We start from the raw sequence: 71,586 nt of genomic DNA, 5'->3' as shown, positions 1-71,586 counted from the left end.
CAGTCTCATTCTTGGAGTCATTTCTGGGATACAGCGGAGACGCTGCTCCTCCAGTCCTTCAAATGACTTTTTAAAGGACCCATATCTCCGTATTAAGGCATTTTCTGCTGAAAATAAAGTGGCTTCTGTTTACTTCCACCAAGGCCGATAGAATACCTGACTGGCAGTAGTAAGTACATTGTCCCTTCCACCTCTACCAGCCCCTCCTATACCTCAGCCTTCCCTTTTCCTCTTCTTTTCATAAATGCCAAATGTAGTGTAGTCTGGTGCTTTCATCCTTGGTCTTTCAAGGCCTTGTAACTGTTCCTTGGGTCTTTAGAAAGAAACTTTAAAAAAAGTTTTTATTGATTTTAGAGGGAGAGAGAGCGAGAGTGAGCAAGCGAGAGGGAAATAGCAATTTGTTGTTCCACTTATTTATTCATTCATTGGTTGATTCTTGTACGTGCCCTGTCCGGGACTGAACCTACGTCCTTGGCATATTGGGACGATGCTCTAGCAATTGAGCTACCTGACCAGGTCAGAAACTTAAAAACCCCCACACAATTATTATTATTATTTATTTATTTTTAAACTATGTTTTAATGATTTTTAGAGAGAGTAAGGGAGAGGGAGAGAGAAACACCCATGAAAGAGAAAGATCAGTCATCTCCCTCCTGCACACCCCCTACTGGGGATCAAGCTTGAAACCTAGCCATGCACCATGACCCAGAATCAATCAGTGACCTCTGCACGCAAGGGACAGTCCTCAACAAACTGAGCCACACTGGCCGGGCCAGGGTCAGAAACTTTTGATTAGTGTTTCGCAGGAGGGTGGAGGGTAGGAAGAGGAAGGAGCAGCTAGGCTCCAGGAGGGTGAGGATATCTCTAAGGTCAAAGATTCCATCTACTATCTGACTCAGTGTCTCATGTTCTTGCCAATCAAGATGCCACTGGTTTATTTTGTCACGCAAGAAAGGCCCAAACCTGTAGAGAATTTTCATAAGAGTTTATTTGAGCCAAACTGACAACATATGCTGGGGAGCAAGATAAAAAATGCTTCCCCAAATGACAGCTTTTCAACTTCTTTTGTGTATTTAACATTAAAGAGGGAATTGTAACGAAGACTACATTGAAGCAGGAAAAAGCAAGGCAGGGATTGGATTACAGGAAGTTAACAAGATGACATTCTCTCTTGAGGATGGTTATGGTTTTATTTCAAAGGTGTGTTAACCTAGATGCACAGATGCAATGGACAGGCCTTTCTTAAGGCAAAGATAAACCTTTCCTAAAAAGTTATATGCCTGGGTGTGAGTATCCACTATGACCTGCCCAGTTAGGAATTTATGATCAGATCACCCTGTGAGGTTACTTTCCATAGAGCTCATTTTTACACCCACAATTTTTACAGGCTGGAGGACTTGGAATTTCGATTAAGAACAGTGGCAGGTTGTTGTTTTTTTTTCTTCCTTAGACTTAGTGCTGGGCTGTAAGTTGCCTCAGAGACAATTTCTGCTTTGGCTTATTGGGCATCATCAAAGGGAAAGTGACAGTGCTCTCAGTGTATGAATTATGAACCTAAAGATCATTTTGTACATTTCCACATAATTCATATAACACTAGGAATGTGGGTAAAAAATGGGGTTCTCTGGAAAGGAACATCACAGGGTAATCTAATCATAAATTCCTAACTGGACAGGTCATGGTGGATAGTCATGCTCAGGGATATAACTTCTCTAGTAAAAAGCTTATCTTTGTCTTCAGCAGGGGTCCTCAAACTTTTTAAACAGGGGGCCAGTTCACTGTCCCTCAGACCATTGGAGGGCCAGACTATAGTTTAAAAAAAACTATGAACAAATTCCTATGCACACTGCACATATCTTATTTTGAAGTAAAAAAACAAAACGGCAAAAACACCCGCATGTGGCCCGCGGGCCGTAGTTTGAGGACGCCTGGTCTTAAGCAAGCCCTGTCCATTGTTCCTGTGTACCTAGGTTAACACACCTTTGAAATGCCTCTTTGCATATCCTTCCTTCTAAAGCATGACCACCCTCAAGAGAGCACATAATCTTAACTATCCTGTAATCAGACCCCCCCCCACATTATGTGTTCAAGAAAGCACATAATATTATACACACACACACACACACACACACACACACACACACACACGAGGCCTGGTGCATGAAATTCGTGCATGGGGGGTTGGGGTGGTGTCCCTCAGCCCAGCCTGCACCCTCTCCATTCTGGGATCCCTCAGGGGATGTCCGACTGCCGGACATGCCTCTTGTAATCTGGGATCGCTGGCTCCTAACCGCTCACCTATCTGCCTGCCTGGTCACCCCTAACTGCCCTCCCCGGCCAGCCTGGTCGCCCCTAGCTGCCTCTCCCTTGGCCCCCGCCACCATGGCTTTTTGCGGAAGGTTGTCCAGAAAGATGTCCAGAAGATGTCCTTACCCTTTTATTAGCATAGATATGTTTATTGATTTCAGAGAGGAAGGGAGAGGGAGAGAGAGAAACATCAATGATGAGAGAGAAGCATTGATCTGTTGCCTCCTGCACGTCCCCTCACTGGGATCAAGCTTGCAAGCAACCACAACCTAAACCCAGGTATGTGCCCTGACTAGGAATCAAACCTTGACCTCCTGGTTCATAGGTTGACGCTCAACCACTGAGTCACACCAGACAGAAAGCACATAATCTTAACCTGTAATCGTATTCCTGCCTTGCTTTCTCCCACCTTCCTATAATCTTCCTTATAGTTCCCTCCTTAACTTCAAATGCATAAAAGAAATTTATTCTCCCCAGCATATGTTGCTCCCCAGTATATGTTGTTAGTTTGGCTCAAATAAATTCTTGTAAAAATTCTCTACAGGTTTGGATGTTTCTTATGCTGGCAGAAACAAAATGCACTTTTCTCTCATGAACACAATTGACAATTTTCTTTTTTTAAAAAATTCTCCCTCAAGGATGTGTTTCTTACTGATGAGAGAGAGAGAGAGAGAGAGAGAGAGAGAGAGAGAGAGAGAGAGAGAGAGAGAGAAACATCGATTCCTTATATGCCTGCACTGGGGATGGAACCTGAAACTTAGGTATGTGCCCTGACTGGGAATCAAATTGGCAATTTATTATTATTATTATTTTTAGTCTTTAAAACTCAAAATTTTATTTTATTTTTTAATTAAATCTTTATTGTTGAAAGTATTACATATGCCCCGCTTCCCCCTCATTGGCCCCTTCTAGCCCCCCCACCCCACCCCAGGCCTTCACCACCCTATAGTCTATTCCATGGGTTATTCATATACGTATGTAAGTTCTTTGACCATTTCCCACTCCCCCACCCTCTCCCACCTTCCCTCTGAGATTCAGCAGTCTGTTCTATGCTTCTAAGTCTCTGGATCTATTTCGTCAGTTTATTTTGTTCATTAGATTCCACATATGAGTGAGATCATGTGATACTTGTCTTTCTCTGACTGGCTTATTTTGTTTAGCATAATACTCTCCAGGTCCCTCCATGCTGTCTCAAAGGATAAGAGATCCCTCTTTTTTCACTGCTGCATATTATTCCATGGTATAAATGTACCACAACTTTTTTATCCACTCATCTACTGATGGGCACTTGGGCTGTTTCCAGATCTTAGCTATTGTAAATTGTGCTGCTATGGACATAGAGGTGCATACATTATTTCTGAATGGTGTTTTGGGTTTCTTTGGGTATATTCCCAGAAGTTGGATTACTGAGTCAAATGGCAATTCCATATTTAATTTTTTGAGGAAACTTCATACTGTTTTCCATAATGGCTGCACCAGTCCGCATTCCCACCAGCAGTGTATTAGGGTTCCCTTTTCTCCACATTCTCAGCAGCATTTGTTATTTGTTGATGGTAGCCATTCTGACAGGTGTGATATCTCATTGTTGTTTTAATTTGCATCTCTCTGATGGTCAGTGACTTTGAGCATTTTCTCTTATGTCTCTTGGCCATCAGTATGTCCACGTTGGAGAAGTGTCTATTTAGATCCTTTGCAAAAACCTTTTGGTGCATGAGATAATGCTCTAACCAACTGAGCCACACTGTCCAGGACTGAACATTTTCTTAAAATCTCCCCTTGCCCTTTGGCATAAGCAACATATACCTTATGCTAGAATTATATATAGCCTAGTAATAATTTTCCTATGATACTTTCATTACTGCAAATATAGTTGCCTCCTGTTCCTCCCCTTATTTGTAAACTATTGCCAGTATGATAGACACTCTTGTAAATTATTTGGCCTAGAAGATCCCACGAAATAAAGAATAATAAAAAAAAAAAGGTGAGATAGCTTCTGTTAAACAAAAGGTATTTATTTATTTATTTATTTATTTATTTATTTATTTATTTATTATCTTGACCAAAAGCCCTGCAGGGTCCTGCTGTAGGGATAGTTACAATCTTGTGGGAAGTTCTTGCACCACTCGCTCAGTTTCAGAGCACAGTTTTGTTTTGTTTTTTTAATATATTTTTTTATTGATTTCAGGGAGGGAGAGGGAGAGATAGAAACATCAATGATGAGAGAGAATCATTGATTGGCTGCCTCCTCCCCTACTGGGGATGGAGGCTGCAACCTGGGCATGTAACCTTGACTGGAATCGAACTGGGGACACTTCAGTCTGCAGGAGGATGCTCTATCCACTGAGCCAAACGGGCAAGGGCCAGAGCACAGTTTTTATGCCATGTTAAAGCATTGCTGAAATCTAGCTATTCGAAAAAATGTGGCCTGGCCACAGTTGGCTTAGAGCGCCAAGGTTGCAGGTTCAATCCCTGATCAGGGCACATATAAAAATCAACCAATGAATGCATAAATATGTGGAACAACAAATCGATGTCTCTCTTTCACTCTCTCTTGTAAGATCAATAAAAAAAACATAAAAATATACAAAAGAAAAATTCTGGACTCAGAAAAAAGTGAACACTTGTGCTGGAAAGCAAGTGACTCCATAATTTATAGTATAGCTGGTATCTTTCAACACTCAAATAGCAAATCCTTCCTACTCTTGACTCTCAGATCGCAGGTTAAAGACTTTATTTTCCATTCACTGCATGTAGAGGATATCTTTCCATCTATTACCAGCTATCTTTTCAATCTTTCTAGGAAGGCAGGTTGATGGGAAATCTGCTTTCTATTTTAAAGGCCTCAGGGTTAGGAGAAAATGGTAGTATTTTTGCAGGTAGGCAGGTAGGTAGCTTCCCAGGTGGGTCTGGGAAGTGTATCTACATCTCAACTTAAGGCTGGATGAACTCAGGTGGTGAGTGTAAAACATTTTTCCAGGATCATAAAATTGGCACAGGAAAGTTCTGGCATGTTTAGAATTTGTTCAGCATACTTTACAAAAGTTTATCTTTATGGTTTGGTTCCCATCACCTACTATGTACCAGGCACCAGAGATCCAAGGATGAATAAAATATACTCTCCCCTCAAGGTATTTGTATATCATTATTGCCCTTCCTTCAGATAAATCTTGGCAGGTCTCTTCACCTCCACCCACCCTCTCCCATTATTTCATGAATGGTTTCTTTAGGAACCCACCTGCTTGGATACTGTTATCCAGGGTCATCCTTAGCTTCCCACAGGAGGGCCTCAGATTTCCTACCTTCCCCTAAACTGAGGCGAACGCCCTCGCTTTCCTCTGTCATTCATTTTTTCAGGTAAGGAAACGGGAAGTCTGGGGCCAATGGCTCCTAAGACTCGAATTTTCACGTCTATTCCAGAAAGCCAGGGGACACGCAGACTTCGTTGAGTCAACAGGAAACTATCGATCCCATGCAGGAAATGACCTTCTCTGAGGGCAACCAAGGTGCCGCGGATTTTCCCTCTCTCTGCCCTCAGTTCCCGGTGAAACTCATTTCCGGGTCTCCATCAATTCGGTGCTCAGCCACAGTAACAGGGTCCGGCCGGCCCGGCCCAGCCCCACCGTAGACAGCGTCCCCCGCGCGGGCGGCCAATAGGCCCTTCCCTTCAGCGGACTTCACGCCTCGCTTCACCTCGCTGCAAATCTCGACCAATCAGTAGTGGAGGTAGGAGGTACCAAAATAACCTCCACTTCCTCCCCGAACAGCCACCCCGCGGGGCGTCATCCTGATGGACTACTTAGGTAGCCAATCAACAAGCACCCTCGGTCCCAGCCTACCTTAAACCCAATCAATTAAAATGAAGAAGGGGAATCGGGGCGGAGAATGGAAAACTTGCCCCTCTTTTGGAGATGGCTTGAAAAGGTGCGTCCGGACCTCGTGAACTTACATTTTTTTTTTATTTTTTTTTAAACTAGGGGTCACTGCATACTGTATATCTCATAAGCCCCAGTTCTGTCCCCCTTGGCTCCACCCCAAGAGGAGCCCCACCCCTCACTTCTCCTCCTCCCCAGTTTAGTAGAGCACATCCCCACCCGAGTGCTCCGGGGAAGAACCAAACCCCAGCGCCTGGTGCTTTACACGCTCCTCCCCGGGCGGGCAGAGTCAGGGGCAGGAGAGACACCGCAGCCCCGGCGCCAATCTTTCCATTCAGTGCGTGTCTCCCCCCTTCCCCACGTTCCCGGGTCGGAGCTGACACGGGAGTGGGCGGAGCCGAGCGCCTGCTGGCGGCGGGAGCGGCGAAAGCTTCTTAAGGTGGAACAGAGCTGTTAGGTGGCTGGGCCTCAAAGTAACTGGGGTGTGACCTGCTTCTCAGCCTTGCTTTCTACACAGTTTCTCATCGCTGTCCCCTAGCCTTGGTTTTAGACTTATTTTTTTTTTTTTGCAAGAATAAACAGGTTAGGTAGAGAATATAAAGTTAAATTAGTAAAACTTAATAGTTATGTAAAGGAAATACAAATGGTGGGGAGAACTTTCCCCTTATGATTTAATCCCTTCTGCTGTGTTCCATTCTTTTACAGTAGCAGCTAGGACTTTTCCTGATGTGCAAATGTGAGCTCAACTTTTGTCTGATGAGTCTTCCTAAATGAATCATTTTTTGTATCTTAGGTTTATTCTCTCCCTACTAGATCTGACTACAGCCATTAAGGAAACAAGGACCTTGTGCCAGTGGCTGCGGGTACCTCCTATCCTTTTACCATGAGTCCCCTGTAGCTGGCAGAATGGAGGTGGTATATTTCCCAGGCTTGCAGTCTTGTCTCTGGCTCAGTCTTCTCATTTATAAAGTGGGCATAATAATACTTACCTTCTAGGTTTAGTGCTAATACCTGAAGACATAATGTATTAGTAAATGAAAACATGTAATCTGAAAGGTATAAAGGAACAGTAGATAATATGAATACAAAGCATATAATAATAGTAAAGATTTACAACATCCTTACTATGTTCCAGCACTTATTTTTATAAAATCAAATTATTTTGTACAACTTCAGACACATACAAAAGTAGAGAGAATAGTAGTAAAAAACAAAACAAAAAATAAACCATGTTGTAATAAGCAACAATGGGCAAAATTTTTCATCATTTATGCCATCACTTTATTATTTTGAAGCAAATTTCAGGCATTTCATGACTAAATACTTCTGTATACATTTTTGAAAGATAAAGATTCTTAAATAATAACAATTTCATTAGCACATCTAAAATATAACAATAATTTCTTGATATCACCACGGTCAGGATTGAAATTTCACCAACTGCTTCATAATATCTGTTCCAGCTGCTTTTTTCAAATCAGGATTTCCCCCAAAAAATCCACATATTGTATTTCACGGATATGTCTCTTGATCCATATATGTTGCATTTGGTCAATGTGTTTTAAACCTCTTTCATTCTCTAGGTTCCCCTTTCCTCATGCACTTATTTATGCATTACATCAGTGATGGCGAACCTATGACACGCGTGTCAGCACTGACATGCGTAGCCATTTCTGATGACACGCGGCCGCATGCCGAGGATGAAACATTTGCTGCTCCTGAGGATGAAACATTTGCGACTAGAGTCTTGGAGTTAGTTTTTTCCTCAAAGTGACACACAACCCGAGTTATGCTCAGTTTTTTTGGCGAAGTTTGACACACCAAGCTCAAAAGGTTGCCCATCACTGCATTACATGCATGAAGTAGGAATTATTATTATCATCCCCATTTACTGAAGAGATACTGAGTAACAGAGCAGTTTAATGACTTAAGTTTTTAGTTATTGAGTGCTAAAGTTGGGATTTGAATACATGAATCATATCACTAAACTATGTTTCATAGTTTCATATAATACACAGCTCTTTGATGCTTCCGAAATGTGTATTGTGCTGTATTAGTTACCATTATTATGAAGAAGCATTTTGCTGAAGGTCAACTAACACTCATGAAGAATTACACAATATGTTCTATTATATAGAAGGGTGGATCCTTCCCTGAGAAACATCGATATGAGAGAGAGAGACACATCAATTGGTTGCCTCCCACACGTGGCTGGGGATCTAGTCTGCAACTGAGGTTTGTGCCCTTGACCAAAATCAAACCTGGGACCCTTCAGTCCTCAGGTTGACACTCTATCCACTGAGCCACATCAGCTAGGTGAGACATCCATTAGTTGTTCCCCTTATTTATGCACTCATTGGTTGATTCTTGTATGTGCCCTGACCGGGGATGGAACCCGCAACCTTGGCATATCGGGACGACAGTCTAACCAATTGAGCATACTGGCCAGGGCCTGTTTCTATTTTTCCCCCTTTTTAAAAAAATATATTTTTATTGGTTTCAGAGAGGAAGGAAAAGGGAGAGAGAGAGATAGAAACATCCATGATGAGAGAGAATCATGGATCAGCAGCCTCCTGCAAGTCCCCCACTGGGGATCAAGCCCACAACCCCGGCATGTGCCCTTGACCAGAATTGAACCTGGGACCTTTCAGTTCACAAACCGACGTTCTATCCACTGAGCCAAACCAGCTAGGGCTGTTTCTATTTTTTTAAAGTTACAAATAATGCTGCAGCAAATATCTTGTATGTAAGAAATAATTCTTGAGCTTTTAATTTTTCTGAATTTACAGAAAAAGAGACTTATCCTTCCCTAGGTTTTCAATTTTTAATATTTTTACCCCTGCTACCCAAATTCCATAGACATACATAGAAAATGTCAAAGTTTGAAAAAAGAAGCATAATAAAATATCTAACTCATAGCAAGAAACATTAGGTGGCAAATTATCTTTGTGTGGGGGAATGAGTTAATGTTTCAAAGTGTGTGTGTGTGTGTGGGGGGGAAGGGGGTGGGGAGATACCTGGATGTTAGAAGGGTACAGAGAAAGAGAAGGCTCCACAGGCCTTTACTTCTTTTAAGCTTAAGGATGACTTTAAAAAAAAAAAAAAGATGACTTTCAATTCTGACAGCTCTGGACAATGGAGTAGAAATTAAGAGCCGGGTCCTTAGAGTCATTTGGATTTGTTCATTTAAGTCCCGACTTTGCTACTTATTAATCATGTGAACTTAGACATACTCAGTATCTGTTAGTCATAGTTTTCTCATCTGTAAAATAGGTATAGTAACAGTGCCTTATGGGCTTCTAGAAGAATTAAATGTGATAACACATGCAGTGTGCTAAGCTCAATGCATGGCACATTGTAAGTATAATGTAATTTTATATGTGTACTAGTGGCCCAGTGCATGGATTCGTGTACATTGAAAGGAAATTTATTAGAAGAAATATTTTAATATCGCTATTCGCCCTTTCTCTATAATAGAAGTGTCAACCAAATTCATGACCAACCATGACAGATGGAAACACACGCGTGCGATTGGCACCAGCAAGAGCTTTATATGTTTCAGGCATGCACGAGTTAACTTAGCTTTTTATATATATAGAATAAAATAGACCTTGCTTAATTAGACCTGCTTTCTGATTTAGCTAAACTTTTTCCAGCCCAGTAAAGTACCCCAGCTTCTCTTTCAGGTAATTGTTAGCAACACAGCAGTAAATATCAACATGAAGCAGATTATTATTGTAGATCACGCAGGAGAACAAAGGGTAAAATATTTAACTGCAGCAGTATTTGACTATATTCTGCACAGAGAGAAAACTATATTTGACTATATTCTGCACAGTGAGAAAACCTGAAGTCATTTTCAAGGTCCACCATTTCTTACTTCTTTTCAGTCGGGTCAAGTTTCTAAGCTTTCTAAATCTCCGTTTTCAAGCTAATGAAAAGAAAATAGGATTCCACCGAGTCTCCTATCTACCTACTCCAGGACTTCTGTGAGGATCAAATGAGATGAGGCACCGGAAAACGCTTCACAGACATTTGGTTACAGTGTAAAATGTTTCCACCTGGCTATAAAGCAAGTCATGTTTCTGGGCTGAAGAAACTCCAAGGAGGCTAGTCGCTAGGGAGAGGAAGCCAGGCGTTGCTATGTGATGTCATTACCCGGCACCCACAGCCACCATTTCTGGGCTGGGCTGGGCTGTGGACCGCGTTTTGTGCCATCACAGCATTGGCTGCCATATGGTGGGGTGTTCCTCCAGGATGGTGGCGGGGCCTGTGTCCCACTTGGGGGAAGCCGAGTGTTGCTTTGTCAGCGCCAGGTCCGTGCTGCTGTTTCTCTGTAAATGGCCAGTGCACGTCATAGCAGCTCCTGCATTGAGTGTCTGTCCCCTGGTGGTCAGTGCGCATCATAGCGACCGGTCAGATGGGCACTTAGCATATAAGCCTTTTATATATATAGATAATTTAAATAGAATATAGTATCATATATTTAGCCAGAGGACAAAAGACTAGTGTCTAAATGTGAAATGTAGTCATCAAGCTATAATCTTGGGTATGCAGTCTTTTTTTGAGCAATTCAAATAATTCATGGATGTTTTTGCTTTCATATTATTTTATGTGATAGAAAGTAGATTTAGAAAAGCTTAATAGGCCAGAGGATGAAACATATAAGAATCTGCAGAGAAATAATATGACTCCAGGAGGAAAAGTGGAGGGTAGATTCCCTGGTGTGGCATTTTCTGTCTTTGGGTGGGGATTACTCTGTAAGGGGCAGATAATAAGAACACTGTACTCTCTATGACCAAGATAAGATATGTTATAGGTTTTTCAAGCGAACCGAACGGTCCTATTTTGTATACTGTACCATTTAAAAAGCCACCCGTATTGGGTAGGCAAGGTGAGTATCAAGGTCCTCTCTCTGGTGACTGAGTCCATAGAACAAATTTATAATGCTAGACTTTCTTATGTTTAGTTCAGAGTTTTCTCAGTTACACGCTCATTTATCTCTTTTTACACTCACTTATCCAACAAGCATCTGTCGAACTCCAGGATGATATCAGGGTAACACATTAACTTCACCCTAATCCCCATAACCCTACAACCTATCTCAGGGGACAGAGAAGCCCATCAAAGATATTCCTGAGAAAAACGGGCATGCTCATCTGCCTACGGAACACAACAGAGTGAGAAAAGGCCAGCGACACAGAATGAGTGTGGACTTGACAGTTCGTGTCCGGTGTGAAGGAGGCAACCTCCCGATGGAGCGCAGTGGGCCGTCCCTAGGGTGGATGGCGAGCGGCCCCGAGCGGGGTCCTGGCGGCGGCCGGCGGGGAGCGAGGGTCTGCACCCGGCCCGGGCGGTGAGCAGCGGCAGCGCCCCCGGCTCTCCAGGCGCAGCGCCCCCCGGCGGCGCAACCCGGCCCGCGGCCCGGAGCCGCCCGCTCCTCCTTAACCCGCGCGGGAGGCGGCGGCGGCGGCGGCCCGGCGGGCGGGGGCGGGGGAGGGGCCGGCAGCGCGGCGCGGAGGCCGGGGAGGAGCCGGGGCCTGCAGCGGAGCCGAGCCGAGCCCGAGCCCGAGCCGAGCCCTGGCACTGTCCGTCCGCCTTCTGGCTCCCGGGGAGCCCGGACTGGCCGGAGCCCGAGCGGTGGCAGCGCGGGGAGCCCCACGCGCCCAGGGAGCGGACCGGCCGGGACGGGGCTGGAGGAGGCGCGGGCGCCACAGTAGCCAGGGACCGGGGTGCGGAGCCGCGGCCTCCCGGACCCTGCTGCCCAGGCCGCCCGGGGAGAGCGGGGAGTACGAAAACCCCACCCTCGGGGGCACCCCGGCCGCGGAGGCGGAGGCGGGAGCGGGGACGGGGCCACCCCTCCCGGTGGAAGAGAAGACCCTTACCGTCCGCGCGAGGGAACGAAGAGACCCTGGGAGGGGACGAGTCCCCCCTTCTTGGGGGCGAGGAAGATCCCCGATCTGGCCGGGAATCGACCTCCGAAGGAGAAGGGGGCGATCCTCGCCGAGGAAGCGGAGTGGGACCGCCCGCGTGCCTCCGCCCCTCCAAACACACTCTGAGCACTTCGGGACTTTAGAGGCAGAGCGACAGGGGGTGAGCGTGCGGAGTAGGCGCCCTCCATCCTCTCCGGTACTCACAGAAGCAGAGGACACCCCGGGGGAAGGAGGGGCAGCGGCCCGCAGCCAGTCGGGAGAGGGGAGAGCTGCCCCCTCAACTTCCTCGCGCCTAGACAGTGGAACAGGGCAGAGCCCCTCCGCGCAGGTCCCCGGCGGACAGGAGGAGCCCTCCACTCCCGCAAGATCCAGCTAGGGGGGGAGGGGGACTCCCCCAAGGGGGAGGAGACAACTCCTGGTTGGGAGAGGCTCCTCCCCTCCTCCCCAGCGTCACAGGCAGGGTGTGGGGGGTGTGCCACCTTCCCCAGGTAGGACCCCCTTCTCCACCTCCCCCTCCTCCTCCTCCTCCTCCCTCCGCTCCTCATCCTCAGGGGACCCAGATCCCCTCCCCAGCTTGGGAGGCTCAGCCAAGAACCGGAAGAGCCACTGAGGATGAGACGCTTCAGCTGCCTTTGAAGAGGGGAGTCCCTCCAACCCCAAACTCCAGTACCAGGTGGTTCCCTCCCTTGGCTGGGGGAACCTCGGAGACAGGTTAGTGCTGTTCTTTCATCTTCTCTCCCGTCAGCATTAGGCCCTAGTGGGTGCAGGGGTCTGAGATGGTGGCTCTTGGGTTTCATTCCTGGGAAAGGTAGACCGATAACTCAGACAAGTGTGTTCTGAAGGAACCCCGGGATTCGAACCCACACCTTGCTGCAGAGGCTCCGAGAAGTGGGTTTCTTAGTGTTTAGGGATGGGATTCACCCGGGAAGTGTATGTTTCCATGCTGACAGCAAAGGGATATGGGAAAACACCTGCATTTTCGGAATCCATCCATACTGTGTAACAGTGACCGACACATCCCAACTAGACTCCCCTATCACCCTGCACCCTTGGGGCCGTCTCCCCTGGACAGTGGGCCCTCTCATCTGGAGAGGGCCCTCACTCAAGTCATGGTGGCATTGCATGGCCTGACCTTGTTTGGGGCTGCCACGGGTATTACATGTTCTTATCTGTAACCCTAACTTGTCTTTATGTCCCGTCACTGTGATGACTGCTCCCTTGAAAGAAAAGCACGCTGTCCCCACGCACTGTACCTCAGACACCAAGAGGCCTCCTGTCCTGATATTCCCATTCCTGGCTGGAAGCATGCCTCTACCGATAAAATCCAAAGGGAAAAATGGGAACTCCACACGTCCCGAGACAAGAAGCAAAGGCACAGGGGGGGATGCCTGCTCCTGGGTTGAAGTTGTTCCCTAATGCTGACTCTGTCCCACTGTCCCAGTCATCTGTCCAACTCCTGTCCTTGGCTGACAGTTCCTCAGGAAAAATCAGGTCCTGCATAGGAAGAAGGGACCTGTTCAGCCTCCTTCCAGCTTTTCCTCTAAAGAAGTTGGCCGCCAGGGAGATGTGACTTCTCAGGAGTTCCCTTTCCTAAAAGCACCTGAGAGTCTCATCTTCTCCCTTCCTGTTCCTTGTTCAGTTCCGAGTCTCTGGAACCTTGTATTTACGTTTTTCTTTGTAAGATTGGAGTAGGAATCATCCAAGTCCAGAATCTTTAGAAAATGCAGGAAAAAGGTGCCAGGAAATTCTTCTAGCTGAGCCCAGGCTGGTGTGTAGGAGAGCTCTGCCCTTCGGCCTGGGATCACTAACGGGGCGCCTGCCTTCTTGCCTGGTCATTAGGAAATGTCTTCTGTGAGGGGTATTACAGCCCATAGCACGGCCAGATGGGGGGCTTTACCTCTTTGGGTTTTTGTGTTTCTTCTTTCTCTCTTTGTCTGGCCCATGGATGGGCTGTCTGAGTCCCTAAGTATATCCACTTGGACCTGGAGTCTACGTGTTAGTAGTGATATAGGAGTAGAGGAGATAAGGCCACAATCCGGGATTGTATGGCTGTGCTTTAGAACAATGTGCATATGTTTCTTAATTCAGATGAGTGTGGCTCGATCTGACCTCTGTCTGTGTTTCAAGTGGGTATGTTTCTGGAGACAGGTACCTGTGTACTTTTCAGACCAAGCCTCCAGTGACCTAGAATTGCATGTTTCCAGTAGGCCTCTAAAAGCAGGTCCCCCTGGGCAGTGACCTGGGGAGGGTTCTGGTAAGGATGCTCAGCTGGAAGGAAAGGCTGGGTCTCCTCTGGCCAGAGGGAGCCCTCATGAATGGCTGCATCCCAAGCAGCAGGGCAGCCCAGCCTCAGGCTGGGATCACCTCTTATAGGACTAATAAGAGAGCTTCATTTCTGGTATCTCTAGGCTCAAGAGCATGAGGATCTTTGGCTCTTCATCCTAGAACTCCTTCCCTGACTTTTGAAAACGGCTCTGGTGTAACAGCAGTTTATTTCTTACAAAGCACTTTACCAGATGCTGGAATGCAACTTGTTGAATGGTAACACCTCCAGGTGTACACCACCACACAGCTTCACTGGCCCTGCTTGCTCCGAGTTTTCCAATTCCTGCCTCTGTGGAATCAGTCAGAAGCACATGGCTCTGGGCTGAACTAACTGTGATTTAGAGAGTGCTGTTTTCCAGATCATGTCTTATGGCCAGACCTAGCCCCCTCCCTGAAAAATAAGAGATGACATTCTCCCATTCCTTCATCCCTGGAGTTTGCTCGGTCCTGACATTGATCAGTGATACTATCCCCAAAGGAAAAGCTTGAGATTCTGACATCCTGCGGATGATTGCAAACTCAGTGCAGGCTTTGCAGTATAAATCATCGCCGGGTTTCTGCTCCCAGTCTTACCTCTATGATCTGTCAGTTTTCTAATTTTTAATGTCTAATATTCTTTTTCCCCCATTCAAAAAAAAATAATAGTTACACTTACTAAGTGCTTTAAGATATTAAGGTACCTGGGGAGGGGACAGGAGCAGGGTGGAGGGAGTCAATGGGGGGAAAAAGGGGGCATCTGTAATACTTTCAATAATAAAGATAATTAAAAAAAAAAGAATATTAAGGTGATCTTCACAACAACCCTATGTAGGTATAGTTATCATCTTTAATTTATAGATGCAGAAACGACAACACACAGAGGTTAAGTAACTTGCCTGAGGTTGCAAGGCCAGTAGGTAGTGGAGTCAGGACTGAAATCCAGGCAGCCCACTGGTAATTGGTAATGCGGTTAACTTAGCCATTGCTCTATTATGTGCAAAGCAGGAAATGATCACTCCTTAATGCCTGACCTTGGCACCATACAGAGAATAATTACTGGCCTTGCAGATAAAAATGGGAAGAAAACTGTGCCTATAATGTTGGATCTTACATGTCTCACCCAGCATCAGTCTTCCACTCCAACAGAATGTCTTTCTGTTTTTCTCTGCCTTTCTCCCAGTACTGTAGTCTTCCTTAGACGCCCTGTGGATGTGATGGAGCCTGCCCTTTGGCTGCCTTTCCCAGTTTCTATGGGTATTTCCTTTCAGTCTTCCAGCACGCAGAGAAGAATGTGGCCTGACTCAGGTTCTGCCCAAGCCCAGTGGCACGAGGCCCACCTGGAGAGAGAGGTCTGGGTAACTAGGTTGGTTGGACTGAGAAATGGAAGTACCTCTTGTTTGCCTTTCTAATAATAGCCCTGAACATTAGCCTCATGCCATTATTTTGGGGAGCGTGGAATGTGTGGCAGCCACGAGCTCATTAAGCTTCATTCACTTCCCTCCAGGGATGAAGCCTTGGCAGTGTTTAGGACCTCATCCCTTTTATTAACAGGGGAAACTGAGGCATCGAGGCTTCAGGGAGCAAGGGGTGGTGAGGGATATTTAGTGAGTCAAGGGAACACAGGAACCTCAGTCTCTGAGCTTTTTCACACTGGGTTGCCCTTCAAGAATGGGGAAGTGACGGGAGTGAGGAAGTGGGATGGGTTGAAGGAGAATGGTGCTGAAAGATCAGAAGGACCTTTTGCTGCAAGCTTCTTGTAGCTGATGAGACTGGAATATATTTTGAGTGCCGGGGCGTATCTGGAGGGCTGACTGGGAGGGTGCTGGAGAAAGGTTAAAGTTAACCCCCGTGTCCTAACCTGGTGCTGGGGTAAGGATAGGGAAGGGCAGAGAACAACTAGCAACAGGCTGAGAGTGCTTCCCTTTCCGGAAGTCACCGTGATTGGCATGTGCCACATGGGTTCTGTAAGCCCTCTGAACGCGTCAGTCTACCCTCATGCTCCTGTCCAATGTTGGGTGAGTTTCAAAGGAAATATCCACCAAAGGCTTCTGTGTTCTTAAGATGAGATTTCCTAGGGATCTTCAGCAGGAGATCATAGGGAGTAGGGTAAAATTTCTTTACAGACCTCCCCTGTGGTCATCGAGAACCTGCTCATTGTCCTAGTATTGTCTGTCCAGCTGGGATAACCCGGCCATGGGACCCGGTGACTGCCCAAAGAGCCCTGCTTTACCACACAGGCTGTGGTGCTTTGATTTAGTATAGTGCTAGGAGGTCTGAGACTTCCTGGAATGATTCAATATCCCTATTAGTTTTCCAAGTTTCTGTGGGTGGTGGGAGAGAAGATAAAGATAAAAGGAAAACCTCTTTATAAAACTATTTATAAACATGATCTCCCCCCGCCCCCCCCCCCACCTTCTCTTGTCAAGCAATTCTTGGGTTGCAATTGGATCTCTGGCTGCCTAGGCTCCTGAGGCACTAAGGTGTTCCCTTCGTCCTTGTAGAGTAGGCGTGTTGCTGGTGACGAGCTCAGGGCTGGGTACTGGTGTATAGGTGCAAAGATGGTGTAGGTGGGGACCTTGCGGGGGAGAGAGATGACCACAAATGCTGGCCTTTAGGAGAAAGGGGTAAGTGTCAAGGGGGGAAAGAGTCGCTGACCAGACGAGTGACTGATAGCCTGAAAGATGAGTTGGAATCGGGAGAGGGGGAGGCAGCCATAGCTAGGACTGAGCTTTGGATGGCAAAGTGTGTGGATTTGTGTGTAGTTGTATGTATACGCTTGTGCATAGTATCTGTGCGTGGATTCAGAGATTACATACATAATGTGTTTCTGCCCAGGATTCTGAAATCTGAGGCGTGCTAGAGAAATGCCCTGGCGGGGCTGTCTGCAGGGAGAGGAGGAAGAAATACTAGTTGGAATCGGGAGGCTGAGCAGGCACAAACCTGTCAGGCAGCAAGTGCTTAGGGGGGTTGCTGGCATCAGCTCCAGGGGAGTGCCAAAGGGCTACCAAGCGGTTCCTGCCAGCCTTGCTAGACCCTGCAATACAGATGTCACCCACCGTTCTTCTCCTTCCCCCACCAAGATGTCACTCTAGCTACACCTCTCTGCTAGTAAGAGTGCCCAGGCTGTGTGGGTGGCAGCTGGGCGTGCACACATCAGGCGTGGGCGGTTTGGCAGCGCCAGAAGTTTGCATGAAGGTGCGTGCCTGGCTGGGAAGGAAGGAGAGAGGAGGAGGGCGGGAGAAGGGGAGCCAGTTCTTAGCCCCAGAGTGGCTATTTTTAGCCAGGCTATCTGATTGTTACCGGTGTGCACTCAGCTGGGTGTCTCCCTGGCTTAGTGAAGCCCAGCAGGCCGAGAGAGGTGGGAGGTCCTTGTTGATGACTTCTTCCTGGTGGAGGTGTCTGTGGGCCGAGCTTGCCAAGGGGTAGCTTTCAAGGTGTGAGGGCAGCAGTACTGAGGAGCTGTTAACGTCTGTGTGTGTGACTTTGTGCTGTGTTGGTAAGGTATGTTGTATAGCTAATCGTGATCTCTGTTTATGTGTCTGTCTTACATCTGTTCTTTGCTGGTAGTCATATGTAATTTAGGCTTGGTATATATCTAATATCCCTCATGCACATGTATGTGGGCTAAAAGGGGCCAGTGCTCAAATATATCTGATACGAAACGTCTTTAGAGTGTTGGTGTATGCTTCATCAGTGTATATTTCTGTTAAGAATGTTTTTCTTCACATGCTCACTTGTGCTGTTGGTATATGTTGTATGTAAATTATAGCAAGCGTCACATAATTGAAGAATAGACTTTGGCAGATGTTTCCTGCTATCTAAGTGTATTTTTAAAAATTATTTTCTACATACTTTAAAGATATTATGTTGTAGGGCTTTCAGTAAGGAGAACAGAGGGAATAGCTGGGTTGGGTGGTTTGATCTCACTTTTAGTCCTACATGAAGGGGGAGACCTCTAGGCTCTGTTCCACATTAAGATGTAGAATAAGTACCAGTCTGTCATCTGGTAGATGATTGGTGATAGATCCATTTGGGTTCTAGGACCAAGTGGAAGGCTGTCTCTTAGAGAAGTTTACTAAGGGAATTGTAGAAGAAAGGAACTACCTTCTTTAAAAGCACTAGGATTCGGGTATTACTTGCCACCTGTAACCAGAGTTAACACTCATTTTTCTATTTCCTTTGTCCATTTCTCTGCAGAACCCAGAAGAACTATGGCTTCTGATCTAGAGAGCAGCCTCACCTCCATAGACTGGCTCCCCCAGCTGACCCTCCGAGCTACCATTGAGAAGCTAGGGAGCGCTTCCCAGGCTGGCACTCCGGGGGGCAGCCGCAAGTGTCCACCAGGCTCACCCACAGATCCTAATGCCACCCTGAGCAAAGATGAGGCCGCAGTCCACCAGGATGGCAAACCACGATACAGCTATGCCACCCTCATCACCTATGCCATCAACTCCTCTCCAGCCAAGAAGATGACCCTCAGCGAGATTTACCGCTGGATCTGTGATAACTTCCCCTATTACAAGAATGCTGGCATTGGCTGGAAGGTGGGATGGCTTCTATAACCAGCCATTATTTTCAGCCTTTGACAACTTTTTTTCTCTCTACTTTTGCTTCTTTGTTTAATCTGGTCCAGTTGACTGACCTGTCTCAGACATGTGGTATATACTTCCATCAGATACATCAGGGAAACCCCAGTGATACTGAGCCTCTAAGTATAGTTACGGGGCTAGCGGGATGTTGTTACTCATTATTCCCTCTTATCTTTTCATTCCTCAAAAAGAATATCCATTCATTTCACAAATATTTATTGCCACTCTACTATGTTCAAGTCACTGTGCAAGGGATAACACTGCTCCTTCCTACTTGGTAGTAGGAATCCCATCACATCCCCAAAGCTTCATTGCACATAGTCATCATCTTTTTAAAAACTGTACACCAAGAAAAAATATATAATTAGGTCCTTTACCAACAGCTCATCGACCAAGCAAGTAATGAGAGGATAAGTCATTTGGCTGGAGATAAAAAAAGAAGGGGACTCCTCTTCCAAGCTAAGAAGGAAGATTGATGTTCTCAGTCTTTTGGAGTACCAATTCATTTGGCAACTGCAGAGCAGAATGGGGTTTTAATAGAGTTCTCGCACTGTATGAATCACCAGTTGATATACAAACCAGATGATGAGCTGAAGACTGTTGAAAGATTCAGTGTTTTTTTCCTTTATGCATATGCCCCTGCTAGCTACCAAAACCTCCAAAACATTTACACGACAATATTTCTTTCCTTCAAATGTGTCCAACCTATGGGCTGTTGAGAAAACAAAGGTGAACTGTACCTTTGTTTTACTCATAACTTATATTTGTTATCATTAATAGAAACAGTTTAAAAACTCTTTTATAAACAGTTTGTAAACAGTTTTTATTGTTGTTAATCTTCACCCGAGGATATTTTCCCATTGATTTTTAGAGACAGTGGAAGGGTGAGGGGGGAGACAGAGAGAGAGAGACATTGATATGAGAGAGACACATCGATTGATTGCCTTCCACATGCTCCAACCAGGACCAGGGTTTTAGCTTACAACTGAGGTACGTGCTATTGACCAGAATTGATCCCAGGACCCTTTAATCTGCAGGCCAACACTTTATCTACTGAGCCAAACTGGCTAAGGCTAAAACTTTTTTTTTTTTTTAACTATAGATAGAATGGTATGGAAATTGGGCAGATGTGATTTTGAGGCATTTATATATACTTATTATCAATTGGGTGGAAAGATTGAAAAACTATATAAACAGCTTTCCAGAAGTACCTGGTAGCCACATTTATAGCCATTACTGCTCATCCATATAATTTCTGCATTTTTTTCTTAGTTCATTGTTCTTGCTATCTGTTAGGTATGCTCCTTCATCAGTAAAGTTGAGTGGTGCTGAGTTTACTCTGATACTTGAACTTCGTTTTGTCCTTTTGTATCCTATTGGAAAATGTTCTGCTTTGCACAATGCTCAAATCTAACTTGTTTCTGTGCTTTCCCAGAACTCAATTCGGCACAACCTTTCTCTCAACAAGTGTTTCCGGAAGGTGCCCAGACCCCGGGATGACCCTGGGAAGGTGAGATACTGCTTGCTGTAAGCACTGAAGGAGGAACAGGAAGGAGAGAGAAGTAGCTGACAGCCCAAACTCTTGTGGTTGTTTTAATTACCCAGAAGAGGAAATCATGTTAGAGAAGCAGCTTTATTTTTTCTCAATGGAAGAGCTTGGCAATCAAGCTTGTAGGGCCCCACTAAAATGAGTGACTAAGGAAGATTGTAAAATCTTTTTTTTTCTTTTAATATTCTTATTGGTTTTAGAGAGGAAGGGAGAGGGAGAGAGAAATGGAAACATCAATGATGAGAGGAAATCATTGATCGGCTGCCTCCTGCACCCACCGTACTGGGGATGAAGCCCACAACCTGGGCATGTGCCCTAATCAGGAATCGAACCATGACCTCCTAGTTCATAGGTCGATGCTCAACCACTGAGCAACACCAGCCAGGTGTGAAATCTTATAAAAAATAGAAATATTTATGTTAAAGTTGACTTTGCTGTCCTGTGGGTTTGTGTGTGTGTATAGAACTCATTCTAGATGTAAAAGGTGGTCTTAATAACCTTTGTAGGAACTTTTTATCTTTTAAAAGAAGAAGAGGTAGGTCATTCTCTTCGTTTGACAGATTTGGATGCTAAAGCCCAAGAGAGTCTTGCCTCCGATCACATGGAAGAGTAGCTGTTTGAACTAGATATCATTGTTCTGTCCCTCCAGAACAAGAGGTCTGAGTTTGCACCATATGGGATATCTCTGATACCCCCTATTAGGACAAACTTACTCCTCAAAATTAACCAGTATCCTCAAGCTTCTGTGTGAATTTTCAGTCATTTTTCTTTTGTCCAGACCTTTTACTTAATACATAGAACTGTTACTTTATGAGAAAATCCTCCCAAATATCTGCTTTTTCAAAGGTGAGACTTTTCATTGGAAATGATTTTGTTGGTGCTGGTTCTCTTTCTAGGGCTCTTATTGGACCATCGACACTTGTCCCGACATCTCCCGAAAGAGGAGACACCCACCAGATGATGACGTAAGTCCCACCTCATGGAGAGATGTCTTTCCTGAGCCAGCTGCTCCTTCCACACTCTTTCCTGAGTGTTCAGGCCTTTCATGTATCGGGGCAAAGGGCAAATACCAGCAGAGGTGAAACCATGGGTCTTGGGAGGAAGTTCAGCTTCTGCTTATGGATTTCTGTTCTTTCACACTCCTCAGCTATCCCAGGACTCACCAGAACAGGAGGCGAGCAAGAGCCCTCGGGGAGGTGTTCCAGGGAGTGGAGAGGCCTCACTGCCAGAAGGGAACCCTCAGATGTCACTGCAGAGCCCCCCATCTATCACCAGCTACAGCCAGGTAGGAAGGAGAGGTGGCAGGGGGTATGGGGGCAGATGGATGGATGGATGAGTTGGTGGCTGGGTGAATGGATGGCTAGGTGATTGGGTGGTTAAATAGAGTCATATATCTTTCAGTTCAAAATTATGTATTGAGTATCTGTGATACAGTAGGCAGATACATTGGTAATGAAGGGGAGAGCAAAAGAGGGAAGCTGAGAGAGAGAGAGAGAGAGAGAGAGAGAGAGAGAGAGAGAGAGAGAGAATGAGAACAGAAATTTGAGAAAGATTAGGAAAAAAAAGGGATGAGAAGAAGGGGGGCAAAAAAAGTTGATAAGAGAAATAAGTGCATGGATGTAGCATAGGGCAAGCACAAGAGGCTACATCAAAATATGAACATATACGTGTTCTTTGCAAAGCTGGTAGAGGATGAAGACAGGCAGGAGAGCTTGGGGAGCACTAAAGGGTAGTATTGGTCCCTCATTTGGGACGTGGATCAAGTCTTCCTTCTGTTTGTAGGGCACAGGATCTGTGGATGGTGGAGCAGGGTCCCTCATTTGGGACGTGGATCAAGTCTTCCTTCTGTTTGTAGGGCACAGGATCTGTGGATGGTGGAGCAGTGGCTGCAGGGGCTCCAGGCCGAGAAAGTGCTGAGGGTCCCCCTCCCTTGTATAACACCAACCATGACTTCAAGTTCTCCTACTCAGAGATCAATTTTCAGGATCTGAGCTGGTCCTTCCGCAACCTCTACAAATCCATGCTGGAGAAGTCCTCTTCCTCCTCTCAGCATGGTGAGTCTGAAGTTGGGATGGGAGCATGGTCATCCTTGTATCTTTGGATAGATGGTGACATTCTCTTTTCTCCCTTCTTTCTTATTTTTAACACAAGGAGAGGTTGATCACGGGTCAGGGGAAGCATGTCATGAATCAGTACTGTTTGGAGTTGAGCTCTTCTGGCTTAGTTCTGAAGGACAGCTGTTTCAGCACACAGTCTGGGTTATTAGCTTCAGAAAGTGAGTTGGAAGCATCCCCCTTCTAGAGGGAAGGGCAGTGATTTTATTGCTGTAACAAGTCATTTAGAGAATGACCACTAGGGGACAGCAGTTCTCTTTCCTTAATAGTCAGTACTCTTCCCCCCCCACCCCCGCCCTCGCACCCCCTCCCCCCACTTTTCTTTGTAAAAACAATTTAATCTTATTTTTTAGCACATTTATATTTGTTAATTTTTTTATTAGTAAAAATTTCAAACAGATGTAAAAATAGAGAAAATAGTGTTATAAACCCTCATGTTTCCATCTCCCAACGTAAACAGTTACCAATATTTTGTTAAGCTTGTTTCATTTACCGCTCAGCTTTTTTTCTTCTTCCCATCACCATTTATCTCCCATGATGCCCTCTTCTGCCTCCACCCACCCCTTTCTTTTTAATTGGAGTATTTTGATGCAATTCTCAGACATGTCATCTCCCTGTAAATATCATTTCAACACGCATCCTTAACAAAAAAGACATTTTTTTTGTTATTTATATCTATTAATCTACCACAATTTAATATCAGTTTATATCTTGTTCATACTCAATTTCCTGAATTGAGAATGATTTAAAGTTCTTATTGGGAGGCTCAATCTGGTTCAGCCCTCTGTAATTCCTCTTTTGTTGTTGTTCTGTTTTGTTTTTAAAGAAATTAGAGGTAGGGGTAAAGTCAAGACTTTTCGGTGAGTGGGTGGGTAGAAGTGGAAGAGGGCATATGGGGGATAAATGGTGATGGAAAAATAAATAAAATAAAATGTAAAAAATAAAAGACATTAGGTGAATCATCAGATCTTCTTGTTCTATACTGTGGCCTTACAGACATCAGGAGATGAATGGAATGATTAAAAGTAGTTAGGACTTACTGTTTGGAAAATTTATATTAATTGTCATGAATTTCTTTTAAAAATATTTGTATTGATTTCAGAGAGGAAGGGAGAGGGAGAGATAGAAATATCAATGATGAGAGAGAATCATTGATTCTCCCTGGGCATATGCCCTGATCTGGAATTGAATCCATGATCTCCTGCTTCATACGTTGACAGTCACTACTGAGCCACACAGCCAGGGGATTTGAATCTAGAGTTTTGTTCTAAGATTGTAGCATTTGATGAGAAATTAATCCAACTCAGGTGATTGGTTGATTGGAAGGGAAGAACATGGAGGAGCTTTCAGAAACAAAGTAAAAAACTATATTGGTGAGGACAGCAAAGTGTTCACTGAATTTTAATGTTGGCTGAAAGCCCCTAGCCTCAATCTCTAATTCTCTTCTGCCTAATTTGTTTGAGAAATTCATCAATTCCTTATCTACTCCTCACTGAAGCTCCATTTGTTGGTAGTGAATACAGTAGAAGGATGTAGAGACAATAAGGAAGAGGAGAGAATAGACTCCCGTGGCTTTGTTTTATTTATGATTTACTTTTAAAACTTGACCTGATGTCTGGTGTCTTTTGAAACTATGATTAAGGCCTACACTCAAATCCTTGTACAAAAGCATAGAAAGGGCCCTAACCGGTTTGGCTCAGTGGATAGAGCGTCAGCCTGTGGAATGAAGGGTCCCAGGTTCGATTCCAGTCAAGGGGGTGTGCATGAGGCAGCTGATCGATGTTTCTAACTCTCTATCCCTCTTTGTAAAAAAAAAAAAAATCAATAAAATGTATTTTTAAAAAAAGCATAAAAAGGTACATGCTGACCTTTTGCTAAAATGTCAGTGGTTACCACACCGCCAAGGCCCTCCCTCTGTCTGCTTTACCTGCCAGGGGGCCAATGCCATCCCTGCTGTCCCAGAACACCCTTATCTTTGGAGTCTGTGGTTTCCATCGGAGGCTGCCCACCTCAACCCAGTGGAAATCCTGTTGAGTGAAAATGCATTGCCCAAGTGACTCGCCTGCTTCCTCCCACCCTGCAGGCTTTTCCTCTCTCCTGGGGGACATGCCACCCTCTAACAACTACTACATGTACCAGCAGCAGCAGCCGCCTCCTCAACAGCAGCAGCAGCAGCAACAGCAGCAGCCGCCGCCGCCACAGCCACAGCAACAACAATCACAGCCACAGCAGCAGCAGGCACCAGCCCAGGGCCCCTCAACTGTAGCGGGTGCTCCTCCACTGCACACCCCAAGCCCAGATGGTTGTACCCCACCAGGGGGCAAGCAGGCTGGGGCTGAAGGCTATGGGCCTCCCTCTGTGATGGCCATGCATCCTCCCCCACTGCAGCATGGAGTCTACCACCCTCATCAGCACCATCCCCACACCCACCCTGCCCAGCAGCCGCCACCACCACCACCACAGGCACAAGGCCAAGGTCCTATCAATAGTACTGGTTTTGGTGAGTAAGGGTGGTACAGGGATATGCTGGGGGGTGGGGGAAGGGGGGGTGAATGACCCCTTTTTCTGACTCTGGCATGGAGGTCCAATTGGTGAGGAAGTAAATACCGAGTCTAGTCTAGCCTCTCCTCCGTGGGAGCTCATCTGAACTAACACGTTGCTACTTGGAGCTCTGTATTAGAGACATTGTAGATAAATTGGGATTGTTTTGTATATTCTCCTGCCTATGAGCTGAGCTGTCAATACCTAATGCATAGATAGCTTTACTTGTCCTAAATCTCCAGGGAGGGAGATTCTAAAATTGTCTTGATAATGCAATCGATAACCTGTATAGATGCAAGAATCTTACATGAATGAGTTGACTGCCTTCTTACACTTGACTCTCTCTCATGCCCCACTTTGTCCTCTTTACAGCCTTTCCTCCTGACTGGTGCTCCAATATTGACTCCTTAAAGGAAAGCTTCAAGATGGTGAATCGGCTCAATTGGTCCAGCATTGAGCAGTCACAGTTCTCAGGTTAGTGATGACTGAAGAGAGGAGGGATCCAGTGGGAGTAGACAAACCCAATAAAAATCAGAACCAGAAGGGGATGGCTAAGTGGTTTGAAGATTTCATTGCTTTCCCTCCATATTTCTTTTTTTTTTTTTAAAAATATATTTTGCCGAAACCGGTTTGACTCAGTGGATAGAGCATCAGCCTGCGGACTGAAGGGTCCCAGGTTCGATTCAGGTCAAGGGCATGTACCTTGGTTGCAGGCACATCCCCAGTAGGGGGTGTGCAGGAGGCAGCTGATCGATGTTTCTCTCTCATCGATGTTTCTGACTCTCTATCCCTCTCCCTTCCTCTCTGTAAAAAATCAATAAAATATATTTTTAAAAATATATATATATTTTATTGATTTTTTACAGAGAGGAAGGGAGAGGGATAGAGAGTCAGAAACATCAATGAGAGAGAAACATTAATTCAGCTGCCTCCTACACACTCCCCACTGGGGATGTGTCCGCAACCTAGGTACATGCCCTTGACCAGAATAAAACCTGGGACCCTTCAGTCCGCAGGCCGACGCTCTATCCACTGAGCCAAACCAGTTAGGGCTTCCCTCCGTATTTCACAAGGTAGATGATATTGATATGATTTGCAAATTAAGTTCCATAAATTTAGCCTTATCTCAAAACATGACAGTGGTTTATCCTAGCCAATTCTGTCTCTGGGAGAGAGGGAAGGCTCTCGGGAATTCAGAAAACCTGGACCAGTGGTTTGAATTTTTGTCACCATTTGCTGACAGTGTGACCCTGGCTAATTCCTTCAGCTACTTTGAAACTTTGTTTTACTCATCAGTAAGATCAAAATTATAACACGAATTTAGTAACAAGCAAGTAGAATGAGAGTTTGAAAATGTAGAGCTCTAACGGATGCCAGTTATAATGGATAATGCATTTAATCGGTGGTGTTGATTTGTGATATGGTTGGAACAGTGAGATGGGGTAGATCCGATAGGGGCTCTGGGCCTCTGCAAGGTTAGCCTTTCTTGCTTCTCTGCTTGTAGAACTGATGGAGAGTCTGCGACAGGCAGAGCAGAAAAACTGGAGCCTGGACCAGCATCACATTGCCAATCTGTGCGACTCCCTCAACCACTTCCTTACTCAGACTGGTCACGTGCCCCCTCAGGGGGCTTCCCACCGGCCACCAGCCCCTGCCCGAATTGCTGACTCCTGTGCCCTCACCAGCGGCAAACAAGAGCCAGCCCTAAACCAAGGTACGAACAAAGCTAGTGGCCAAGGAGGTGGAGACTCTGATGAAAAGGGAGGGGGAGGAGAAGGACAGAAGAAAATGGAGAGAAATCATCTAATGGGCAGTGATCCAAACTGAGCAGCAGGACAAGTTTGTTCACCACATTGACTGAACATTTGTCTGTAAAGTCCTGAAGAATGGCAAAGAAATAGACCGTGTGATTCCTGGATGTGGAAGATGAGAATTACGTAAGAAAAGGGAGGAGAAAGTCTCCATTCCAAATTTGTGCTCAGTAACCCATACCTGAATCATAGCAGATGAAGTCTTGGTTCTCTACACTTGTATGATCATCAAACCAGTGACAGCGAGATTCAGTGATCCTATTTCTATATTGGTCATCCTTCGAATACATGACTATGTTCTTTCACAGTTCTCCTATCGGGGTCCTTTTTACCCTCAGTGGTGAGGATTGATGGCTCCCGCAGATAGCCTTCATGCCCTTGGAGGCTATAGAACAGAGCAGGGGAGGGGAAGGGAAGGGGAGGGAGGGGAACATGTTTTCCCTCTCTATGGGACCCTGCTTCATTGAGTGGAATGATCCCACTCAAGTAACTATTTCCTTGTTTGGCAGTGAACTCTTATGGGCACCCACAAGCCCCCCACCTATACCCTGGCCCATCACCGATGTATCCAATCCCCACCCAGGACTCAGCAGGATACAATCGCCCAGGTAAGGGCCAGGAAGCTTGTTTGACCACCAAGCACTCTCTTCCCTGACCAGATGTTTCACTTTCTTCTGTCTCTGGGTCTTCATTCCCTGCACCTTCTGGCAGGAACGAGCCTTCATGATTCTAAAGGCCGGAGTATGGGTCACCTGCTACTGAGGCGTATGTCATGGGAGACTAAAGTAGACACTTACTTTGAAATGATCTGGTACCTGCTATAATGAAAGGCAGTAAAAGCATGACTGTAAATAAAAGATAGATACGTAGAACATTTATGTCTAGCTTTAGATGCTGAGAGATATACTCAGGCAAATAAATGAACATGATATGCAAAACATAAAACCTAGCTGCTTTGTGTCCCTGGCTACTTTCCTGTTGCCTGACCTCTAGTATCAGGGGTCTGGGATTAAACTATCTCAGATGGTAGGAGTGCCAGGGGAGACCCAAAGTTATCAGAAATAGTACAAAATGAACTATTTCACTTGAAATCCATTTTAGAAAAATCCTGCCAAACCACAAGCGTTTTCAATTGTGGGAGTGACATTGGAATCTTTGTCCATGTATTCCTTATACATATAATACATACACACATTTCTGTACTGCTTTTCAAATACTAGTACATCTGTATGTTGTTTGTCATTATTACATAGTCTTTGTAAGTGTAAGTGTAATGGCTGCAAACTATTATATTGGCATGGAAGCTGGTTTGGTCTAGTTTATTTCCTGGGGCCTCATTGAAGTTGTGGCTGGCAACAAAAATAACTCAGGAATGATAAGAACAATAGGTTCACCAGACATTCCTCGTGATATTTGGGGGCTGAGCACTGTCCATCTAACTGATAGAATAGCTTCCCATCTATTCCCCTTTTAATGTCTTTCTCTCTTCCTAATAGCACACCATATGGTCCCTCGGCCTCCGGTTCCACATCCTGGTGCCAATGAGGAGATCCCTGATGACTTCGACTGGGACTTGATCACTTAGTGCATCACAGAGTGTGACTCTCAGCCCAGGGCTGGTGGTGAAGCCTGGCAGTGGGGAAAGAGCAGCCCCAGCCCATCCCTTCTCCCCTTGCCTGTGTATAGATATATATCCTCTTGTTTTGTTCTTTCTCTGTCAGAGAAGTCACCGCAAGATGCTGCCGAAGATAACCCCTTTTCCCTGCCTCATTCTTCCTCTTTCTTCTTGTTTTCCCCGATTCTTTTCTTCTTATTATGTTACTATTATGATTATTGGTTATATGCAGTCCCCTGTCTCCTATCCCCTTACCATCAACCATGTGCACCCCTTGCTAATTTAAAATCATCTGGCTGGAAGGCGAGGCCATGATAGCTACAGAGAAAGGTTTCCAACTCGGATTTACCTTTCACTCTGAGATATTCAATGCTCACCATACCTTTCGACCTTAAATTGTTTTCTGTTCCTATCAATTCAGTCCAGGACTGGAGAGGCCACATTACCAAGTAGAAGGACCTCAAACACTGCTTGGCAGCCAGGACTTTGCAGGTTTTACTCAATGGTGCTAATTTTGTCCTCTGAGCTCTTCCCTGTCCCTTCATATTTTCAGTCCTTACTTCTGTTGATCCTCATTCCCCATGAAGGGTAAGAGTGATGGTGCCCGAAGGTGACAACAGAACCCTAGTGGAATAAGAGGCCTGGGTTGGGTGGAGTAGACTACTGCAGCGGGCAATGGAATGTAAAACATTCAGGAATTGGTATATAATACTCTTGTCAAATCAACATCCTTTGGCTTGTTCCTAAGCCATTCTCGAAGGGAGATAGGGCGGGTCTGGGTCAGAACTCTGTTGCTATGGTAGGAATGAGGACAACTCTTCAGCATAGGCTCGGCTTTTTGGAGATGTTTTCAGTGTAACCGTTTTGGCTTTTGAAACATAATTTTCTCTGGAAATGTACTCTGGTTCTTATCTGCAGTTACAGATTAGTCTTCAGTCCTCCTTCCCACTCAGCAAAGACTATGTTGTCCTCCTTTGGTTGTTGGCTCAACTCCCCTACTCACCTTATTTTCTTCCCTCATTTTCTGGCATTCTCAAGATAGAAAAGTAACCCATTATCACTCTTAGTGTCATCATGTCCCAGGACAGGATGGGAATCTCTTTCCCACCGATCATAGCAGAACCAACCTGAATTGGTGGTAGGAGGGTGGGCAGAGGAAAATGGAGCTGGCATCGACACAGGGAGGAACTCTTTCAATTCTTTCATTATATAGGCACATGCTCTGTTGGAATCCAGACCATTGGGGCTGTAACGTTTACAGTGGCCTTTGGAGGGGGTGAAGGAGCTTGGCAGTGTGGGGTAAACAATCTAGAGGGAAGAGTTCAATGAGAACCAAGGGAGACCCCTCAGGAAAAAGGTATACGGATAACTTCTCTCCTTTAACAAGGAGTGGCCATGATTTATTGCTGCAGAGTACTCAGTGTATATTGATATTCATTGTTGAATTGTAGTCATGGGTGGGAAGAACAGTTTTACTACCATTTTTATTTCTCTGAATGTTTAGTTTCTGGAAGCTACAGGACATAATGTATGGACTGGACAGGGCCACTCTCTCAGTGATTTCTGTTTTTTTGTTCATATTTCTTTATTTACTGATGATTTTCAAAAGACTTAGCTTTCCACTCCTGCTTTCCCCCCCCTCTCCCGCCCCCTCCTTTCTTTAGAAGGGGGTTATATATGAGAGTTGGTTGAAGATGTCCAGTGAGGCTGAAGTAAAGAGGCAGGAAAGGGCAGTTGACTAAAGAGCACTTTATTTCTTTGAAGTTCTTTGGAAGAAGTGGGGATGTGAGTGGCTTGAATCCCCCATTGTGTTGGAGGGCAGTTAGTGGGGTTGAAGTATGACATAATATTTTAAAATTGGGGAAAGGAGAATTTCTCATAGAGGGTGGCACAATGCCTTTGCCCAGTGTTTCTATTTTGGGCATCTTTCTTATTCCTTCCAATCAAGGTGCCTCCTGCACACAACTTCCTATCTGTTCTCCCTAAGATGCTCCCTTTACGTGTTATCACTCCTCTTTTGTAAACTCCTTTTCTACTCAGATTCAGACAGAGTTTGCAAGGGTAGACTAAATCATCCATGTAAATGTCCCTTGTTTATAAATCATCTGTGTCTCAAAGAAAACTAGTCTCATTAAGAACTCTGGTGAGCTGCCAGAGTAACTGAAGTTTGGGGCTAGGGCTGGAGATTGGCTGTCAGGCTTCCTTGGACTTAAGGTCCCCTTCACTAAACTCAGCCTTGCTCAGTGGCAGCGGAAAATCCTGACCATCTTTGGGCCTTAGTTCCTTATTCCCCACCACGAAATGGAAGAATACTACTTTTTCTTGTTGGTTCAGCATTGCTGGGCTGGAAGTATAGTCATTGTTGTTGTATTGGGTGATGTGTGCAAAACTGCAGGAGCTCACTGCCTGCAAGATGAAATAAGGGGGAAAGAGGAGGAGAGGGACAGAAGGAGCAATTACTTGGTGTAGATCCACCCATCCCTGCCTTCCTCTCTTTAACCTCTATGTTTCTGGTTTGGTGAGTCCTTCCTACCACTCATAATGCTTTGCATTGGTGCAGGCTGGGAAGGGGGGGTATGGTCTCACAATTGTTGTTGTTGTTTTTTTGCATGCTTTCATAATAAAAACCAAGAAGAATGTTTATGGTTTTATCTTATTGATGCTGGTCTCAAGTTTCTTCTATGCCAGGGTAGGAAGGGTATGTGAAGTATTTGTTTTCAATTGGTCTTTTGCCCCTCCCCACCTCATACCACAGGGTTTGATTAGATGACTATTTTTTTTTGGGGGGGGGGAGATTGATGAGAGACAAGAATGTACAGTATGCCATTAACGTTCTCATTTTCAAATGCTATTAAAAATAGTGAAATATTGTTGGGAGGGACATTCACCCTTTGCAACTTGGTGTATGGACAAGGCCACCTTGCTTTAATTCTGGGATATTTTAAAGATTAAATGTACTACAATTTGGGGAGGAATTGGGTCATAATTATAGGTACTCCCCAGAGTTTTTCATCGGCAATGAGGGAATTTCAATTTTAGGAATATTTCAGATTACATTTCCAAGGTAAATAGTAATCTAGAAGGAGTCCAGCGATGCCAACTATTCATTCCTCCTCATATCCTTTAACCTCAGGAGTTTGGGATTATACCTAGGTTCTTGGGAGATATGTTGGGATTTCCAGAAGCCTAGCCAACAGCAATTCCCAATAAGATTTATTTGCTGCACATCTAAAGATTATGATATATTCTGAGTATCACACAATGAACAGAATCCATGAATCTCTTGAGTCTTGCAAGGAATCATGAGAAAGAAAGCATTTATTTCCATCACATATATAAGCAGTTTAAAATAAAAGTTAGCATTGCAAATATACGTCATATTAGACATTACCTCACAAGTGAAAGAATTCCTAGTTGTTTAAGATTTCCTGTATAATACTTTATAACAATTTTGTAGTTCAGACCCTCACCTCAACTTCTAATTTTCTATCTTTAGATTAAATCATTCAGCTTAGATGAAGCTATGTTTAACAAACCTGAAATTTTAAATTTTTAACACATACAGGCTTATATATACAGAAAAAGTGAGAAGGTAACAGGGAGTTGAACAGTGCTTTTATAAAATAAAAGAAGGATAGATGGAAAGCCATATGTAGATATGTATGGTTGGAATGGAGAGAGAAAGTAGAAGAAAATGTATGGTCATGAACAAATTAAAGTGTGATGGTTAATGAATATTGGAACGCTGGATAAACAAGAAATATGAATATGTGCTTGGATAAAATTCTTCATTTTGCAAAATCAGAAGTCATTTTATCATTATCTACAAAACTGATCAGCATAAGTCCATGACTTAGAAACATCATGGCAAATATCAGAAGGAACATCTAAAATAGTGCAACCATTATTTCAGAAAAGGGAGTGGGAGGGCAGAGTATGGCAGGAAACTTCTCATATTTCATTATAAACCTCAAATGGCTTTAAACTACGTGTATGTATTACTTGGATAATGTTTAATTTAGAAACCTAAAGATATATACATCTAGTGATTATAATATGAAAAATACCTATAATCATGTTTTAATAAGTTTGATGGTATTCTTGGAGGGTACTCAGTCATTTTTCAGTGATTTTAAACTTTTGAAATTAGATGTTAGTAAAGGTACAAATTCTAATATGAAAGAAGACTTAGGAGCCGAAGAGAAATAAGGGAATTTAGTTATTTAAGACAAAGAGTGGAAGGTAGATGGCTCTACCAATAGGCAGATAGAGAAAACAGATAAGAGAATTCCTCAAAGGGCAGCTTACATTACAGATCACGAGTAAGTTGTTAGATGCCTTAGTAGTCTGTGTTTACACAAGAGATGCTTAGTCAGTTGCAATAAAGGAAACTTGGAATTGTGTCCTGTATTCATGAGTATTCCAAATAGGAAGTGTCTGGCATTGTACTTGCTCCAGACTCATAAATCCTTGTTTTCATAGACTATTTCTTCAAAAAAATTTTTATTTCATTAAATGTATTGGGGTGACATTGGTTAATACGGTCATATAGGTTTCAAGTGTACATTTCTATGATACATGATCTGTATATTGCATTGTATGCCCACCAACCAAAGTCAAATCATCTTCTGTCACCATATTTGGCCTCTTTACCCTTTACTACCTCCCCCACCTGCACCTTCTCTTTATTTAAAACCACCCCCCCCCCACCACCAACAGTATAACAATAAAGCCATAGAATAAATGATCATCTTTCACTCAGAGCTAGGATAATTGGTTTTAAAAGGAATCTGGAAGGGGATTTCGATATACTAAATAAAAAATTTAAGGATGGAAAGAAACATTTACAACAGACTAGATTCTCATTTATCTCAGGTGGCTTAGTTTGGGATAGAAATAGATTAATTTGTGCATTGTCTCTCAGACATAGCATTCATCAGAAACAAGAGAACTTGTTTTCAAGTCAGATTGGACCAGAGAGTTTCCATATGATGCTGATGTTACTAGTCTGGGACCACACTTTGAAGGCCTCAAGATTGAGTCTTTGGTGTTTTCCCAAATCCCTGTTTACCATGTCCCTTGCTCTTTTAGAAACATGTCACACTTGGTGAATATCTAAGAAGCTCTGCTTGGGTCAAGTGCTTGTGTCAAATGCTCCATATTCTCACACAGCTGTACTGCTGTGTGTTTTAGAAAAGCCTTTGCTTTGGGTACAACTGGTAGAATGTGTGTGTCCCTCACTGAAAGCTGCCTCCAGAATGCCCTGCACAGACTGCTTTGCTTTCTCCCTAAAATTTTTCCCCATAAGGGCATAGAGGAAGGGATTGAAGCAACTATTGGCAGATGCTAGAGCAAGGGACACACTGTCCCAGGATAGCAGAGCTTCATTCAAGGGAGTCTCTGAGCCATAAAACAAAAAGAGGACTCCAAAAATGTGGTATGGAGCCCAGCAGACAATGAAGACCACCACCACCACTATGGCCACCTGGAAGGTTTTGCTCTGAGCCTTGATCGAGCGACCCCACATTTGGAAGATAATGAGACTATAACAGGTCACCATGACAATACAGGGCAGCAGGAAACCCATCACTAGCCTAGTGATGGTTATTATCACCTTGGGTGTTGGAACTTTATTGTCATGTTCAATGAAACCATCAGTATAAGTATAGTACTGGAAATATTGTGATGGCTCAATTGTATATAGGGCATTACTAGAGGTACTAGAGAAAAGCTCTAAATCGGTAGAGAGGAAAGCATCAGAGTCATCCGGTGAGTTAATTCTGTGATCTTCAATGGGAAGGCCAATGGGGATTGTTGGGGAGGCCCCATCATCAGGTTTAATTAAATTATGATATGGATGTTGATTAGATAATCTAGTTGAATCCACAGGGACTGAATCTCCAGGAGGTCTTTGAAATGTTTCAGAATGGGGGAGAGTGGTAGTTGTCCAAGGATGATCATTTCTTTGTGAAGAGAAAGCATCTGACCTGTCAATCATTTCTCCAGGCCACTGAACAATGGGGTAGTCAAGAGACGCATTTTCCTGTTGATCATTAGTGTAGTCTGAATAATCTGGTGAGCTACTGCTACCAAAACTGTAGCCACACATAGTATGGTTGTCTATGGGGAACGTTTCCCGGTACATGAACACAGGTATACACATTGCAAAAGCCACCGCCCAGATACATCCACAGATGGTGAAGGCTGTCCTCACATTGCGGTGATTCTGGCACCAGATGGGCTTGAGTACCAGAAGGCAGCGGTCCAGGCTAATGGCAGTCAGTAGGAAGACGCTGGCAAACATGTTGAGGATGATGATGGAAGGAATGAGCTTGCATAGGAGCCAGCCATAAGGCCAGTGTCCTTGGAGAACCAAGTGAACCAGGGAGAAGGGTAAGGAAAGGCAGCAGAGGAAGTCTGCCAGTGTGAGATGGAGAAACCAAACAGTGTTCACCGTCCACTTCATCTTCAGGCCAGCCACCCACAGCACCAGCCCGTTGCCTGGCAATCCCAATAAGAAAGTGAGGCTGAGAATGACCATGGACAGAATTTCTGGGGGTTCATACGAAGGCTGGGAGTGTATGTCAGTTGAATTGGTCTCATCAGGGAAATACTCCATGGCTAAATTTCTGCAAAAAGAGAAACAAACGTACTTAAAGTAACATTATCTTTTTAAAAATGGGTATCTTGGAAATCTAACCTTCCCATATAATGATGTAGAACTGCCCAGGCCCTGACACTGTTTTAGTTTGTATTCCTTGACTTCACATTGGATCACACAAAACTTTCTCTGATAGACTGTTTATTTATTTATTTAGGTAGGCCCCGCCCACCCATCCGCGCTCCTCGATGGATTGCCCCAAAGAGGTAGGCCGGAGCCAGCGGAGGCCTGCAGACCCCTGGCGCAGGCACATGGAGGCTCCCACCATGGCCCCGCCTCTGGGCCGGGCCATGGCGGAGGCCTGCGAACCTTTCCACACCTGCGGACCCCCAGCCAGGGCCACAGGCCTGTGGATCCCCAGCTGGGGCCGGGCCCTCGGCGGAGGCCTCTCCGCGCACCTGCGGGCCCCTGGCGCAGGCGCATGGAGAGGCCTCTCTGCTGCGGCCCTGCCCCCATCCCCGATGCTGCGAGTCCCCGCCCACCCGCACCTGCTGCACACGCAGCCTGCTGATCAGCTGTTACTGTGACAGCATCCCCACCAATTTGCATAATACCCTATTATTAGTATAGCTGTGTGTGTGTGTGTGTACATACACACTTGTATATATGTATGTATATTTTTTGTTATGCAAAATTTAACAAAATTAGATCAAATGTACATATTGGTTCTTAAGCATTTTTAGTTGTGGTAAAACACATGTAACAAAAATTTACCATCTTAACCATTTTTAAACGTATAGTTCAGTAGTGTTAAGTATATTCACATTATTGTGCGAAATCAAGGACTTTCTCACATTGCAAAACTAAAACTCTATACTATTTGACAACTCCCTACTTCCCTCTCCCCCAATCCCTGGTAACCACCATTCTATTTTGTTTCTATGCAATTGACTATGGTATAGGTAGAATCATACAGCATTCATCTTTGTTGTGTCGAGCTTATTTCACTTAGCATAATATCCTTAAGATTCATCCAAGTTGTAGCATGAGTCAGAATTTTCTTCATTATTAAAGCTGACTACTATTTCATTGTATGTATTGGTCACATTTTATTTATTCATTCATTGGTCAATGGACATTTGAGTTGCTTCCACCTTTTAGCTATTGTGAATAGCAGTGCTAAGAATGTGGGTATAAATGCATATCCTACCTAATAATAGACAAATATGCAAATTGACCACACCTCTGACACACCCACAAGCCACGCCCACAAGCCACGCCCACCATCCAATCAGAGCGAGCATGCAAATTAACCCAAACCAAGATGGCTACAGCCACAGAGAGCAAGGTTTCCTAGGTAACAGAGGAAGCCAAGCTTTCCGCCTGCCCTTGCCAGGCCTAAGCCTCCACTCAAGCTACAAAGTTTCAATTATAGAAGGTAAACAAATTCAAACAAATGGCGGCAGAATGGAGCTTGAGAGAGCAGGCCAGGATTGCCGCCGGCAACAGGGGAAGCAAAGCTTTCTGCACACCCTGGCCGGGCCTACCCGCTTAAGGCAACAAAGTTTCAATTATAACCCCAACACAAATGGCTGCCGGCCTTGGAGGGAGCCCCAGGCTTGGCTCCGCTCCAGGCTGCAAAGTTTCAATTGTAGAAGGAAAATAAATTCCAGATACCAGGGCCTCCGCTTGGGTTGCCAGGGGGCATGGCCGGCCTGCAAACCACCACAGGCCCCTCGCTCAGGCCGCCCCACACCCCAAGGGAACCCCCACCTGATCCGGGACACCCTTCAGGGCAAACCAGCTGGCTCCCACCCCTGTACCAGGCCTCTATCCTATTTAATAAAAGAGTAATATGCAGATTGATCATCACTGCAACACACAATATAGCTGCCCCCATGTGGTCAAAGATCCTGCCCCCATGTGGACACAATATGGCCACCACAAGATGGCCAGCAGGAGAGGGCAGTTGGGAGGCACCCAGCCTGCAAGGGAGGGCAGTTGAGAAGGACCAAGCCTGCAAGGGAGGGCAGTTGGAGGTGATCAACCCTGCAGGAGAGGGCAGTTAGGGGTGACCAGGCTGGCAGAGGAGGGAAGTTGGGGGCAAACAGGCTGGCAGGGGAGTGGTTAGGGGGTGATCAGGCTGGCAGGCAGAAGTGGTTAGGGGCAATCAGGAAGGCAGGCAGGCAAGCAGTTGGGAGCCAGCAGTCCTGGATTGTGAGAGGGTTGTCCGACTGCCCGTTTAGGCCCGATCCCGGTGGGATCGGGCCTAAACGGGCAGTCGGACATCCCTTGAGGGGTCCCATATTGGCGAGGGTACAGGCTGGGCTGAGGGACAACCCCCCTCCGTGCACGAATTTCGTGCACCAGGCCTCTAGTTGTTTTATAAACTGCTTTCTTTTTTTCAGTTATCACTCTCCACATTATACAGTATGATGTACCTTAAGGAATACTCAGTCTTGATTCATTTCTTCCAACTGTCCTCAAAATATCTTTTATAGCTGATTTGCCCACAATTATATCCAACTTAGGATCATACTTGCCTCAGAATGTTATGTTTCTTAAGTGTCTTAATTTAGCCTATTTTCTCTTTTTCAAAGATACTGGCTCATTTTGTGGTCTGTTGTTCTGACCACTCACTTCTCAATCCTGTGTACTTGGCCTTCTGCTCCTATCATTTCACTAAAATTACCTCTAAATAACAAATCCAAGCATCTTTTTCCCTGTCTCCATCCTCTAGAATATAATATGTATCATTTGATACATTAACTCCTTGACACTCTTTTCTTTTGGCCTCTGTGACATTATCATCCCCTAATTCTGAATGTACCATATTTTATAGTTTTCTTGAACAGCTTACTATTCCAAGTTAATGCTATTTTCTGTACCTTAGCTAATGAAGTTTACTTCTATCTGCAATTATGTCCTTTACCTTAACCTCCTCTTTCTTCCATCTTTAATTTCTACCTGTTAAAATCCCAGTTATTCTTCAAGATCAGTTCAAATATTATATTTTCCTTGAAACTTCCTCTAATAATCCCAATCAGAAATTAATTCTTCAGTCTCTTAATTTGTGTGTGTGTGTGTGTGTGTGTGTGTGTGTGTGTGTGTGTGAGAGAGAGAGAGAGAGAGAGAGAGAGAGAGAGAGAGAGAGAGAGGTTTGAATCTCTTTCATAGTCTCTGTGCAATGACACATTTTATCTGGTATTGTAATTCTTATAGTGGCTGTCCTATTTATCATACTGGCCTTAAATTTCATGACGGTAAAAATGAGTCTTGTTCCTAAAAGCTTGTTTCACAGAATTTAGCACAGTGCCTTATATGACATAAAGATTAAATATTATTTGAATGGATGAATGTTCATTTGGGGAGGGTTACTTTTTTTCTTTTTAAATTAAGTTTAAAATTCTTATTTTTATCCATTTACTCCAGTAAGGATACTGTCTCTTCTAACTTCCTCTTTGTTTTCCAGTTCCTAGTCTTAGTAGCTGTAACAGCATTTTATGTTCCCTTTATAAAGGCCCAATATATTTTTGTCACTTGGAAGTATTTCTGCTGAGTTAACCCAATGTTGACATAGGATCTTAAGTAATTAGCAGAAGTTAAAGTAACTGAGTCAACAAAATAATACCTTAAAAAAAGTTATCCTAGCCCTGGCCGGTTTGGCTCAGTGGATAGAGCGTTGGCCTGCGGACTGAGGGGTCCCAGGTTTGATTCCTGTCAAGGGCATGTACCTTGGTTGTGGGCATATCCCCAGTAGGGGGTGTGCTGATTGAAGTTTCTCTCTCATCGATGTTTCTAACTCTCTATCCCTCTCCCTTCCTCTCTGTGAAAAATCAATAAAATAAATTAAAAAAATAAAAACAAAATACTGCTCAGTTTAAGGAGAAAAATGAGAAATAGAGTGAGAAAGTAAACTCATAAATGATGATATTGTAAGTGATTACCAGTTCAGATCCTAGTCCTCTTTCAGAGACACATTAATAATCTAATGGTGTTCTCCAGGGTATGGAAACACTCTGGGCTGGTCATCATAGGGACCAAAAGAGGCCACATGCTACCTGACTAGCTCAGGGAAGACCTGCATGGTGGCCTTAAAGTAACAACACAGGATGGTCTGAAATTAAAACTTAAAAAAAAAAAAGTTATCCTCATTCCCTTTCCCTTAGCCTTATCTATTCAAATATTCAAGTCCTGTTAGGGTCTCTTCCTTTCTTTTTGTGCATGACAGTGACCCTGATCCCATGTCCTACTCCGACACATGCATTCCTGCATAGGTCCAGAGAGAAGGATAGAGTCAGAGAATACTAGGACTGAAAATAAACTTAGCAATCATCTCTCATTGTCTCTATTTTTATTTTGCAGTTTTTTTTTTGACATACTCAGCAAATTAGTTGACTTTTACATATGCAAATAGGAGGGTTCCCAAATCCTAGGTCCAATAGCTGTCAGGCTGATTCTCTCTCTCTCTCTCTCTCTCTCTCTCTCTCTCTCTCTCTCTCTCTCTCTCTCTCTCTCTCTCTCTCTCTTCCTCTTTTGACATTTAGTGTTAGGCCTGTAGGGCAACACAATCCTTACGGGCCATTTGTGAGTCCCGCCACAGGAGAACAAAACACCAGGAAAAACTTGCAGGGCACCAGGAGTCACATCAGACCACACAATGAATTGGAAACTGTCCTAAAGGCACTTGATCACACTCGAGCATTCCATCTGCATTCCAAGCCACCAGCTCAGCCCCTAGACCCACCAGCGACTGCCTATAAGGATGAAACTCCAGCTCCTGGGCGCTGCTCTCATTGACCCAATGTCCCCGTGGCTGGGTGCTGTGCAGCTCTTCCCTTGGGGTATCCTATCTCTCACCCCCTTCCCTTAAATAAATTCATTTTTCTTTGATTACCGTCTGAGATGGCTATTTAGCCTGCCTGCATCCACCATCCACCATGTTCACCTTTCATTTTGGCGGCTTGTAGGGGGATATCCAGAAGGGAAGCTTTCTTCCTTCCCTTCCCCTCACTCCACCCCTACCCCTAAAGACTTTTAGTCTCCGGGTCTTACAGCGACCAAGGCCTTCGGGCTCCCAAGCAGCGGCAGGAGTGCCAGATCATCAGACCTTCTGATTTCTACTAAGGGGTGAGTTACTTCATTTTTGGGAAGAGGGCACTAGGGACCAAGACTCTCGGCTCCCCATGGGGCCACCACTTTCGGGGGGCGTGGGTCAGCCTTTTAAAAGCCTCTAGTGTGGCTGCCGCTAGAAGAGTCCCGAGACAGGATAAACTGGGCTGGGAACCGACCGGCAAGATTGCTCTAGGCAGCTCGTTGGTCGCAAGCACATGCCCAAGCAATGGAGGCACACTATGAAAACCACACATCGCCCAAACCCTGGTCCAAAACGCCCTGTAGGTTTTTATTTGGGGGACTGTGAGATTTGGCATGTGAGTTTCGGCATAGTGGGGGGGGGGGGGGGCACCCCTCTTTATCCCTAGCCACTGGGGGGCGGGGGGGTCACTGAGTCCCGAACTTAGTCTTTTCTAGTCATGGAGGGATGCCTCCTGGAGTAAGCTTCAGCACAAGGAAGGAGCAGTAACCAGGCTGGGGCGCTGGCCATTGGTTTCTCCCTGCAAACGCCCGTATGGCAGTAACACCGTGGGCAATTCAATCTCAACCCTTCCTAAGGACTCACCTCTGGCCTGCCTTTCACAGACTCTTAAGGCCCTCCATTTATGAGACAGAATTAGACACAAATGCCTCTTTTTTTATTGCAATACAGCATGGCCACCCATTGTCTAATTTATTATTTTAAATATATTTTTATTGATTTCAGAGAGGAAGGGAGAGGGAGATTGAAACCTCAATGATGGGAGAGAATCATTGATCGGCTGCCTCCTGTATGCCCCACACTGGGGATGGAGCCCACAATCCAGGCATATGCCCTTGACCGGAAGTGAACCTGGGACCCTTCAGTTCACAGGCTGATGCTCTATCCACTGAGCCAAACCAGCTAGGGCACATGACTGCACATCAGGAGATCAGGGCGCGGGATGGCACTCTTAATTATCCACCATTCTCCAGTTGGATTTATACTGCCACTGCCTAGGCAAATGGTCAGAGATTCCCTATGTTCAGGCCTTCTTTGAGCTCCATCACCACCCTGAACTCTGCTTCTCCTGTCCTATTGTTTATGCCTCCACCCCCAACCCCCTAAAACCACACGGAACCCCTGATTTTGCCTTCTCGCCATCTCCCTTCCCAAAGAGCAACTTCCTTTACTATAAAACTGCAAACACATAAAGGTCGGGCTACTATCATCACACAATTTAGCATGTTACCTCTAAGGAAAAAACGTGGCAGTTTTAAATCCAAGCTGCGGGAGGCCTGGGAGCAAGCAGTGGGGCCTGCTCCCTCCTCTCCCCGCCTTTTCTCCAGCCTCATATGCCTATACATCATTTTCCAGAGTCTCTGGTAACTTAAAATCTTTGGAGCATTGCTGAGTTAAATGATAAACATCTAGATATTCTAAAATAGCCTGAAATTCCAAAACATTACTGTTAGACAAGTTTTAAGTTCACCTGATTTTAGCTTTTGTTACAGAAACTCTAATAAAGTAAATTTGGAGCTGTTGATGCAATGTCTAGTGCTTTGTTGAAGGTGTGTTTCTTGGAGGGAGTGTGTTTCAAGTGTGTTCATAAATGTCAATCTTAGAAATGCTGGTTGTTTATGGTCTTCATGTATTTGTCTGTATGTTATGTGTAATGTTTGGATGGCACTACTAGGGCATAATGTTTTAGTGGCCTACGGAAATTAAATACATAACTTCAATAGAATCCTATGGTCTAGACAAAATATTTAATATCAAAATCACTTTAAGTTCAATTAACGGCCTTTAATAAAATTGTTACCATAAAGCTATACCTTTTGTGGACAAAAGGGGCCACATGCTAACCTGCCTAAACTGCAAACACGTAACGGTTTGTGTTAGCCCTTCACTCCAGGAAGGCCTGCAGGGCAGCCTTGCAAATTCATAGACCTAAAATAACCACAAAGAATGGCCTGGAGTTAAAAACTTTTCATTAAAAAGCAGTTTACAATGGGTATTCAAGTCCTAGGCCAGTATCTTCCCTGACAAAAATCAACTTCAACCTTTACTGAGCCTATTGTCTTTTTGCGTCTAAGATAACACACCTATGAAATATCAGGGTAATTTGTAACTTCCCTTTTTCTGGACCCTGCAGGGCACAACAAATGGTGCCAGGGCACAGGTCACAAATTCCCTCATTATTATTGTTGTTGTTATCATGTCAATTGTTGACCATTAATTATGCCCACCTATGTAAAAGAAGCACATGTCTATCATTTAACTTTTTATCCAATTCCAGAGGTTCCCCCCCGCCCCCGCCCCTTTGCTTTCTCCCACCTCACTAATCTATACCAACGGATTTCATGTAACCCACTTATGTCTCCTTCTTTTATGGTAATTTATAAAAATAGGTGAAAAACCACCATTCTCTGGAGCATTATCTCAATGTGTTGAGATTCTGCTTCCCAGCAATTGTAGTCTGACTCAAATAAACTCAAACATTTTTTAAGGTTTGAATGTTTCTCTTGTTAACATTTTGTTCTGCCTAGATTTGCAAAAGATTTATAATATAATATGTTGGTTAAGTATATATGACAACCTTCCCAAAGTTTAAATTTCAAAAGACTTTTTCAACAGAGAAACAACTTTGAGCTATTCCATGGGCCCTGGAATACCTCACGGATTCATTCTCTCTCCTAAGTTTTTAAACTAACTAGGCCCATGTAATATGCTTGAAAAATTACATGGGAAGCTTTGCCAAATAATAATACATATATATTTTTGTTAATATGAATATTCTAGAAATTTCAGTCTGCTCTAGGAAGGAACTTGCAAAGATTCAGAGCCAAGTTCACAAAGGAGTTTTTAAGGAGTAACAGGTTTCTTGTCAGTGAAACTGGACAAGCCTAGAGTAATGTTTCCCTATGGGAAGCATCTGGCAGTAGTACTTCAGATGTTTATAATCCACACATTGGGGCATTTATGAATTGTCACCAGTGCTCAATACTTTTAAAACCTTGCATCTTGTTTGTTCTCTCTCTATATATATTTAAACTCTAAACTTTATATTGTTCTTTTATGTCCTTTCATAGTAATTATTATTTACCAAAAGTTGTCTTATGTGATATCTTAGAGAAAAGCAACATTCTTTGTCAATTGTTTTATGGTCAAGTCTATAACCATGTCACTCAAGTTTGTCATTTACAGACCATCATCATTTTGCTCTGATGCATTTACAAATACATTAGTTAAGTCTTTGGAAAAATTCATAACAAGGACTCTGACTTACTCTAAATTATAGGTTTCTAAGCAGGCCAGGTCATCTCTTTAAAATATAAAAAATATTGTTTTCATTCCCTAGAACAATTTGGTAAATTATACCTTCATAAGCAATATGGAAGCTTTTATATTTTTCTCCCTATCTTATCCCTCCAGAATTTGGTAATTCTTAATGAGTAAATCATGGCAATAAGTTTCTTTGCATGAATTCAGTAAGACCAGTTTCTAATTATGGTTTTATTAACCAAGACTTTGACTGGAATGTCATGTCTGAGAGAGATGCTTAGACTCTGGGCATCACCAGAAAGCATTCTCAAAACAGATTGAAGCCAATCAAAAGCCACTTACAGGAAATAGCCTGGTACCTTGTTTGATCCCGTGGTTCATGGCAGTCTTTCCAGGTAAGGAACAAGGGTTGCTTTCCTGAGAGATGGCAAGGAAGGAACCTCAAGACATCATTGGGAACCTCAAAAACTTGAGGAATTCACCCATTCTACGGGTATTGCAGGCAAACTTGGTAGGCAAGTAGGTGGCTCATCTTTCTTGCCCTAGAGCAGGGGTCCTCAAACTTTTTAAACAGGGGGCCAGTTCACTGTCCCTCAGACCGTTGGAGGGCCGGACTATAGTTTAAAAAAAACAAACTATGAACAAAATCCTATGCACACTGCACATATCTTATTTTGAAGTAAAAATACAAACTGGCAAAAACACCCGGCGGGCCGGATAAATGTTCTCGGCGGGCCGCATGTGGCCCGCGGGCCGTAGTTTGAGGACGCCTGCCCTAGAGGCTAATTAAGTCTCAATCTTGAGATTCTAGCAAAGCAGGTTTTTGAAAGCCTATATATAATCAATTGCTATTCTTGTTGTGTTCATGCAAACAATCAGGCCATATTGAAACTAAACTAAATACAGTAAATAAATTGGTCTCAATTTGGCTATTTAATAAAAATGAGGGTGATTTTAGGGGGGGGAAATGTGTTTTAATAGATTCCATCTACACAGTTGTAAATGTTAGACTCAAGTTCAGTTTATTATCTTCAAAGTTTTATTTTTCACCCATGAGCTCAGCTAAACTAGATTCTGATTTTTTCCCTAGTTTTCATAAATATTTGACTACAATCCTCCAAACTAATGTCTCTTTCCTTTCACCAGACCTGTAGTCGGCAAACTGCGGCTCGCGAGCCACATGCGGCTCTTTGGCCCCTTGAGTGTGGTTCTTCCACAAAATACCACAACCTGGGTGAGTCTATTTTGAAGAAGTGGCGTTAGAAGAAGTTTAAGTTTAAAACATTTGGCTCTCAAAAGAAATTTCAATCGTTGTACTGTTGATATTTGGCTTGTTGACTAATGAGTTTGCCAACCACTGCACCAGACCATTTGTCATAATTCTTATTGTTCTAGCTTGCCCCAATAATACTAAAATTTATAAAACAGTTTGTCTCTACCAGATTACAAGCCCTACTTGTACTCAGGAGATACCACCTTTATACACCATCACAACCTCCTTTTATGCCCAGGCCTCATCTTCCTTCTGACAGAGAGCAAGGATTTTTGGCTCTAAAGGAAAATATCTCCCCCTTTCAGCAGAAAGCATCTATAGAAGAGACCCGATGCCCCCTTTTCTCTGAAAGAATTTAGGACCAAAAATCTTTATGGGGGGGAAATGTTAGACAGACCCCCAGAATGTTAGACCCTCAGAGCAAGGACGATGGACCAGATGCAGAAACTCACCTGAGCAGAAAGCTCCAGATGTCTAGCAAGGGGCAAAACTGGGAAAACAAGAACCTCGCTCCCAAGGTAACCAATCCTCCCCTTTCATATCACTAGTCAGGCAGTTTAGACCCCCTGACATTTTCTTGCCTGAAGATAACATCTAGGCCTCCGTTGTATTTCAGCTGCAGGCCCAGAAAAGCAGCAGAACTAGATAGGTGACTCCGTGACTGCCTCAGGACCCAAATCACTCCTCAGGTTTTCTCAGCCTTGGGTATCACAAATAAACTCTACCCAGCATCTTCATCAAACACTGACTGTAATTAATGATTTGGCAAGTGCTAGGGATTTTTCCCCCCCCTACATCCCTTCTTCACAGTAGACAGAGCTCTACTCAAAACATGGACGATCAACATGAACAGGACCCTGGGGCGTGTTTCTCACCACTCCAACTACTCTGACGCTGGCAGGGGTAAAGCCCAGAATCAGTCACACCACAGTGAAGAGGCCGCCAGAAGGGGAAGAATGGGTGACTGAACCCAGGGAACACCTCAAGGAGGTGAAGCATCCATCTTATATGAAAACGGCTGTTTGAAATTTTAACCCTGCTAATTGGCTTCTGCAAATTCTTGCTTGCTAAGACTACTCCCACTTCAGCGAGGCCATTAAATTGTCCCCAGACAAGTTTATCAGTGCTGGCGCCAGGCTAGGCCTCTGGTTGAGGTCTCAAGGCCCAGCACATACGGGCTCTTTAAGAACTTGCAAAAGGGGCCGGGAACACTCCATATTTGGGAGACAAAGAAGGTAAAATCATATAAATAGGGAGAATTCCTGCATGTTGGGGCCCAGAATTTGAGAGACGTTTTCCTCTGGACCCGCGCGTAATAAATGTAACTCCATCTCTCTAAGTATTGCTTTGTTCTTCTTCGGTTTTCTGTAACAGAGGGACCTATGTAGAATGGTCCTTTCCATCTTGCCTAGTAGGACTTGGAACACCTGTTGCTAATATACAGAATTATACTCATTCTATTCATTTTGGGAAGAAAGTCACATACAGGGACCTTTATGCTTTGGGACCCACTGTCCTGGAAAAGGATGTAGGAATGTTTGCTCTTAGGGATGCTGCAGTAGCTCCCTGTGGCGAATGTCGGACTTTTACTATTGTTTTTCAGTATCTAATAACTACAATATGAATTGTTCTGATAATTTCACCCTTCCTTACAGTAATGGACATACTAAGATGCCAGCTGGTTGGTTTCTGATATGTGGGGTAACTTTATTCATATACCTCTCCCCCCACCCACCCTGCCGGCCAACAGCACCAGGGGTCCTTGTTCCTTAGGATGACTGACTGAAGATAGGAACCTTTGTCCCAGTTAAGGATAATTATTAACAAATAGAAAAAGGAAGGAAATGTTAGGCCTGTAGGACAATACAATCCTTAACAGTCATTTGTTAGCTTCCCACCACAGGAGAACAAGAGACCAGGAAAAACTTGCTGGACACCAGGAGTCAGACTATGCAAGGAATGGAAACTGTCCTGAAGGCACCTGATCACACACCTGCATTCCATCCTCATTCCAGGTCCACCAGCCTCAGGCACCAGACCCACTGAGGACACGTTTCCCACCAGGGACTACGCATAAGGATGAAACCTCAGCTCCCGGGTGCTGCCATCATCCACCCAATGTCCCTGTGGCTGGATATCTTATCCCCCTTTGGGTATCCTATCCCCATCCCCTTCCCTTAAATAAATCCAATTTTCTTTAATCACCGTCTGAGATGGCTATTTAGCCTACCCACATGCACCATCCACCATGTTCATCTTTCATTTAGTACATACTTTTATCTTTATTGTTGAAAATATTACAGATGTCCCCCTTTTTTTCCAATTGACCCCCTCCCCCCTGCCCCCACCAGGTCTTCACCACACTATTGTCTGTATCCATGGGCTATACATATATGCATGTAAGTTCTATTTTATTATGTAATTTTTAAAATATATATTTTTATTGATTTCAGAGAAGAAGGGAGAGAGAGAGAGAGAGAGAAGGAGAGAGAGAGATAGAAACATCAATGATGACAGAGAATCATTGATTGGCTGCCTCCAGCACCCTCGTCCCCCCTCCCCCCGCCCTGCAACCGGGGATTTAGCCCACAACCTGGGCATGTGCCCTTGCCTGGAGTGAATCCAGGACCTTTCAGTCCGCAGGCTGATGCTCTATCCACTGAGCCAAACCAGCTAGGGCTGCATATAAGTTCTTAGGACAAAGAATCATATAACTGAAATGCCTTTGGTATTGTTAACAAAGGGAAAGGTACTGAGAACTGCACAAACTGAAGTATTAAAGACCGACAAAGGCAAAATTCCAATATAAAGCAATTGAGTCATCCAGTCTGAGCTTTTTTAAATATCACAGATTATCTGTCTTGAAATGAAGTATATATAAATCAGAGTTTTAAAGTCTTTCAGAATAAGATCACTTTTTATGATTCTCCAAGGGTTTTGACTACAAAATACCTCTACATTTAAGATAAATAGAGAGTAAACTGATGAACAAAAATAGATCCAGAGACATAGAAACAATGAGCAGACCGTCAAACCTCAGAGGGAAGGCAGGGAAGGGTGGGGGAGGGGTAAGAGAACAACCAAAGGACTTGTATACATGCATATAAGCATAACCAACGGACAAAGACAGTAGTGGGGGAGGGCATGTGCTGGGGGGTGGGAGTGGCTGGGGAGAACTCAATTGGGGGGGGGGGCGGGGGAAGGAGACATATGTAATACTTTCAACAATAAAGAATTTTAAATACAAAAAGATAAATAGAGCATTTCTTTATTTTACTTTAAATTCTGAATTGACTGTCAGTAACTAAAAAGATAAGTAAAATTTGAAACTAAAATTCAACTGTGATAGGAAAAGTAGATTCCAGAATCAAATACTAATGATAGGAAAAGAGTCAGTAGCAAGAAGGAATAAGAAAAAGGATAAATAAAAATAAAAGAGAAATAGAATAAAAATATATATGCATATATTCAATGATTTGCAAAACAAAACTTTTGGAGAAAATGGAAATCAAAAGTCAGAAGGCGAATCATAGCTGATTTAAGAGAGGGGGAAATGACATAAAAATTCACTATTAGTTCAGAATGAATATATTAAAAGCAAAGATAAATAGGATGTGGAATATTTAGAAGAAGAAAGGTGCACATGAGGAGAAAATAAAAGATATGTAAGTTGGGAAGGAATAAGGGGAAATAGAAGATAATGACCCTCCAATCATCATGTCTAATAAGCAAAACAAACTAGGCTCAAGTCATCAAGGGGGTCTAGGATTTCTTACCAGAAACCTGAGACAGTAGCTGAAGGTTTTAGCACTGATCTGGAGCCCTCCACGTCCTGTCTGTCCGGTCCTCACACCCACATAGAGTCATGAAGTATGTTTAGGAAATTTGCTGAGCTCTTCCTCTTTCTTCTCTCTTTTCCTTTATGTTGATAAACTCCACATTTTTGACGACTATTTGACTTTACAGGAAGTGTTTCAAAATGAGTCATTTCTAAATGTTATCAGATAAGAAAAGTAATAAACAGAAGTGGGAGAGCACACTTCTCAGAAATTTTCTGCAGGACAGAGCATTGTTAGGAAGAGGATACTCTGTTCATAAGCTACTCACTTCCTAAATGTTTGCTTTTGTTTTGTTTTGACCCAGTAATCCCACTTCTAGGAATATATACCAATAAGTTGATTAATAGGCAGGAATCATTGCTCAAGGTCCTGCTTCAATCTTCTGTACTCTCCTGATAAAACACAGTCTAATTCCCCAAACTCTGTGGTATGTGGGGGTGGGGGTTGGGAATGGTTGGGAGGAATGACCTGCACAACCCCATGTAATGAATCTCAAATAACATCTCTTAAATGCTTAACATGTGTAAAGAAATGTGCCATGCCAAAATCAGATAAATTAAACTATGTTTTTATTTCTTGAGATTCACAATCTAGTAGAAATATGCACCCATACACACAAAAAATTGTAATAACAACTCAGGCTATAATAATATAAACGTAGAAATAAAATAGTAGAACATAAGTATATTTAAGTAGGCAACAGTATATTTTGCCTGGGACAATCCAGGGAAGTCTTAAGGTAGAAATAAGATAAGGTAGAAATAAGTTTTTATTTATTTATTTATTTATTTATTTATTTATTTATTGTTAATCTTTACCCAAGGATTTTTGCATTGATTTTTTAAATCCCCTCTTACTGTGTCTTGTGATTTCAATTTTTTCTTTATTGATTAAGGTATTACATATGTGTCCTTACCCCCCCCCCCCCTTGCCCTCACCCCCTAGTGTCTGTGTCCATTGGTTATGCTTATATGCAACCTTTGGTTGATCTCTCCCCCCACCCCCCCCCCCACCCTCCCTTGCATTTCTTCTGAGGTTTGACAGTCTGATCAATGCTTCTCTATCTCTGGATCTGTTTTTGTTCATCAGTTTATGTTGTTCATTATATTCCACAAATGAGTGAGATCATGTGATATTTATCTTTCTCTGACTGACTTATTTCGCTTAACATAATGCTCTTTAGGTCAATCCATGCTGTTGCAAATAGTAGGAGTTCCTTTTTACAGCAGTGTAGTATTCCATTGTGTAGATGTACCACAGTTTTTTAATCCACTCATCTGCTGATGGGCACTTAGGCTGTTTCCAGATCTTAGCTATTGTGAATTGTGCTGCTATGAACATAGGAGTGCATATATTCTTTCTGATTGGTGTTTCTAGTTTCTTGGTATATATTCCTAGAAATGGGATTACTGGGTCAAATGAGAGTTCCATTTTTAATTTTTTGAGAAAACTCCATACTGTTCTCTATAGTGGCTGTACCAGTCTGCATTCCCACCAGCAGGGCGTGAGGGTTCCTCTTTCTCTGCATCCTCACCAGCACTTGTCATTTGTTGATTTGTTGATGATAGCCATTCTGACAGGTGTGAGATGGTACCTCAATGTTGTTTTGATTTGCATCTCTTGGACTATTAGTGACTTTGAGCATGTTTTCATATGTCTCTTGGCCTTCTGTATGTCCTCTTTAGAAAAGTATTTTCAAAAGAGGACATACATAGAAATAAGGTTTTAAAAAAACTATAGGGCCTCTAAAGGCAAAAATGATGACAAGCTGTTTAAAGTGTTTAAGGGGAGCATAGTCAGAAGGAGGTAGGGGGAGAGTGCTTTAGGTATTGGAGGATAGACAGGAGTTTGGGGAATTAGACTGTGTTTTATCAGGAGAGTGCAGAAGATTGAAGCAGGACCTTGAGCAATGATTCCTGCCTAAAGTATACATTGCAAGGAATTCTCACCCACATTATTCTTTTACATATATGTATATGAAATAAAGTTTATTTGAATCAAAAGTATTTGAACACTCTTGCCTGTGTTAAGGGATTTCTATATTAATCAATTTATTGTCCAAACAATAGTATCTGCTCCTCCTTTATTTGCAGTCAAATCACTGAAGAATATTTTTGTGGCAGAGAGACCCAAGAAAAAATGCCAAGAGTTGAGTTTATTGTTCTATCTATCTATCTATCTATCATCTATCTATCTATCTATCTATCTATCTATCTATCTATCTATCATCTATCACCTATCATTTCCATTGTTATTATCTAATTACTAGAATAATACATGCTTATAAAAAGATTAATTAAAATACAGAAGTATAAAGGGTAAAAGAGTGAAAGATTTCATTTCCAATTTTACTGCCTGGGAGTAACTATTTTAAGGTTGCTTTCACATCTAACAACCTATAATTCTCCCATTTGACCAGGGCTTGAGAGAAGCTGAAAGGCCATTTCAAGCAGGGGGGAAAAGGTGGAGGTGAGCCCAAGGTGAGTGAATGACTCAGTAAAGTGGTTTAGTTGGAGTAAACAGGACACACCAAGGATTAATGAAAGGCAAGTAGAGGGCCTGAGTTAGAATCCCAGCTCTGCCACTTACTGATTGTGTGACTGTACAGAAGTTGCTCAAATTCTGTGTTTTTATTTGCTCACCTGCAAAATGGGGATTGTGTCAAATATTATCTATTGATACTCAAGCTCGTCCCCACCTTCCCATACTGTCTCTGTATTGGAAGCCTGGGTATTACATTCCCTAGACCTTTTCTCTCGTGAGTTTCTGAAAGGCTCTGCTAGAGGGATGTGTCATGTGCTATTGAAAAGTGAAGAGAACAGAGAATCATTGAATTTGATTCTGGAACTTAGTTTGTGCAGAGAGATTGCAAATCCATTTTAAAAGTAAAAGAACAGAAACTATAAAACAGAAGAAACATTTAAACTACTAAATAAAATGAGAGAGAGAGAGAGAGAGAGAGAGAGAGAGAGAGAGAGAGAGAGAAGAATCACTTAGTTTTTGGTTTCTGCAGAGGCAGAAAACTCCGGTGGGCTCCTATAGTAGAGATGCCAGGTGTGGCCGTGGCAGCTGCTGGCATCTGTGGGCTCCAGCAGATTTAGTAGTTTCAGCAGCAGCCACAGGCCTGCGAGTTCCTGGATTTCCGCTAAGCAGCAACAAGAGCCCCAGTCTCAAAGACAAGTACACACTTGCCCATTCTAGGTAACTTCTTTTTCTACTTTTATTTTTTCCAACTTTATGGAAGCAGCCTCTTGAAGTTATATTATTTTCTCCTCATTTATTTCTCTAGTCCTTTCAATACTTTTGTACATGCATCCTTGTCTTCAATACTCTGTTTGAAATATCTACAATGGTTTCTATCTTCCTGGCTGGGGAGTGCCTAAGTCAAATATTCGATGTGCCTACTCTATAGGATTGTTAATGTAAGTAAATTAATACATGCAAAGCAGTTACAACAGTGCCTGCCTTCAATAAATGTTAGCAATTATTATATCAAATACCGTATATTCTGGCGTATAAGACCCCCAACTTTTGAGAAGATTTTCCTGGGTTAAAAAGTCGTTTTATATGCCAGAAAATACAGTACTAATGTGGCTTCCATTTACTCATTAGATCAAAACTAATCTTCCATTGCCCTGGCGGGTGTGGCTCAGTTGAATGTCATTCTGATAACCAGAAAGGTGAGCCAAGGTTTTTTTCCCAGTGGAAAGTTTATTACAAGCAGATTCAGACTCCCCACATTCAGACTCCATGGGCTGACCCCCTCTTTGAAGCTTTGTAGTCCAGGGGTCCACATTCACTAGAAACCTGCTTCTATATCTATCCATGGCATCACTTGATTGATTCCCTCAATTGTTCTTGCCCAGCAACGGTCCTGAACTTTCCCTGTTTCTATGTGTTCTTCCTCTGTTTCTATGCTGAGCTCTCTCTGTTTCAGTTTCAGTTCACCTTATTGTTGCAGGCCCTCCCTTGGTTTCCCATGCCTCCCGCTTTGAGTCCAGAAACATTTTATTATTTCTGCTTGGTTGGTTTCTGTGATTAAGCTGGCTCAAACTGCCATGTCTTTCCCTGCCTATGTTCCACCTGCCTTTGTTTTCCACTGGACCCCTGCCCCATCTGCCTGCATTTCAAGTTAACCCTCTCAGTCCCATGCACTGAAAGGTCACTGGTTCAATTGGTAGTCAAGGCACATACCCAGGTTATGGGTTCGATCCCTGGTAGAGGTGTGTACAGGAAGCAACTGATTGATGTTTCTCTGTCACATCGATGTTTCTCTCTTTCTCTCTCTCTCGAAATAAAAAACATATTTAAAAAAATAAACTAGTCTCCCATCTTGGACAGGTAGCAAATAAACTACAGCATGTTCCCTTCCTAGTGTTAAGTCACAACCTTTATGTCTAATCAATCCCAACCCATGCCCCTCAAGGATGCAGATTAAATGTACTCTGCTCTCTATAGCATAGCTGCCTAATTTTGTACATATAGTAAAACCAAGTAGGAACACAAATTGAGGAACAAAGTCATCCAGAAACTAAGGTAAGAAAACTGAACCTGTATAACATAATAGCCAATGAACTTATAACAACAGATATCCAATGCACTTACACTTAGATCTTGAAGAAATCAGCCATATTTCAAATCTGAGTGGTTTAAAGAAAATTTAACCAACTTTGCTTCTTCTAATAATATGTTGGTTGTCTATTATAGTTGTATCCTGGACAGCCAAGGAAGGGAGCCTAGAGGGGAAGTAAACTGAGCTTAATTAACACTTTTTGGGAGGTCAGTTACATAATAATGAAAGTAAACAAGAGCATGAAGCTTCATTTTGTATTTATTTAAACTAATGAGAAACCATAGGAACTCTTGGGGGGCAGGGGGGACAGGATTCAGAACTATTGAGGGGTAGATGGCTTTCATAAATTTTGTAGGTCTAGATAAAATTTCGAGTAAATTTTGATTGAGATTTTAGGTGAGCTATCCTATTTGTGAATTATTTAGAAAATGTCTTCTTAAATTGTTTCTCCTTTGCCTTCCTTCCCCATTTCATGTCTAGTAGTATGCATGTAAAAGAATATGTAAAACATATTGGGTTAGAAAACACCCATTTCTGCCTTTGTGTAGGGAAAAACCCAGTTCTTCATCTCCAGTGTGTCTCCTTTACTTTCACAAATTAATGTTAGAGAGTGGAAATTTTTGAGCACTCTGGAGAGGCCGTGGACTATGCCCCAGATAGGGTTGTCAGTGCTGACACCAGGCCAGGCCTTGAGATATGGTCTCATGGCCCCTTCCCCTTGCACCTCACAAAATAGCCTTGCAAGATAGAATACTGTCAGCTTTCTAAAGAATAGAATAACCCTGTGAACAACATGGTCATCAATGGCATGACTCTGACGTTGCTTGGGAAAAACTTTTGTCTTGGGTTACTTGTTCTACAAAAACAGGATGTGGTTAATGGGCTTAAAAGTGGTCCTACACAAAGAGTCGCTGCTGCTCTCCGGACTCCTTGCATGGAGTATGGCAGAGCAGTTGCCTGGCCGGCTAATAAATTTTAATTTGGTCTGGGCTCCAGTGGTCGTTCACTTGCCTTTGCTCCACAACATTTGGAGGCCCCAGCGAGATAACCAGCCTTTGCCTAGTCCTGTTACCAGAGCCCACTGGGGTTCCCGGACTCTCCAACCCAGGAGGAGATCTCTGAGAGATGTTCCTCAGCCCAGGGACTGGTAGAGGTCAGAAACCCCGCCTGCTAAATTTCCTGATTGACTCTGATCGGAGCCACCCTGGACCTGGTTCTTACCAATAAGAAACTTATATCTGGTTCTGTGGGCGCCCATCTGGGGTCTCTGGAAGGCTGGACGCAGCGCTACTTCTGAGACCAGATCCCGACGCACGACGGTGCCTGGTGATCCTCAGTTGGTTGTCATTGTCTTTGTTATTCTGTGTTATTGTGGTCTAATTGTCTCTATCATTAGAATGGGTCAATCTGCTTCATGTTCTGTCTTTACTCCCCTGCAATGTTTTTTGAAAAATGTTCAGGAATTCAAGCAGCAAGCTGATGACTACGGAGCCTCCGTTAATGCTTTTAATTTACAGAAATTTTGTGAGCGGGATGGGAACGGGGAAGTGCTGGCTTAGGAGCACCGCCGCGTGCTGGCCTTTTGGCCTCCAGTGAATGGACCGGGTTTGGGGCCCGGGGGAGCTGGACAGGCCTCCGGGAAGAAATGTACGTGTAAGAGTTTGTGTGAACGATAGTGCAAACCCTGCTTTAGAGGGAAGACAGTAGAGAACTTTTAATTGCTTTTCCTTGGTTTATAATTTTGCTGTGTTAGTTTAAAATTTTGGAATTCTAGGGTTAGTTTGAAGGTTGTCACTCCAGAGAAATTTAAACAAAGGCTTGTTGGGTTAGGATTAGTCATAATTGACTGCTTTGTAGGCTGCCTTTTTCAGCCCTGCTAGCAAATAGAAAAATCATGTGGTCCCGAGAACTGCAACATGCCTGCCCTTCCTGATAGATTTACAGTGGGTCTCTGGGGGAGGAAGAGAGCCGAAAACTGCTCCAGAGCAGGTGTGCGAAAGGGTAGAGGCGTGGAATTCACTCTCAGCCTGCTGAGATAGAGAAGCCCTAGGCTGGGGAACAGGGGATGGTTGGAGATATCAGAAGTGGTGAAGGTTAAGATCTTCTGGGACCTTGGAGTAAAGAAGGAAAATCTGAGAGGGAGAGTAGCTGTTCCTTAAGTGTAAAAGCCTGGTTATACAGGATCTCAGACAGGCTTGCCTTATTTCCCCTGCTAAGGACAGAGTAAATGGTTAATACAGAAAAGGGGGAGGGGGGGCGTCGGCAGGGAGACCAGGGAGAGATAGGTTTTTGTTGATTTTGCTGGGTACAACCCGCTCTGCTGGCGTCATTGGTTTCTTACTTATCTGTAAATGCTTCAAGGCTGTTTACAAAACACAGTGGATCTTCCTCTGCCCCGTTTTATTACTTCTTGGGCGGTGGTGGAATATTCAGCAAAGGAACTTTAAGATATAATATCTTCAAGGCTGACAACTAGTTTAAATTTTAAAAATCTCTGTCTCTCAAAAAGAAATATTTCTACCTACTACTCTTAGTTTTATCACAGAAGGTCTAAGTCATAAATGTTAATCTAAGAAATTCTGGCTGTTTAGTTTTTAGGATTCATTAAAGGATTGAGGTTTCTAAGAAAAAGAAAAAAACACAACACACTAAACTTCCAGGAGCCAAGTGGAGGAAAAACGGAGCTAAAGTCCGCAGGTGCCCTGGTGGTTTAAAACTGGGTGCTAGGCAGACTCAATCCCCGAGAGCCAGGTGAAAGAAGGGGATGAGGGGGGCTGGATGCCCAAGTTGCTTACAGTGGCCCTGGAAGAAGCAGCAGCGGCGAGAAAAGCGGGGGACAGCAGACATTTACCTGACACTGCTGCCCAGTGAGTAACGAGTGTTTTACAACAAGCAATACAAGACTTAGGCCTTTGGCTTGCTGGCTGCAGCAGTTAAACCAGAAGCCAGTGACTGCTACTGGCCTTCCTGCAGCCCCAGGAATAGAGCATCAGGCCCGGGATCTGTAAAAGCAGCAGGTCGAGCTAGTGAAAGCTCCCTGTTTGCAAATGTGCTGAAAGGGTTCAGTACCTGTTGCTGCTGGGAGAGGAGGGGCTGAGATCCCCTTCCAGTGCACTCCCTTGGGAGAGGCCTGGTGGCTGCTCTGCCACAAAGGGGACTGGCGGGAAGACAAGGGGCCTAATACCCAAGCCACAGCCACAGAAGCGCTTTGCAATATGCAGAGCTGTTTCTAACTGCAACTCTGGCTGTTTTGGACTGGCAGCTTAAAAGTCAAAGGGCAAAGGAAAGGCACTCTCCTTGGACTGGGGAGTCTTCGGGACTTTGAGATTCTCCAAGAGAGGAGGAGTCTGACTGAGGGACGAAAGAAACACTGTTGGGTTGGAAGGACCTAAGGCCACATGTTAAACTTATAAATTATAGCTTTCTAGACAGATGTCCAGGCCCAGTTATATAGAAGTTAAACTGCCTGTTTACAGCAAAACAACTTTCTCCTGTGCCAGAATAAATTTTAGGGAAATTAGACAGGCTGTATTTGTGGCTAGAAAGAAGAACTGGCCACCATGCACAGCCCTGACAGTGGCCTGCAGAAAACTGTTTTGTCTACCAGATGTAATTAAGTCTTTCCATCTCTACCTATGTGAGACAAGGGGACTTCACAGAAGCAAGAGGGAACGAGGCTGCAGATAAAGCAGCCCAGGAGGCTGCCCTACAACCAGTGGGGCCTCTACAGATTCTAGTGACTCTTCCAAACCCTGACCTACCCACCTCACCAGCTTACATGGAAACCCAATCTAGAAAAGCTGAAATCCATAACCAATCTTTACTCAAGTTCTTACAGGCTTTACAGTCTACCCAGAAAGCAGTCCAGAAGCAAGTCCGATCCGGTCCATCCTTCCACCCTGGTGACTCTGTTTGGGTAAAGAAATTTGCCACACAAGGACTGACTCCTACCTGGAAAGGACCACCTCCACAGCAGTCAAGGTCGACGGGATCCCGACGTGGCTTCATCACACCAGGCTTAAGACAGCCCAGGCAAAATAGAGAGTCCAGGACTTTTCAGACCCTCTAAAGTTTAGTCCTGGCCCTCATTCCGGGCTCTTATCTTATAAACAGGCCCACTGACTTTATTCAGCAGAGAATTAATTCTATCAAGCTTATAGTCCTCATGGGTCAATATAACTCCCTCGCCAACAATGACCCAAAAGAGTCAACAATTTGACTCATGTACATAAAACCAGTAGGGAATGTTAGAGAGTGGGAATTTTTGAGCACTCTGGAGAGGCAGTGGACTATGCCCCAGATAGGGTTGTCAGTGCTGACACCAGGCCAGGCCTTGAGATATGGTCTCATGGCCCCTTCCCCTTGCACCTCACAAAATAGCCTTGCAAGATAGAATACTGTCAGCTTTCTAAAGAACAGAATAACCCTGTGAACAACATGGTCGTCAATGGCATGACTCTGACGTTGCTTGGGAAAAACTGTTTTGTCTTGCGTTACTTGTCCTACAAAAACAGGATGTGGTTAATGGGCTTACAAGTGGTCCTACACAAAGGGTCGCTGCTGCTCTCTGGACTCTTTGCATGGAGTATGGCAGAGCAGTCGCCTGGCTGGCTAATAAAGGGTCCCTAAATTTTAATTTGGTCTGGGCTCCAGTGGTCGTTCACTCGCTTTCGCTCCACAACAGTTAACATCACTTCTTATACTGGTAATCAAATGTGTGGGTTTCCCCCACACACACATCAAAAAATTCTGTGACACCAGCTACATTTCACGCAATTTAACTTATTTCTAACACTATCTACCTGGAGATAGTGTCAGATACCACATTATATGAGCTCAGTCCCACAAGACTGCCTCCAACTTAAGATGCCAATCTTAACTAGTAGGTCCCCAGGTTACCCACAACTTCTGCCCGAGTTGGCTACATAGCAGAGTTTCCCATAACCTCATCTCCCTTGGATTTGATTATTTGCTAGAGTGGCTCATAGAACTCAGGAAACGCTTACCTTTACCAGATTAAGGGATATGATAAAGGATACAGATGAAGAAACACATAGGGTGAGACCTGGGAGGGTCCTGAGCACAAGAGCTTTTGTCCATGTGGAGTTGGGGTTGCATCCCTCTCCCAGTGTGGATGTGTTCACCCACCTGGAAGCTTTCTAAACCCTGTACTTTTGAGATTTTTGTGAAGGCTTTATCAGGTAGATATGATAAATTATTAACTTCATTTTCAGCCCTTTTTCTTTGTGTGTGTGTGTTTTAAAAAATATTTTTATTGATTTCAGAGAGGAAGGGAGAGGGAGAGAGAGATACAAACATCAATGATGAAAGAGAATCATTGATTGGCTGCCTCTTGCACACCCCATACTCGGGATCAAGCCCACAACGCGGGCATGTGCCCTGATTGGAATCGAACCATGACCTTCAAGAGAATCGGGAGGGGGGTTCTAAAATTTTTAAGCTTCTGATCATAGCTTGGTCTTTCTACTGACTGACCAACTCTTATCAAGGAGCCATCCAGGAGCCCACCCAGAGTTGCCTCACTAGAACAAAAGGCACTTCTGTCATTCAGGAAATCCTAAGGCTTTAAGGAGCCCTGTGTCATGAACTGGGGTCAAAGACCACATATTAGAACAAAAGATGCCCCTGGTGCTTTTATTAGTTAGGAATTTACAAGTTTTTGGAGCCCTGAATCAGAAACCGGGGGCAGAGACCAGGATGTCAATTTCTTATTATAAATCACAATATCACACGTACTCATTTCAGGTGAAATAAATGCTCCTTCTAAATATCTTCAAGTCATTTTACATTGGGCACATTGGTGGTCAGTGCACATCACAGCAACTGCTCATTCTGCCAGTCATTCCACTGTTCAGTTGATTTGCGTATTAGGCTTTTATTATATAGGATAGAATGTTTATTGGTGAAATCAATAACTGTCAACTTAGCTGCTTCACATATCACCTTTTAAATTTTATGGTGAGATATATCTTTGAAAAAGTGTATATAATGAATATGTACTTTAAAATATATTTTTATTGGTTTTAGAGAGGAAGGGAGGGAGAGAGATAGAAACTTCAATGATGAGAGAGAATCATTGATTGGCTGCCTCCTGCAAGTCCCACACTGGGGATGGAACCTGCAACTCAGCATGAGCCATGACCAGGCATTGAACCATGACTTCCTGGTTCATAGGTCGATGCTCAACCACTGAACAACACCAACCAGGCAGCACTCCCACTTTAGGTCTTACTATTTTGCTATATTTAGTTCAGACTTTTAAAAAAGATATATACTCCTTCCCCCAATTTTTTATCTCCCTCTTTTCTCAGAGATAATTACTTTTCTATACTTTTATTACATACTAGAGGCCAGATGCACGAAATTCGTGCAAAGGTCTTGGCCCCTACCGTTGCCATGGCCACCTCTGTATGCCCCCTACTGTGGATCGAGCCCACAACCTGGGCATGTGCCCTTGATCAGAATTGAACCTGGGATCCTTCAGTCTGCTGGCCGACGGTCTATCCTCTGATCCAAACTGGCTAGGGCAATAGTTATCAATTTACTCTTACAAGTTATTAATATTACTAGAGGCCCGGTGCATGAAAATTCATGCACTGGAGGGGGGTCCCTCAGCCCGGCCTGCCCCCTCTCACAGTCCAAGAGTCCTCAGGAGCGGGAGGTGATCCAGTGATCAGGGGAAGGTGATGCCCCCATCACACCTCTGCTGCTGCCACTGCTGGCAGTGCAAGCCTCGGCTGGCCCTGGTTATCTGAGCCTCGGGTGGCCCTGGGTGGCTGGGCAGCTGCCATCTGAGGCGTGCCTGCACCTCGAATGTCAGCTGGGCAGCCGCCATCGGTGGTTTGCCTGTGCCTCAGGCCAGCCCTGGGTGGCTGGGCAGCTGCCATCCGAGGCTTGCCTGCGCTTTGGGCGTCAGCTGGGCAGCCACCATCTGAGCTTGCCTGCACCTCGGGCTGGTCCTGGGCGGCTGGGGAGCTGAGGGGACTGGGGACTCTGGAGGCAGGCATGCGGAGCAGCCGGACCTGCCTGGGGGCAGGCCCGGCTGTGCCATGCGCCTGCCACCCCAGTGGGGCTGAGGGGACTGGGCACCTCCATCTTGTGGCTGTGGGCACTGCTGTCATTGAGAGCATGGCAGTCAATTAGCACATTCCCTTCTTATTGGCTGTGGGCGCTGCCATCTTTGTGAGGGCGTGATGGTCAATTAACATATTCTGTCTTTATTAGATAGGCTTATTATTGACTTTAGAGAGAGAAAGACAGGAAGAGAGAGAAACCTCAATGGTTGCTTCCTGCACACACCCTGACCAGGGATTGAACCTGCAACCCAGGCATATGTCCTAAACAGGAATTGAAACCACCACCTTTTGGTGTATGAGATGACGCTCCAACCAACGGAGCCACACTGGCCAGGGCAATTATTACTATGATTATAAGAGTAACAGAAAGAAGGGTATAAGAGAAAAAAGTTTCCTTTCCTTTCCATTTTCCCAGAAGTAACAGCCTCTGTTAAGACTCTTGGCTATTATCTCTGGCCTGGTAGCTCAGTTGGTTAAAGCATTGTTCTGATACACCAAGATTGTGGGTTTGATCTCCGGTCAGGGCACATGCAAGAAGCAACCAATTAATGCATAAATAAGTGGAACAAAAAATAGATGTCACTCTCTCTCTCTAATGCTCTCTATTTCCCCCTTCCTCTCTCTCTCAAACCAATAAATAAAAAAAGTTTTGACTATAGTTCAAAACTATTTTTGCCTATCACACCTAAATATTTTATACCAGTGACTTAATATTATATTTTTTCTTCTGTACCTTGCAGTTTTCACTTATCAATTTACCTTTTCATACCAGAACATATAAATCAACCTCTATTTTTAACAGGCACATAAGACTGTATTGATAGATGTACCATTTATTTATGGAATGGATTAATTCCAGATTGCTGGATATTTAGATGGCTTCCATTTTTTAATTACAAAATTACCACAATAAACATTCCATATATCATTGTATAGGTATGAAGCTATATTTAAGGTTTATATTAAATGAAAAACATAGATGTGCATACAAAACTATGAATGTGCTATTTTTAAACTAGTATCTTGGGTGCTTTATCTGTTAGTGTGGTGTGGTGAAGAATGTTAGTTTGTAAATCATAAGTCCAATTCTGACTGCATCATCAACTGTCCTTGGACAAATGATTTAATAAATCCAGGGTTCAAACCTGTCATGCAAAATATGAGATGTCAACTACAAGGGCAGTGAGGCCCATTCTTAGTAAGAAAGATCTGTAAACTATGCTTCAATCTCATTACATTTGCATTTGTAGCAACCCCAGTGTTCAGTGAAATTATACTTTAACAAATACCATTTTATAATGGATAACAGTACCCTGAGCAAAGGTAAATCAGAATTTAAAAATCTGTGATAAATAACTTTTTGTGTGTGGGCAAAGAAGGAAGAGCTGGGAAATATGTTACTATTTCGTATTACTACTATTTCATATACATACTACATATGACTTATATGTGGAGATAAGTAAAGAAAACCATGACTTGAGGGACCTGAAGAGTATCATGCTAAGTGAAATAAGCCAGTTAGAGAAAGACAAGTATCACATGCTCAGTCATAGGTGGAATCTAATTAACAAAATAAACTGATGAACGGAGTGGATCCAGAGACATACTGCAGAAGCATGGAACAGAATGAGGAATCTTGGAGGGAAGATGGGGAAGGGTGGGTGGGTGAGAGGTAATCAACCAAAGACCTTGTATGCATATATGCATAACCCATGGACACAGACAATAGGGGTGGTGAAGGCGTGGGGTGGGCTGGAGGGGTTCAATGGGGGGAAAAGGAGGGGCATATGTAATACTTTCAACAATAAAGAATTATTTAAAAAAAGAAAGAAAAAAGAAAACCATGACTTTTATTTATTACTAGAGGCCCAGTGCATGATTTAATCATGCACCTGGTGCACCAGCGGGCTGGCTGTCCGCCGGTGCACCAGGCCTTCCGAAAGCCTCCTGCGCAGCGGAGGCTTTTGAAAGGCCTTGTGCCGGAGCAGACAGCCAGCCAGCTCCCCCGCTTTCCGCGAGCTCAGCATCCTGCTGGCCCAATCAGCTACCCCGGCCACCCTGAGTCCCGCCCCCTGCGCCTCCAATCGTGGGTGTAGCGGAGTGATGGTAATTTACATATTACCATTTTATTATGTAGGATGTTTAAATTATATCTAGAGGCAATTGAGATTTGAGGTGGATGAGGCCTCCCTCCATCATTTCCAAAAAAAGGTGCTTAACTTAGTTAAGTCACAAATGCTTATCTTTATTTCTAGGGCAATTAATCTATTCTCTATCCCAGAAGTTTTGAATTGTGTAGCTACTACCCCCCAGTGGTGGGTAGAAGTAAATTCCTGCCAAGGTACAGTATTTTAAATTTTCTTGATTGGGAAAGAACAAATTAGCTTTAGGATTTTCTATGTATGTATGATGTCATCCACGGGTCAAGGCAGGGTGGTCTTTTCTTTCTTTTCTTTTCTTTTCTTTTCTCTTTTCTTTTCCTTTCCTTCTCTTCTTTCTCTTCTCTTCTCTTCTCTTCTCTTCTCTTCTCTTCTCTTCTCTCTCTCTCTCTCTCTTTTTTCAAGGCAGTTTTATTTCTTCATTTCCAAACTACACTTTTTATTTTTTTCTTTCCTTATTATATTGCCTAGGATCTCTAGGACAATTTGTTCTTGATCTTAGCAGAAAAACATTCAGTCTTTAGCCATTAAGCAAGATGTAAGCTGTAGATTTTTCATAGATGTCCTATATCAGACTGAGGAATTCCCTTTCTTTTCCTAGTTTGCTGAGTTTTTACTTTCATAAATACTGAATTTTTTTTAAAAATACATTTTTATTGATTTTTTACAGAGAGGAATTTTTTATAGAGAGTTAGAAACATTGATGAGAGAGAAACATCAATTAGCCGCCTCCTGCACACCCCCTACTGGGGATGTACATGCCCTTGACCGGGATCGAACCTGAGACCCTTCAGTCCCCAGGCCGACGCTCTATCCACTAAGCCAAACCGGTTAGGGATAAATACTGAATTTTTTCATGCTCTTTTTTATGCTTCTATTGGGATGATTACATATATTTCTTTTTTAAAAATACATTTTTATTGATTTCAGAGAGGAAGGAAGAGGGAGAGAGAGAGAAACATCAATGATGAGAGAGCCCTAACCGGTTTGGCTCAGTGGATAGAGCGTCGGCCTGGGGATTGAAGGGTCTCAGGTTCCATCCTGGTCAAGGGCATGTACCTTGGTTGCGGGCACATCCCCAGTAGGGGGTATGCAGGAGGCGGCTAATTGATGTTTCTCTCCCATCGATGTTTCTAACTATCCCTCTCCCTTCCTCTCTGTAAAAAATCAATAAAATATATTAAATTTTTTTTTTTTTAAATGATGAGAGAGAACCATTGATTGGCTGCCTCCTGCACGCCCCCCACTGGGGATCGAGCCCGAAACGCGGGCATGTGCCCTTGGCTGGAATAGAACCTGGGACCCTTCAGTCCGCAGGCTGACGCTCTATCCACTGAGCCAAACCGGCTAGGGCCATACATTTCTTTATACTGTTAATACCATAGATTATAATTATTGGTTTTTGAATGTTAAACTAACCTTAATTTCTTAGGAAGTAAATCCCAATTTGTCATCGTGTATTGTTCTTTTTACACATTGTTGTATATGATTTGTTGGTATTTTGTTAAGAATCTTTGCTCATGAGGAAATATTGGTCTATAGTTTTCTAACATCTTTGTCTGGTTTTGGTATCAAGATAATGATTATCTCATAAAATTTAGTTGAAAGGTGTTTTTTCCTCTTCTATTAGTTTGTATAGGATTTATATTATTTCTTTTTAAAATGTTTGATCAACAATGAGAAGGTTGGCTGAACCAATTCGGAAGGTTTTCAGTTATGAATTTAATTTCTTTAATAGATATAAAGCTATTCAGATTGTCTATGTCTTTTTTTAATGCTTTATTGTTTTAAGTATTACATAAGTCTCCTTTTCCCCCCATTGACCTCTCCCTAACCACTCCCATTCCCCAGCACATGCACTCACCCCTCTGTTGTCTGTGTCCATTGGTTATGCTCATATGCATGCATACAAGACCTTTGGTTGATCTCTTATCCTCCCCCCCCCCCCCCCCCACCTCCTCTGCCTTCCCTCTTAGGTTGGATGGCCTGTTCAATGCTCCTGTCTCTAGATTAATTTTTGTTCATAAGTTTATGTTGTTCATTATATTCCACAAATGAGATCATGTGATATTTATCTTTCTCCTACTAGCTTATTTCACGTAGCATAATGCTTTCCATGTCCATCCATGCTGTTGCGAATGGTAAGAGTTCTTTCTTTTTTACAGCAGGGTAGTATTCCATTGTGTAGATATACCACTGTTTTTTAATCCACTCATCTGCTGATGGGCATTTAGGCTGTTTCCAAATCTTAGCTATTGCAAATTGTGCTGCTATGAACATAGGAGTGCACATATCCTTTATGATTGGTGTTTCTGATTTCTTGGGATATATTGCTAGAAATGGGATTATTGGGTCAAATGGGAGTTCCATTTTTAATTTTTTGAGGAAACTCCATACTGTTTTCCACAGTGGCTGCACCAGTCTGCATTCCCACCAGCAGTGCATGAGAGTTCCTTTTTCTCCACATCCTCGCCAGCACTTGTCGTTTGTGGATTTGTTGATGATAGCCATTCTGACAGGTGTGAGATGGTATCTCATTGTCATTTTGATTTGCATCTCTGAGATGATTATCTATGTTTTCTTGGAGTATTTTAGGTAAATTGTGTACATCAATGATCATTTCATTTAAGTTATTGATTTGTTGGCATTAAGTTTCTAATAATATAATATAGACATGGACTTTTAGTTTTCATTTGATACCCTTCTGTACTCTGACTTTTTTGTAAAGTGTATATAGGGTCCTGGAATTGGGGAAATGGCCAAATTAATGTTAAATGATTAGATCTAAAATAACATTTTGTATTATTCAACAAACATTGCCTACTATGTGAAGGCTATTGTGCTGGGTGCTGCAAAAGCAAAGTTCTTGCCCTTATGCAGCAGGAGATAATTGAGGTATGAGGTACAACAAAAAGGTATAACAGAAGCAAGTGGAAGCATTAGAGAAAATTCATCTAAAAGTCCCAATAAAGTCATAGTATTATTTGAGCTGATAGGTGAATGTATCAGTTTGCCAAATTGACAGGCTAGGTTAGAGTGTTTAAGGTAGAAGGCTTAATGCATGGAAAAGTGTAAAGAACATGGATGACTTAGGGACCAGAAGTATTGAGGATTACTGAAATTTTAAGTAAAAGTTTGCTGAGTTTTGTTTGTTTTGTTTTAAATCTTGGATTTCTTCCTACGGCTTTAATATTGAGGCTTTATATACTGTATATGTATATTTAGTGCAAAGCATACAATGGTAATGGATATGCCATTAACCATGTCCAATTGATAGACATTCATTTTTGTTTCCATTTTTTCACTATTCCAATGTCATAATAAAAACTGTATATACATTTCTGTGCACATAAGAATTTCTCTAAAATACCTCTTAGTGGATTTGCTAAATTGAAAGTTACATGCAGTATTTTGATCAATTCTGCTAAATTTTCCCTAAAAAAAAAAATGTTGTACTAATTTAACATTCCTGCCAACAGTATCTGAGAGTAGCCAATTCTCCACATCCTTGCCTGGGATATATATTATAATTCTTTTATAATTTTAAGATATCACTGATCTACCTAGTTGGATAAAAAGGGGCCACATGCTAACCTGACTAACTCAGGGAAGGCCTGTGAAAGGAGACATATGTAAAACTTCAGACAATAATATATATATACATATATATATATATATATATATATATATATATATATATATATATATAAAGTTAATCACAAAGAATGGTCTGAAATGAAAACTTTTTAAACTAAAAAGCAGTTTATGGTGGGTAGTCATGTCCTAGGCCAGTATCTTCCCTGACAAAGGTCAATTTTACCTTCACTGAGCCTATTATCTTGTTGCATCCTATATAATAAAGAGTTAATATGCAAATTGGCCATCACTCCAACACACAAGATGGCTGCCCCCATGTGGTCAAAGATGGCCACCCCCATGTGGACACAAGATGGCCACCACAAGATGGCCAGCAGGGGAGGGACAAGGCCTGCAGGGGAGTCAGTTGGGGGAGAACCAGGCCTGCAGGGGAGGGTAGTTGGGGGCAACCAGGTCTGCAGGGGAGGGTGGTTAGGGACGACAAGGCCGGCAGGGGAGGGTGGTTAGGGATGACTGGGCCAGTAGGGGAGGGCAGTTGGGGGTGACCGGGCCTGCAGGGGAGGACAGTTAGGGGCGACCAGGCTCACAGGGGAGGGCAGTTAGGGGCAATCGGGATGGCAGGGGAGCAGTTAGGCGTCAATCAGGCTGTCAGGGGAGTGGTTAGGAGGTGATCTGGCTGGCAGGCAGAAGCGATTAGGGACAATCAGGCAGTCAGGCAGGCGAGTGGTTGGGAGCCGGCAATCCTGGATTGTGAGAGGGATGTCCAACTGCCCGTTTAGGCCCAATCAGTGGGATCAGGCCTAAACGGGCAGTCGGACATCCCTCGAGGGGTCCCAGATTGGAGAGGGGGAAGGCTGGGCTGAGGGACACTCACCACCTCTGGGCATGAATTTCATGCACTGGGCCTCTAGTCTACAATAACATATTGTTGGAGTGTCAAAGTAATTTTCCTTTTTCCAGACCCCCTCAAAGCACAGGCAGTGCTCTGGGGAGACCACAAATCCCCTCATTGTTATTAATTGTTGAGTGTTAATTATTCTGCACCTGAGAAGGCTAAAAGGCTAATTCTAATGTAACCCTGATGTTTGGGGGGGGGGGGGGGGGGGGAGGGGAGGGTCTAGCAATCTGAATCTGTGCCAGCAAGCCCAGTGTACATTCTTGATAACCTATAATTAAGTCGCTGCCTCTTTTCCAGAAACTGGTCTTGGAAGACCTGTTACCTAAATGCTCACATTTTACAGAGGCCATAAACTATGAACAGTGTATAGCCCTGGAGGGGGAGGTTATTAGCGCTAGCGCAAGGCCAGACCATTAAATATGGTCTCAAGACCCCCAACACCTGGGGCCTTTTTTGCAAAGCCCGTGAAAGGACAGGAAGCATAATCCATATTTGGGGAACAAAGACACCAGAAAGATATAAAGGAGAAGCTCCCTGCATGTTACTTTGCTCAGACTTGGGAAATTATTCCACTGAATCCGCCGGCATAATAAACTGTGTAACTCCATTTCTCTAAAGCGTTACTTGGTTTTTCTCCAGTCTTCTATAACACACCCACCTAAATAAAAGAAGTATATGTTTAACATTTTACTTTTTATCCACTCCCAGAGGTCCCCCCCCCCCCCTCGCTTTTTCCTTCCACCCTAATTTATCACCAATGGATTTCCCGTAACACATCTCTTTTGATTGTAATGTATAAAACAAGGCACAAAACTGCCGTTCATTGAGATCCTGCTTCAGGGTATTGTCGACAGTTTGCCTCAAATAAACTCACAAAAATTCTTCACAGGTTTGAATGTTCCTTACGTTGACACTTAGATAAGTTTGAGACAGATTAAGTGATCACTGCTTTTATAGTACGACAGACTTGACTTCTATTTTGGTTTTGCCATTTGCTTTGTGCTAATTCAATCACTAAGTGATACTGTTGTGGCAAGTTTACATTTGGAGTGTGTAGGCACATATTGATAGAGAGATTCAGTAGGCTTTTATCATTATAACAGAACTGGGAACAAATAGCAGCCGTTAAATAGTTCATGATGCTTCCTGAGTTTGTCAGGAACTGGGTTGATCCCACTTCAATTTGACCATTTAACAGGGTCAAATTTCCAAAAATGATAACGAGAATACACAACAAAGTATGGCATACCATTTCAACAGGTTCTGGTGTGGAGACTAAGAGAGGGGAAAAAAGAGTGCTATTTGTAATTAATCAGCTGGGCATTTTAACGTTTAGACTCTGACGGGTTAAAATCCACCACGTCCAGGACTGGATCATACAATATTCTGTAGGCTGGGGATTATCGAAGGGCGGATTTCTGCCAGGAAACTACCATCAAGAAGTGACTCTTGGAAGAAAAACACACGCCGGATTTCAAGAAGGCCCTCGTCCTTGCAGAGCACCGCGGGTCCCTGCCGGAAGCAACATGGCGCTTTCCCTCACTAACTGATTTCCTGAACGTGAGTCACGCACGTAGGAGATGCGGTAGGAGGGCATCTTTGCGATTACCTAAGATGGTGAGCCACGCAGCGCCACGGTCTCCAGGTTTCCACAGGGCTTCCCCACCCGAGGTTAATGTCCGGAACCCAGTTAAAACGGGGCGGAAGTAGCGTAAGCGGAAGTTGTCGCCTAGCGCAAGTCCCCGCCCCTTGTCTCTACGCCCCGCCCCCGGCGGCGGCGGAGAGCAGAGCCAAGATGGCGGCGGAGGTGGAGTACGAGTCTGTGCTGTGTGTGAAGCCCGACGTCAGCGTCTACCGGATTCCGCCGCGGGCCTCCAATCGCGGCTACAGGTAGGGACTGCGTACCCGGTCGGGAGCGACAGTGTCCTGCTCCGGCGGCCCGCCGCTCGCCCAGGCCACTGCCCACCTCTGGGCTGTCACCTTGCTCGGCCCCCCTCCTCCCCCCAAATCTGGGCTGTTATCACCCTGTACTCCCTCTCCTCCCCCGCTCTAGACTGCCATCATCTTTGTTTACGCCGCTTGAAAACGTGTGACCATCCCGCATCCTCCCATCCCTCCTCCCCCGGACCCTTCAGGGTTCCCCGTCTGCTCCCCATCATCCACATCCTGTTCTGTCTGCCAGTCACCTTTCGTTCGCTCTTCCCTGCGCCCTTCAGTTTGCCACCCTCATCTCCCCCCCCCCCCCCCCCATTTCCAGTACCCCGTGCACAAGTGTGGCTAACCATTGCGTTCTTGAACACTCTGTGTAAGATCCAGTTTATCTTTTGTGCCGTTGTCAGTCTTGCCACCAAATATCATCCTCCACCGATTGGTGTTCCTTTCAGATCTTTCGCCGGTGGGCAAAGCTTATGATCATAGGTTTTCCAGTGGTTGTCCATTTTGTTTCTTTTCAGTATCTTTTGTTCTTTTGTTGATATTTATACAGTATTTTCTATCACCCCCCCTCCCCCCGCCCTTTCCACTTAACCTCTCCTCTAGCTTTTCCCTTCAGAGTTAACACAGCATTTTCTCCGCAAGGCTAAGGAGCTACCTTGCTATTCAATGACTGTGTGGGTCTGAGGATGCTGTAGGAAGTTAGGAAGTCAGCAGTGGCAAGAGTAACATGTAACTCAGTGGGTTACATGAGCCCTGGCAATGTAACAGCTGTATCATTTTTTGGACCAAGCGCTTAACCTCTCCGAGCCTCAGTTTTCTCCTCTGTAAAATAGAAAATAAAAAAGTGAGTGATAATAAAAACCTGCTGTAGTGATGTACCTCACAGAAGCTTTTGGAGGGTTATATGAAATGGTATAACGTGAAAGAATTTAGGAAACGGTAAAGCAGTATATAAATAGGGGATATTGTTTTTATTCCTCTGTCATCATCATGATTTTCCTTTTGGCATTTATAATTGCCTCGGCTGAAAAGTTCTCTCTCCCTGTGTCCATTATTTTGCCTTTGTAGCGGAGGTTCATTCCCCAGGAATCAATATCTTTGTGCTTGCTGACCTATGCACTAAATGAACACTGTGAGTTGTGCCCTTTTGGCAAAGAGACAGTCCTAATTTCAGTCTTTCAATCAGCATGACCAGGAGCCTGCTTGCTTTCTGGGGGTAGTGCTGTACGTGTGACTCATCGGAGACATCACCCTCTTGGGGAAGCCCTCCTGGACCCTTCCATTCTGGCTTAGGGGTGCTGTCTGTGCTCCCAGGGCACCTCTGCCTGTCTCTGCCACCTTGCTCCTCCTCCTGTATTGTGCTAGTAATGGATGGTTTGGTCTCCTGAATCTCCAGACTAGACGATGAGCACTTGACCTTTTTTAACTTGACATTCCCAGGGCCTAGCCCAGTGTTTGGCCCATAGTGGGCACTCTGTAAATGGTGACTGTCAGAAGAAAGTCGTAGGTTACACTTAATCGCACAAGTTAGCTTTGATTGAAGGGGTTAAATAAGGAAAATAGCTTAAGCCTTTCAACTTTAGGTGTTAAGATTTCCTAAAGGATGCGATACACATTGAAGTGGGGTTCTATTCCTTTTCTTTTTTACTACTCGCTTTTTAAAAGACCTCCCTTCTCTCACTCATCTGCATTCCCTGTCTTCATTTCCTAGTTTATCCACAGCCTTTATCCTTATGTCAGTTAACTGCACTGAGCCATCAAAGCAAATTTTTTTTTCTTTTTTTTTTTTTAAATATATTTTATTGATTTTTTACAGAGAGGAAGAGAGAGGGATAGAGAGTTAGAAACATTGATGAGAGAGAAACATCGATCAGCTGCCTCCTGCACAACCCCCACTGGGGATGTGCCCGCAACTAAGGTACATGCCCTTGACCGGAATCGAACCCGGGACCCTTCAGTCCGCAGGCCGACGCTCTATCCACTGAGCCAAACCGGTTTCGGCCAAAGCAAATTTTTTAAAGCAATTTCTTAATTTTCCTCTGTTAGTATAGTGAGTGAGTGGAGCAGAACTAAGTTTGAATTGTGATTCTTATTTATTTGCTGGGTTACCTTTGGCAAGTCATTTAACTCTTTTGAGCTTTAGTTTCCTCATCAATAAAAAAAGATGTAATAAGAATGACCTTGCGAGATCCTCTCACTTAATTTTCACAAGAGTGGGCATGATGACTGACACATAATAAATGCTTGATAAATATTATTTTTCTGTCTTGTCTGCATAATCTTTTTCAGTTGTGTACCAGAATCCACTTTACATAATGAGCGTGATTTATTCGATAGGCTCCCATTAAAGGAAAACTGTTTTTGTTTGTTTCATTTTTAGGAAGCAGGAGAAATCCTTTCTTTTAGTGATTAATAATATCAGAGGGAATAAATGACTTTGATTTACCTAGTGTACGCTGTTGCTTTCCAGACTCTCACTGACCAGACAAATGGGAGGAAAATTTAGGTTGATGAGAAACTTTAGAAATAATTAGATAATGGTTTCTCAAGCTATAAATTCATTACTGCCCTTCTCCCCAGCTAAATTAATATTAAATAGTCTGTTTTAGTATAATGAAAA

General features: G+C 43.7%; 3 protein-coding genes and 1 long non-coding RNA gene across 5 annotated transcripts in view; 3 read left to right on the top strand and 1 right to left on the bottom strand.

Annotated features, from left to right (window-relative positions):
* The first annotated feature begins 11,683 nt into the window (after positions 1–11,683).
* Positions 11,684–31,276, top strand: FOXJ2 (forkhead box J2). The gene is made up of 12 exons (XM_079773909.1): positions 11,684–12,272; positions 12,664–12,823; positions 18,614–18,960; positions 20,441–20,515; positions 21,451–21,519; positions 21,702–21,839; positions 22,410–22,608; positions 24,752–25,168; positions 25,582–25,683; positions 26,714–26,923; positions 27,530–27,628; positions 28,517–31,276. Exons 3-12 carry the CDS (start codon positions 18,628–18,630, stop codon positions 28,603–28,605), a joined length of 1,731 nt encoding a protein of 576 aa, XP_079630035.1. The 5' UTR covers positions 11,684–12,272; positions 12,664–12,823; positions 18,614–18,627; the 3' UTR covers positions 28,606–31,276.
* A 698-nt stretch (positions 31,277–31,974) lies between these two features.
* C3AR1 (complement C3a receptor 1) lies at positions 31,975–48,782 on the bottom strand. The gene is made up of 2 exons (XM_079774530.1): positions 48,645–48,782; positions 31,975–35,264 (listed from the first exon to the last, which is right to left on the bottom strand). Exon 2 carries the CDS (start codon positions 35,252–35,254, stop codon positions 33,800–33,802), a length of 1,455 nt encoding a protein of 484 aa, XP_079630656.1. The 5' UTR covers positions 35,255–35,264; positions 48,645–48,782; the 3' UTR covers positions 31,975–33,799.
* LOC307101516 lies at positions 40,038–47,069 on the top strand. 2 transcript variants are annotated; one of them, XR_013813685.1, is made up of 2 exons: positions 40,038–40,366; positions 46,884–47,069. It is a non-coding gene; the product is annotated as an uncharacterized lncRNA (long non-coding RNA). The 2 variants fall into 2 exon arrangements; XR_013813686.1 differs by lacking the exon at positions 40,038–40,366 and adding an exon at positions 44,741–44,829.
* A 20,001-nt stretch (positions 48,783–68,783) lies between the features above and the next one.
* NECAP1 (NECAP endocytosis associated 1) overlaps positions 68,784–71,586 on the top strand; it is a 12,265-nt gene continuing 9,462 nt past the window's right edge. Inside the window, exon 1 of the mRNA XM_079775310.1 lies at positions 68,784–68,921. Within this exon, the coding sequence (XP_079631436.1) occupies positions 68,827–68,921 (95 nt within the window). The 5' untranslated portion in view covers positions 68,784–68,826. The remainder of the gene's footprint in view (positions 68,922–71,586) is intronic.

The sequence above is a fragment of the Cnephaeus nilssonii genome, assembly GCF_951640355.1.
Source record: "Cnephaeus nilssonii genome assembly, chromosome: 6".
NCBI lineage: Eukaryota > Metazoa > Chordata > Mammalia > Chiroptera > Vespertilionidae > Cnephaeus > Cnephaeus nilssonii.
This window is presented reverse-complemented; position numbering and strand designations above follow the sequence as displayed.

Excerpts from the sequence above, each read along its gene's own strand:
- C3AR1 (XM_079774530.1), bottom strand. The coding sequence starts at position 35,254 with ATGGAGTATTTCCCTGATGAGACCAATTCAACTGACATACACTCCCAG.
- FOXJ2 (XM_079773909.1), top strand. The coding sequence starts at position 18,628 with ATGGCTTCTGATCTAGAGAGCAGCCTCACCTCCATAGACTGGCTCCCC. Across the intron at positions 18,961-20,440 it reads ATGCTGGCATTGGCTGGAAG|AACTCAATTCGGCACAACCT; the intron begins GTGGGATGGCTT and ends GTGCTTTCCCAG. Across the intron at positions 21,840-22,409 it reads CTATCACCAGCTACAGCCAG|GGCACAGGATCTGTGGATGG; the intron begins GTAGGAAGGAGA and ends TTCTGTTTGTAG.